At 35.8% G+C, this 67,676-nt stretch overlaps 1 protein-coding gene across 1 annotated transcript; it reads left to right on the top strand.

Annotated features, from left to right (window-relative positions):
- Positions 1 to 8,386: 8,386 nt before the first annotated feature.
- RPGRIP1L (RPGRIP1 like) lies at positions 8,387 to 54,610 on the top strand. The gene is given in 15 exon segments (XM_029965556.1): positions 8,387 to 9,819; positions 10,553 to 10,644; positions 11,411 to 11,423; positions 11,425 to 11,552; positions 14,139 to 14,195; positions 14,198 to 14,251; positions 14,254 to 14,396; positions 22,934 to 23,028; positions 24,363 to 24,468; positions 30,161 to 30,335; positions 31,439 to 31,563; positions 39,214 to 39,397; positions 45,224 to 45,308; positions 50,931 to 51,064; positions 54,429 to 54,610. Coding segments are annotated over 14 exon segments (1,566 nt in total). The 5' UTR covers positions 8,387 to 9,819; positions 10,553 to 10,559.
- The last annotated feature ends 13,066 nt before the right edge of the window (positions 54,611 to 67,676 follow it).

Raw genomic sequence — 67,676 nt, 5'->3', positions numbered from 1 at the left:
GTGGGAGATAAATGCTTCCCTCAAGGTAAACTATTTGATTAGCTGAGGGCAAAGGTGACAAGAGCAGTTACACTAAAGTAACTTTACAGTCTTAAATAAAAACGGTGGGAAGAGCAGCAGATAAAAGGGAAAATGAAGCTGAACAAGTTCTAGGAGATAAAGATGTAATTCTTTTAGAAAGTGGGGCAGCATGTAGACAAAGGCAAAAAACTGTTATGCTAAATAAGGTAGAGCTTCCTCCCATAATCAGACTCCAGAAACAAAAGTGTTTTGAAATTACAGCGCTATCATTTTCTATCCAGAAGGCTTCAAGTATTTAATCTGTCCTATGCTTTAAATGCCTATGCTTTAACTACTCATAATCATGTTTTACACTTCAGTAGTGGACCTACCAGAATACAATAATACACGACAGTGCTTTTCAGTCTCAGGTGAAGGAAAGAGGATCATTTGATATTTTGGATGTTCTTGATCATTACAGGTTAATTAAATAATTTAAGAAATGGATGAATTATTAAAAGCATAAGAGCCCAATTCTGCTTCAGCTGAAGGCTGCTTAAGGTTGATCATCAATTGCACTGGGAACAGAAACAAGCTTTAGGCAATCACTGTTTGCCCTGTCTAGTTTTCAGTACCCTAGGTCAGAAGAAACTGAATCCTATTGCTACTCCAATACCTTTTAGAAACCCTGAAGTCTCTCTAAATAATAGAAATTGAATCAGTTAAATTACAACAAAGAAAGCAAACAAAGGGGTAACTGGGTAAATAAAAACACTGTTCATTTTGCCAGAGCAAAAATCTAATTGGCATAACAACAAAAATTTTCTAAAATGCATGGAACATTGTACCAAGTCTTTAAAATAAACAACCAGTTCTGCATCTTGTCCCACTTCTAGGACACTTTTTGCCCACCACGAGCTGGCAAGACACCAATGTCTGTCCATGGCAGGAGCCCAGAGCAGTGAGTCCAATGAAGGGTCAGGGTTAATGGAACCATTTCCCACAGCCATGTCCTACAAGGTATCATGCACCCAGAACAGCCACTGACCTGCTGGGTGCACCCCAGCCAAAATTTTAGTTGGCTAGAGGCTATACGAGTAAGAGACATGAGTTTCCAACCTAAATGTACAAGACTGTAAAAAAAACAGATGAGGCAGAGGGAAGGGAAGAGAAAAAAAAGGAAAGAAAATAGAAAGGGAAAGGGAGAGAAAAAAGGAGCCGTCCCATATTCGGATACAGAACACACACAGCTCTCCATACCACTGTCTGATGTAGTGGATCACTAAGGTCAAAGTAAACTGAAGTCCTCCAGACCCCTGGCATTGGACTCCTCTTACACTACTCTCATACACAATACCCTCACAGGCCACAATCCACAAAACATGAATTACTGCTTTGACTAGCCATTCTCCTCACATCCTTAGCTCCAAGATCTTCAAAGATTCTAATATGTGAAGCACAGATCTGTTCTTATTTACAGCAAAAACAAGTGACTGAATGTAAAACAACATGTTTAATAAATCTGCAGAGCCTAAAGTACCAATATAATTCCGAGCAGAAAGATAGACATGCACTTCTTAATTAAGTGGGTGATGTTCTAGTTAAAACAAAAAGACAACCCTGGGCCATAGCTAAGATTAAGCACGCACTCTTGCAAAAGAAGCTCCACTATTATCAGTGTAAAGCCTTTAAATCACAAAAAATAAACCATCTAATAGTCTGTATTCAATAGTAAGTAGAAAGTCAGGACACAGACTGATTTGGATTAACACATTTTCAGTTATAACAAGTAATTTTACAGAGGATTAGTATCTTGATGGTCTGATCAATACTAGGCACTGCTGCTATTACAGATGAAGAGAAAATTACCCCTCCAGTAATAAAGTGTGTATGTCTTGGTTCTCCTTCATTTGCCAAGTCCATTACTGTAATGGTTCCAGCATTAGCAGCTGAGGCAATTTAAACAGCAGGAATGTGATGAATTTAAAAGCAAGAAACATTTGCCACTCATTCTTTCTTGTATTTTATTCTGCATATGCAAGGCTTCTACCTGACCATTTCCAATACACAAATCATGTGTTATGTGACTATCAACAGTATTTCTTAATTATTGTCTCATTTATAATGGGAAGGGCCAATAATGTGATTACCACAAAAATTGCTACTGGCATATTGGCTGCTGATTCTGCTAAAACCTGCACACCATTTACCTAAGTAGAAATATGACATGACAAGAAGCTTATTTAACTGTATCTAAGATGTTCCATTAACTTTAATTTTCCTAAATACAACTTCTAAAAGAACCTGTTTAATCTGTCAATTAGAATTTTTTGGGGGGGGTCTCTTTAAGAGGTAGAACGATAAAATGAAACAAGAAATCAACATAATATTTGAACAAACTATTATAAGAGAACGTTAAAGTTTATATACTTAATTGTATGGTATGGGTGACATTTTCCAGCATTAATCCTAAAACCATTCCCTTCATCACACTCTGAGAATACTTGCCTAATTTTCCCTGAGCATAATATGTTGAAGTAACCTATTTTTTTCTTGTAAATATATATATTATTTTTCAGGCAGCAAAAATTAGAATGATGCAGGAAATAAGACTTTCCTTGATATCTCAGTCAAAAGACTGTATATTCCCTTTTCGTCCCTGTAAATAAAATACATACAAAGCTTTGTGTTATTTAAAGCTTTATATTTCCTTGCCACTTTGTCTAACATGTCTCACAAATGTGAAACTGCACATGAATAACTTTGTAAAAGCCCTTGTGAATATTCAGATATGTGCATATTGATGCATTTATTATTTGTACAGCAATAACTTTATTGGATTGGGGTCCCAGCTGTGTTGGGAGCTGTACAAACATAACAGTAATGTCTGTGAAATACATTCTCTGCAGTCAGTTCTGGTTCCACTGTGAATTAGCATAAACAGCTACATAAGGTAATTGTGAACTGGGCTTAGTGGCCTATTCCAAGGACCCATCAAGGTAATACTTTTACTTTGACAGAAAATGATACTCCAGACTAATTGAGTATCTTCTCTTTCAAATGGCAACGACTCAGGGTCTTAATATGCAAAGAGTGGCAAAAGGAAGCACATGCAGGAAGTCAGCAGAGTTTGCCCTCTGTCACACTGAAACTTACTTTAAAAAAACCACTTTGGCCAAGTAAGTCTTGAGAACAGTCTTACATTAAAGATTAACTTTTTTAACTCGCCTGTGAATATCAGTCAAGGTAATAAACATCCTAAAAGCAAAACAGCTTTCCTCCCAAGTCTAAAGGAGAAAATAGTCTTTAATACAGTACTTAAATTACTAATGGGAGGTTTATGTTTGGTCTTAGTTTTGTGGTACCTTTTCTACACCCAGTAAAAAAGTGACCAACTCTGACTAACAGTGTATACAAAAAAAGAATAAAAACAATTATAAACTGTTAATTAAAGCTGAATTTAAGTCAAAACAAACAACCATGAACAAACTCCAATGGACTATTTCATAAAAATGCCTTTCCAGCTAATGAACAACATCTATTCTAACAGCTCTGGTTTTATGCACAGTAGTAATTCTTGCTGTAGGTAAGACCAGAGAAGTGGATGGCATGCAACAGCTCTAAAGGTGTCTTTAGAAACTTCAGAGTAATTGTGTTTCGCTGTCTACTTAAGACTCAGAGAAATATTATACAGGACATTTGCATCCCCAACATGGTGTTTAGGACAGATGAGTAATTAACTCCTGGCTATGGTTTCCAAGTTTTTTCAGACCCTCTTCCCAAGAACGAATTTACATCCTCCTCCCCTTGGGCTTGGAACACCAAACACTAGCATAAACAATTTCATTTCTGCCACACATTTAATCTTAACCCAATTGAGTGATCTGCAAAGTTGTATTTTGGAAGGAAATTGTTGTATGACAGCACTGCACTCTAAAGGACTTCGACCACATGTACTTGGAACAGAAACGTTCTTCTATAACAACATAAACCAAAACTTGCTATACACATGAAAATTTGAGAGAGAGAACAGCTTATCATATATAAGAAACATACTGCATAATTAGCAAAAGCCAATCACTGGGATTCTGATAGACAGCATTTAACTGTACACAATTATAGCAAAACAAGAACTTTTATTTGAGATTTAATTCTAGAAAACAAGAGACATTGGCAGGAGATCCATAATCCAAACCAGCTTCCCTATCCAACCACTTCCCTCTCATCAGTAGGCCTCATAAATCTTACTCTGAGAAGAGGTTGGGTTAACCTCACTAATATTTGGTTTGCTACAAAATATTTTAATCAGTACCTAAATGGAAGTCTTGGCAGAACTATTACAATAAAATCCCATGAAAAAAAAGCATACATTCCTTCCTGTACACACAACCCCCTCTTCCCATTGCTGCTTTCCCCTTTGGCAGCCTTTATTCTAAGATGTTCTAGATGTTCATTTTGTTTCACCTTCAGTATATTCAAAGCTCCTCTCAAGTAGTACCCAACTTACAACGTCCCCCTAAGGCATCCTATAAGTATTGGCACCTCTAAATTCTCTGTAAGAATCTTGTTAATTTTCATCCTTCTCTTGTTTATGCACCTGTAACATCTACACATGTCCATGGCAGGACTCTTTCACTCTAGCATAGAGTTTTTATTATACATTGTTCCTGACACCTCTTCAGGTGCCTTGTCCTCATACAACCTTTGCCAGTGTAGTTCACAGCACCATCCTCTTACTCCTTCCACATATCCTTGAATCTTTATCCTTATCATATCAGAGGCAATTATTCTCCTAATGCAAACCATTCCCAAATACATTTGAGATCCATCAAAAAGACAGAGGCCCTCAGATGGGCAGCACAAATGTACAGGCTAAAATAAGTATGGGGTGAGGTTTTTTCTGCAACATATTTACATTAGATTGGATGGGACATCTGCATATGTTTTGACATCTATGGAAAGGGTAGAATACAAATGTAACCCTGAAGTTGCTGTCCTTGAGCAACTTGGCAGAAAGACTAATTACAAAATGATCAGGTACTCCTTAAAGAGTTGTTAGGAATCTTACTACTGCGAACAGGCTCTAAAGTTTTATATTAAAATACTTGCAAAGTTAGATCAGACCTGTTCCCTGCCCCTAAAATGAAATAACATTTAATGCTGAATAGTAAATTAATAGCAATACCAAAGCCAGCACAGTCTCTGTTCAGGTGTATGCGATTACCATTTTTGAAAGCTCTTTCTAAATTTATAATTGAATTAACCTTCCTTTCATTAACATCACTAATACCAGCATTGTGCTTTCAGTCACTTACTGTTTCTCAGTACTACTGTTTTGTAAACAAAATCAGGAAAGGTACAACAACCTTTGTACATTGTTGCAAATATTGTACAGTGTGGTAAAACAAGCCCTTCAAAGGCACGTGAAACAGCAAAACATTCAGCACTGCTGTTTGCTTTCACAAACAGCGTAATACCATCTTCAATGTAAGCAAGTAACAGCATTGCGTCTAAATATATGAACGAGAAAACAAACATTATAATGCTCGGGTGGTAGACGAGACTTAAAAATGTTTATTTAGGTCAGGCTTGGTGTAGAGTACTTTCAAATTTAAACATAAAAGCGCGGTTACATAGTGCATCACCTCACTGTGAACGTTTTGACAAAACCAAACTTGTACATTTTTTTTCTTTTGCACAAACCACAGAACTCTCCTTAAAATTCAAATACCTTGCCCGGATGGCACGAGCCTTTACCACTAGCTACCGCTGAAGCTGTCCTAGGTGCCCCCTCTTTCCAGGCAGAGGGGGATGCAGGATGCCCTGCCCGGGCAGCCCCCGCCGCCGGCCGCGTCCCCCCGGGCGGCCCCGGGGCGGTGCCGAGCGCACGGGCCCGCGCCCCGGGCTGTGTGACCCCGCACGGAGCTCGGCGCCGGGCCGCTTCCTGCTCACAGCGAACTTCACGGCGGCCTCGCTGTGCCCCCGCTCGGGGCTCCCGGCGCTGGAGCTGGCGGAGCCCGGCGGCTGTGCCCCCAGCAGCCCCTCCGGCGGCGGGCACAGGGCTTGGCCGCGGGCACGGCTGCGCGGGGCTGCGGGGAGCGGGGAAGCAAACGGAAGGTACCTTCAGCTCTTCTCCCGCTCCCTGCTCTCCTCTTCATGGTGCCGCCCCAGCCGCCCGCCCGGGGCGGCAGCAGCGTCCCGGGCCCCGCAGCTGCCGGCGGGAGCCTCGCTGAGCTCGGCGGGCACTGCCCGGCCCGCCCCGGACTCAAGTCCCGGCAGCAGCAGCGCGGCCGGAAGGGGGAAGGGGCCGCGTGGCGACAGCGGGAGCTGCCAGCGGAGCGCGGAGCGGAGCGAGGGCTGGCGGGGGGCCGTGAGTACGCGGGGGAGCTTCTTCCTCCTCCGGGCACGGCGGGGTGGAGCGCGGCGCGCTGGGCTGGGGCCCGCGGCGGCCTGGCGGGGCCGTGTCCTGATGGAGCCTCCCGGCCCGGGAGCGGCGGAGGGGCTGGGCGCGGAGGGCGGCGCTTGCAGACCCGCGCGGCTCCTCGCTCGCAGCTCGGTGCCCGTAGGGGAAGGCAGGGGAGCCTCAGTGCTGGATGAAAAGTAGCCCTACAAGCCCCTGTTTTGTACGTGCAAAGGCTGCCGGGCTGGAGCGGGAGCGGTGCTCCTGTGCCCGAGGAAATCCCGGGCAGTGGGGGCGTTCCTGCGTGGGGGAAGCGCTGCCTTCCCTGGGACCCTGCCCCTCCCAGCCCTGTCAGTCACTGCCAGAATCAAAATTTGGAAAGCACTTGTACGTTGAAGGCAAGACACGGTTGTTTTGATATCTCCTTGTTCCAGTAGGACTTGCAGGTCTGAGAGATGTTTCTTCCCCCAGACGACAGCAGGATGTTGTGATCCTGTTTCCTAATACCTTCCATATCTTCTCTCCTTTTTTTTTTTCCCTCTCCACCTCCCAAAAGTCACAGCACTGCAACAGATAATGTTTGAAAGATGATATGTGTGTATACTCCTACTAAGTAATAAATGAGATTATTTTAGATGACAAGACAAATAGAGTGCAAATATTTATCTTTTAAGGACTCAGTAGAGTGAGAATATAGGCTGGAAATACTTTGTGATACACTAAGATAGGTGAGTGGTCTCTCTATCCACCTTTTTTTTTATCTTTCCTCTACCAGAATAGTGGAGTAGGATTTTTGTAAGAAAAGCATGTCTGAGACCATATTGAAACAATTAAGCCATCATTTTTAATATTTCACTAGAAATCCCTTCACTAGAAGTCCCTTCTATCCCCACTGGCTGAGAACTCTTGAAAATTTAGGTAATCCCTCCTTAGTTTTGCTGCTTTTGAATGATATTGGGACAACAGTATGCTTCTGTGAGACAATTTGAACCTAAAGTCTGAGCTTTGATACTTAATTTTCAATATCCATCTCATTACTGTCTAGCCTTGCATAACACTGCAAAGTTGTGTGCAGTTTTTTGTGGTAAATTGTCAGATACAGGTAGTATAGAACACCTTTGTAACTGACACAGTGTATAAGAAAGTTACGATTTCTTTGACTTCAGTAATTGTATCTAAGCTTCTTTATACCTAATTTGAAGTTATTGTAGGTTAATCCCAGAGATACAGACAATTTTCCTCTCTTTGAAGGTGAAGTTGTTTTACTTTTGAGGAACAAGACATGCTGAAGTAACTGTAGGGTAACCTTTCTTGGAAATAAAAGCTGTTCTAAGTGTTTGAGGTTGATCATGGCATGTGATCTGTCCAGAAGCAAATATAAATTTATACCTCTCTGGCTTTGCTATGCTATCTTTCAGGAAATGCTGGACTCTTAAGTACCATCGCTTTTGTGGCAGTGTTGCTGTACAGTTTTGTCATGTGTAATCGCTCTGGAAATGCTTTCAAAAGTAATACTGAATTCTGCAGCCAAATCTCATGCTTTTGGAAATAATGCTGGAACTGGACTGCAGGGAAAAGTAATTTTGTTTAAGTGTTTGTGATTGACACTGAGATAATATTCAAAGAGGAACTGTAGCATATGTAACACATGCTTTGCTGTTTCAAGTGTCCTCTCTCAAAGAAGGAGCATAAATGGTAGTTGTTAGTGATTATTGAGGACATAGGTATTCTTATGTTACTAATGAGGCAAATACAGTGCCAGGCCAAATTCTAAATCTGTAATTATCTTTTGCCTCCCTAAAACCGGGAGACAGGTTTGTACTATTTCTGTCTAAAAGCACTTCTTTTGATAAAAACAAATAATGTTTTGGTTTTTTTTTTCTTTTCCTGTGGCCTAGGACAGAAAAGAAAGCTGAATACTCAATTTTTGTCACTTTGTAATGGAAATTAAACAATTAATTATTCCTTTTACTTTTGAAAATTTCGCCTTTCTAAGTTTTCAGGATTTATAGCAGCTTTATTTTATCACTTTAAGTCGTGCCATATTGCCAGTAAAAACTGGCTTGCTGTGCAGCTCTGCTATGTTAGTTTGTTTACAGCTTAAGTGTTTCTGTGGTTTTGCTGCAGCCAGTAATGGATTACTACCGACAAGAGTTTTTTATTTGTTTGTTTGAGGGAAAAGCATGTGTTGTTTTGTCTCTGTTTTTAGATGAATAGATTTCTTTCATACTGAATATAACAGGTAGATATTCATAGCAAAGTTTCTCTACCAAGTAGCAAGTAGTGAAAACAGTAATGTTTGCCTGTGCTTGTTACTGTGCTAGAGTTTGTGAAGCTTCATTTTGATAGATTACAAACATTGTGGAGTTGTGCTGATAAAATATTTGTTTAGCTCTTGTGATGTCTCTGAAACTTGCCAGAAAAACCCCTGTAATTTTTGATTTGTGAAAGCAAAGACAACCACATTCTAGAAAGACATATGATGGTAACATCTCCTTGCTACCATCATGAACCAAATTTGGATGATCATTGGGAGGTAAAGGTTTCTGCTTCTCTTTCATCTCAGTTGCAGTAGTGATACTGATACAGTGACATATAATAGTGACCCCAGTAATGAACCTGGACCTGAGTGAAGTCAATGACTGCAGCTAGAGCTAATTTAACAAATGACAAAAAAGTTTTGAGAATAATACGTAAAGAGCTGAGGACACTGACCAGCTGGATTCCAGTTGATATGTATTTGCCACTGGTGCCACTGGTTGCAGTGGCTGCATGCCATGGACATCAGCATCAGAGTATTCTCTGTTTCTGTGACTGAGAGCATTAAAGCTGCAACCTTATTACTAATCTAAAAGTGTAGATCAGTTCCTTTCAGTGGTTGTGACAAGGAAACGTTTGTTCCACATGAAAGAAAAATGTGTTTCTGTTTTTATAAACAGTGAAAGCTGGAAATAATACTTTATTATAGATATTAGTGGTGAAAAAACCAAAGCAGGACTGACTTGTTGGAAACTAAAGTTCCATTAATTCTTTTTGTTCCCTTTGGACAAAGCCATAAGGAGACTTGTTTATGATGGAAGACATTCCTGGTAGAAGAAAGGCATAGCTTTAGCAGCAGTTTTGATTATGGTAAAATTAACAGATACTTCATGGAAAGTCTGTGGATTATACTGTGTCACTTCTGTTCTCTGATGCAAGTCTTTAGTAGCATCACTGTTAATTTCCCAATGCTTTTCTAGATGTTTTTGGATTCACTAAGGAGTTATATCACCTGAAAGGTGTAAAAATAGGGAGTGAGGAAGATTGTCCAAAAGACTTCATGTCTCTCCTTTTCCTGCTATTTCAGCATTACTTGACTCTGTGACCAACATGTAATTTTCTGCACCAGAAAACAAGAAAGAAACAGCAGTTGTTAACAAGTATGTTCATATATTACACCGAAACAAATGTAGTACTTTCTCACATTAATACTTTCCTAACCTCACTTTGTCATGTAGCTAAGCTTTCTGTTGCCTCAAGAAAGAAATATGTTCAGATTTATGAGAATCATTCATAGGAAAGTCTCTGTCTTACAAACTAATTTCTCTTATGACAATGATTGAAGGAAGACTAAGAGAATGCCAGGCAACACTGAAATGACTTCATAACCCCCAGCGCCTCTGTTTCAAACAGTCCTATTCAAAATATGGAAGATGGCATTACTCATCTACCAGCTGATGCCTCAAGCTTTGACCTGTCTTAAAATGAACAAACGATTAAAAAAACCGAACCAAACAAAAAAACCCCACAGGTCCCCTTCCCACATCCACTTGAAAATATGGCCTTAGCCCAAAGATTGCTGAAGACAGCAGAACTAGAACTTTAAAAAGCTAATTTTACATCCATTAAATATAATTGAAACTATTGCATAACCAAAATAGCCAGATTTTGTGAGCAGATTAAAATTGGCGTAAAATTAAACTTGAAAGTTCAGATTGTCCTCTGAGCAATCCAGTTGAGATAGGAGCATTTACAGTAATGTACTAGTCTGTCATTTCAGTGGATCTGCCATAACTTTTTCTTTCATTTTGTATGAGGTACTGTAGTTCATTCTAGTCTCACAGTTTAAATAACAGATGGAGAAGAATTTCATTTGAATTTTGTTATCCATAGATAAGCCATGCCTGTTTCAGCTGATGAAACTGTGGGGGACCTGCCTGTGAGAGATACGGGTCTAACTCCATCTGGAATTGAAGGATTACAAGGTTTGTACCAGCTGCTATTTATTACAGTTACAGACTTTGATCAGTGGCTTCTTTAGTTCCTTTCTAAAAATGTTTCTGATGTTGCCACTCACAAAATTAAGTTCAAATACCATTCAAAATCTGGGTTAAATTCTGAAAGATGCTGTGACCCATTCTATGTTCAAGTTGTTTGTTATAAGAGGGGACTTGCTGTGAGATGCTAAAAACTGGAAATGTCATTGAGCTGTAACATTCATCCTTCCAGAAGAAAAAAAGGACTTTTTTTCTGAATTGAGGACAAGGCCACATCCATTTAACAAAATGGATGCAATCAGTATTATGCAATTCTGATATGTTACTCAGCTGCTATTAGAATGGAACAACTGGGCTTAATCTTGTGTCTGAGTAAATCTGCAGAACTATGAGTTAATCTTTTCAAACTTCAAGACAGTATGTTAACTTTGAAAGAGATTAGAAAGCATCTCTTTGGTAATGTTTATTTTTAAGGAACCTGGTTTAAAGAACCTGGTTACTTGCTAAACTGTTAACTTTGTGTTGTCTAATAGGTAAACAGTTTGCTGTATCATTTTAATTGCTTTTTTTAATCTGTAATAGGAAGTGCTTAACATGACAATAAATCTGAAAAAATTAATCAACAGACTCATATAAGTGAAAAATATTACTTAAAAAGTTTCTTCTTTTTTCAGTATTTCAAAATGATTTAGGCTTTGAACTACATGTTGTTGAATATATTAAAGGTAATTTGAAGTTGTCTTGGTTTGGGTAGAATCATCAACCACACAATGTAAAAGCTCTACAAGCTGTACAACAAATCATTCGAGAAGAACTGGAGGACAGGTTTCTTCATATACATGATGACCACATCTTATTCAAGCAGCATACAAATAAGCAAGAGGAGAAAATTAAAAGGTATGAGGTTTCATATTTTTATTTTAGCTTACAGTAACATTTCTTACCCTTTAAAGCCTTATCAACAAATTAAAAATCATGCTGATTTTTCTCAGAGCACTTTTTAAAGCACTAGCAAAAATCACTGGTAATTCATTTTTTTATTGATTTCTGGTTATCTCTGTGCATGCAAGGTTTTTTTTTTTTTTGCTGTGGTGGATTTTTTTTGTGGGTATTAGATCTCCATGTACAGAGGTACAGCACTGGCTGTTACTTTGGAGTTGTACCTTGGGTTCAGAGCTGTGCTGTCAGAGTACAATGGGTGTTCTGGGAACTGAAGAAGAGGCTACAGAAACCTAATGATTCGTCCAGAATTACATTCTACAATCAAAATGATCTATACAGAGAGATTCTGCCCTTTATTTTGTACTTCTCTGGCCTTCAGGAAGTAGACTGGCATCTTTAGTCTCGGGCTGTGCCAGGGGACATTTAGGTTGGACATTAGGAGGAATTTCTTCATAGAAAGGGTGATGAGATGTTGGAATGGGCTACCCAGGGAGGCAGTGGAGTCATTGTCCCTGGAGGTATTTAAGGAAAGACTGGGCATGGCACTCAGTGCCACTGTCTGCTTGACATGGTGGAGATTGGTCTCAGGCTGGACTCTGTGATCTCGGAGGTCTTTTCTAACCTAGTTGATTCTGTGATTGTCTAGTTAGCTCTAAAATACCTTTATAATCAGCTCTGCTTTATTCAGTGTAACAGATAACTTCAGTGAAGTGGTCCCAAGTAGCATGTGGAGCAGAGTACCTTGTGTGCCCAAAGGTACCCAAGCAACTTCAGGCTTATTACTAAACTTAGTGCTGTGCTGGCAAACCAGTCTGGGCTCAGCAGAACTGTTCATGGTATTCCTATATTGCAGGAGGGCTAATTAATCCAAAAGCACCAGCACTCTGTGCTCACACTATGCTGTACTTAATAAATTCTTGCTGCACCCAAGCAAGGTCTGGTCAGAAGTGAACAAATCCATAAAAGAGCAGCTGAAAATATTGCCTCTGTAGATGGGACCATTTTGCACTTTAATAAAGTCTGAAACATTCTTTCCTTTTGCCTCAGTGCATCAGGAACAAATTGACCAGCATGACATAACTTCCATCTTTTCTGTCAGGCTGTTGTCAAATACAAGATGGTGGAACAAATGAATTGTTTGCTTATTCCAAATGGCATTTCCTGTGTTTCTGTTAGATGACTTACCAAATGCACTCATCATCCACTTAGGTAACATTACACGGAATGTCCACATTGGAATACCTGAATTAATACTTTATGGCACAGAAAATAAAAAATACAGTGTTTGTCTAGATTGCCAGACAAAGATCTTAACTCCTCAAGCTAAATTTCTCCTCCAGCATCCCTCATGCCAAAACCCTTGTAACTAGAAGTTTGGAATGAATTTGCAATAGAAGAACATTGAAAAAAACCCAACAAATAAACAAAAAACCTGCTCACAGGCAAGTAACATTCTGTGACATCCTAAAGTCATTACAGATTTTTTTGGTTTCACTTTTGTTTCTTTAAGTAGAAGCTTCTGTCCAGAAGTATACAAAAACTCAAACAAGCCTCCTTTAAACAAATGAGGTGTGTCCTTATTTTCAGTTTTCTTTCTGGACCTTCAAAAATAGATTCCCTGTAAACTAGATACAGGTCTTGAAGATGTGCAACCGATTTTGTAAAGTCTTGAACTTGTCTCTTTCATCAAAGCCACCTTTTCTTTCTTTATATGCCAAGTTTTTTCTGTTCACCGCTGGGTATGTTTTCTGTTCGTGTATATTACATCACCCCCATGTGCCCTCTCTGCCTTTTGCTCCAGCTTACCAATGTTTATCAAAACTAAGGGAAATCAAAGGTACAACTCTTGAGATGCCAAGAGCAAAATTTGTATTCTTTTAAGGACAGATGAAAACCATTCCCTCTGTATCTAATTATATTCTTCAGCTAACCGTTCCTTGTCTGAAGCACACTGGTAATATTTACCAAGTATAAAACTGAGTATGGTAATGAGAACTATTAAGTCTCTTTTTCCGAAGTACCTGCTTAAATATTTCAACCTCTGTATTTTAGCCACTTTAGAAATGAGACATATATTTAAACCCTAAATTAGTAGAAATTATGTATCATTGGAATGTTGTATATTATTAGCATTCTTTGAATAGTTGAATGTTTTGTGAAATTGTATCTTTTATAGTTTGCCCCACCACATCCCAAATCCGTAACTTTACTTAACAGCATGCAGAGGTTCCTATATAAGGTCATGCGTTAAAAATTACATTTAAGCAGCATATGGAGTAAATATGTGTCCTCCCTTTACTAACCTTAAATGATAAGCCTTAGGAAACTGTTATTTGTCAGTGCTATAAAGCAGATTGCTGCACAGTGGTTTCAATTATCTTCAAAGAGTTCTTCACAGGCAGTAATAGTTATATCAAAACCTGAAATTTATTATTCAGGTTCTATGCTGAAGTCTTCACAGTGATTATGTTCCTTTCAACAGAATGCTTTTTATGCTGACTTTTCACATTCTTTTTCATCTTTTTTTATTATTTTCCCCGGAATGACCACCAAGTTAACACAGCTTGTTAATGGTAAAAAAAAGTCTGAACAGGTTGGTGGCGACCTCAAGTGGCCGGGTCAGGCCTGGAGCTGGAAGAAAGAATTGAGCATTTGCAGAAAGAGTTCATGGGCTTGAGAGACAAAACGAGAGCCTCTGCAGCAAACTGCTTTCAACTGACCAGCAGCTCCAGATTCAAGGCCGTAGGCCTTGTCCACACAGCTGTGTTCAGTCTTTTGTTAACATTGGTCTCAGAAAAGTGAGTGTGGCCACTGGCAGGCTGGAGCACGCAGGGGAAGGTGTAATTCACGTTTATTAAAAACAGGGGTTCATATTGGTACCCCTAATAATTGCTGTACTATAGCACGTCCATGCTCTTTTCCTGTTCATCAGAGGGCAATAATAGTACCTGTAGACAGAAAGATTTTTCTTTCCTTTTTTTTTCTTGTATTTATTTATAACAGTCATGATAACTTGTTTGCCTTTGAAGTCCTTATTATGAGAATCCACAGTAGTAGGGGTTAAACAAAAGTGCAGATTTATCAAGCAAGTTTTCTAATAGTTAAAATCATGGAACTTCCTTAGTATAACTTCTCTACATGTTAAAGGGTTATAAAAGTAGTATATGAAAAAGTTTAGTGTTGTCATGTAATAACAAAGTTTCACATCTGTAGTTTGTTTGCACATGTTTTTCCTTTTTTAATTTTAAGGTTTGTTCTGGTCTCTTGATACATGTGTGCACAACACTGCAGATCTGAAAAATCTGTCGCACGTGTGGACTTTGAAAAGCAAATCCTACACTGCAGCCATCTATAATGAGGCTTTTTACTGTTCAGACTTACTGCTTAAGGCAATCTCTCTCTCAGTCCTTTACTTATGGTAGCTACATTTGGAAACGTCACTTTAAAATCTTCCTGTTTTCATAGGAACATTTCTAGAAGTACTTGTAGTCAGTTAATTTATATGCTGGGCTGATAATGTGTTAGAAAAAACCAAACAACGAAAGACTTACGGCCCTGGTTCAAACCTGAGTCAGCAGAATTGTCTCCTTAACTTCCACAAGTTATGGATCAGGCTGGTGGCCAGTTACGCTGTGGTTTTTTCCTCCATCTCACCCTCACATTGGCCTTTATTTTCGTTACATTGATTATTTAGGCATATGAAAATAAAAACAATTCTCATGTTTTCAGACAGACCGTAAAAAGTGATCGTCTCTACCAATTTGCTTCTTTAATTTATATGTAGTACAAGTTTTGACATTTTTAATGCACCTACATTTTTACACTTCATATCATTAATTAGGCAGTTTTATTCTCAAAATCAGTGTTTGTTTTTTTGTTTTAACAATGCAAAAATAGGGTAGAACTATAATAAATTGATTCAAGCCCAGTAGTAGCAAAGAGAAGAGGGCAACTTGATTCAAGGAATAAAGATCAAATATTGATATGGCACACTGCGAGGATTTTTCTTGGCATAAGAACAGATCCAGATTCAAGATGTCCTATGCAGACCCCAAGCTAAGTATACAAATATATGAATTAATGTTCAATTATGTATTTTGTGCTTGAAGTTCTGTGAACACAAGATTTACTTGAATCATAGCAAATCATTGTACAGAAATACACTTATAAAATGGCATGTTCTGGATAAATCCCACTGTTAAAGGCATGTCATCTGATTTTTAGTGTGTCAAGTTACCTGTCAGAATAAAAGCTTAAAAATTACTTTCACTGCTCCATCCATTGAAGATCTCATAATCCTTGATAGCTATTAATGGTGTTTTGCTTTTCAGAAAACACTTAGTACTAATGCATTAGAAGGAGGATACTTCTAACACAGTGTAGGGTCTGTGTTGTGTTTTCATAGTGAAATAAACTCTTAAACCTCTGCTACAATGCATGTCATTAAGAAAAACAAATTTTGCTGAACACCTACAATTTTTGCTCTCTTGTGTATTCATTTAATTTCTTACTTTTATTAAATACTTGAGTTTGGAATGTCAGATGCTTGTACTTGCAGGGAGACTGTGATTGAGTCCCAAAGGAAACACACTGAGGAACTAGAACATGCCAAAGATACTTGTGAGTCAACTAGAGAAAGAAAGAAAAGGAAATTGAGGAGTCCATCCTATGACTGAAAGAGCAGAGAACAGCAAGCCAAAGGTATTGTGAAAAATGGAAATCTCCATGGTGGAAGCATGAGAAGAGCTATGTCATAATGTTTATATGTAGCTGTGGAAATTAATTCTTCTGTCAAGGAATATGAGCTTTATTCATTTCTTCTGTTTGGTGAAACTAACTCATAAAATGTTTTACCAAACAGCCATGTATCCACGTATCCATTCTAAGCAGGGAGATTGGTATGATAAGAAGTTATGGTTTTTTCATAAATAAACAAAGAAGCTCATAATTACTATTTTAGAGAATTCATTTCCAGCTCCTACAGATTCAGTTGAAGTTCAAGTCATCAAGTCATCAAATTTTAACCATCTGTTCATTCTTCCATATGATTCTTATGAAAATTTAGATATACGTTCATAGCAAGCAGTTTAATGTTCACTAATACTCGTTAATAATTTGAAGTCTACAAATCGTAGAAAAACATTGGGCCTGTAAGGGCAGATTAGCAAATTTTTGAAGGAATAGTTATGCAGTGAAGCAAAGTCAGACAAACATGCATGCAGAATGTGTTCACAATAAAGCCTCTATTAGTTTAACCTCTTTTCTTTCTCCTCTTCCTTCACTTTTGCAAAAATGCATGCAAAACTATATAACTTTGCATGTATTTTCCCCCTTTTGAGTGTTTCAGTTTCAGACTATTACCTTTAGTTGCATTAAGGGTCTGATACTTCATGATCCACCTTCCTTACGAAAGTTCTACTTGGATGAGAAGTCTGTGGTCAGTTCTTTAACTGCCTTTTGAGGGAGGGACCCCCTTATTATGTGTGAGCATTCTTTTGTGCATCAGTGGTGCTACATAAATAATACATCATAATGTTTGCTATTAAATTATTCACAAAGTCATAAGTCTCCCCTATTCAGAAATTCCTTTATTTAGTTTAAATAGGTTAAAGAAGTTGTTATCATAAATAATTTCTCAGTCTGCGCCTACAGTGGATTCAGAAAATATTTAAAAGATTTTTTCATTATTTGAAAATAATCTGTTTCAAATAACTTCCATACTTCATTTTCTATAGATAAACACTGTTCTTTAAGTATAGCAGGCAGAAACTGAAGATAACATCTAAATTCATTGTCAACTACCATATTTCTGTAAGATTTTTTAAGAAGTTTTAAAGATACACTTCAAATTCATCTAAAAATTCCTTTAAAAGTAGTGCAGATCCTTATTTATATTTATGAAAGTACATGTATACAATCCATGATATTTGACCTATGTTACTATCTGTGAGTTCATGTTTGAAGTTCTGGAATTATTTCCTTTACAGTCCATTTCTTGTTTGAAACCTGATAAAAGTAACATTAGTATTTAAGAGTTACTGTGTTTGACTGAAGAAACTAGTAAATAAATTGAAAAATGTCCACTAGTACATATGTAGAATAGTGTGTGTATTTTTCCACTAGAATACTTTATGGAAGACTGTTAATCCCCATGTTTTCCAAGGTATGTATTTTTTTATGCTGAGTGAACCAGAGCCAGAACTTTAAGGGTCTTCTCCAGGTTTAACTGTAACCATAGGTACATACATATTCTATTTAGGAGACTTTCATTAGCTTACTTTCTTGAAAGTCTTGTACCTGCTGTCTAGAACAGTCTGCACTATTTGTTTTATTGCAAAAATAGATTTATAGGTTCTATGTAATTTTTAATCTTCTTTGCATCAGCAGAGAAATACTGGAATACTGGAGGAAAAAATGGAAATTCGGGTGACCAATAAGGTCATCTTAGTTCATCATTATATCTTTTGACTTTGAATTTTGGTACAATTGGCAGCTTTTTCTTGTGTTTTGTAAGAATACAGTTGGCTGTCATCTAGTTATGTAGCTACCCAATGTTTGTTGACATTCTGTAGGAACTATGTGGTGCCGAAAGGGCATAATAACTGTGCTCCCACAAGTCTTTTTGCTGTAGCACCATTTGATATCAGCCTGCTGTTAACAAAATTAGGTTACTTTCAACCTTGAGGAAAACATTCTTTGTTGTGCTACATGGTTGAGAGGGTTCTTGTGATTGAAATACCCGTAGTTTCCAAGTAGCAAAGCAGCCACAGTAAATCCTTGATCCATCAGCGGTAAGGAAGGGAGATACTTGTTATCTTGAGTCCTCTACCCACAAGAAATCCAGTAATATTTCAAAGCTGCCTTTGCAGCTTCAGTGTAGTTTCTGTCTAACACCACATGAGCTACATAACAGAGCTGAGTTCATATGCACAGTAGTCCTTGAAATGATCATTGGAACATGGCTGCAATGGTTTTATCCATCTTTAATTAGAGATCATTTGGGGATTCTTTCAGGAATATCTAATTCTGCCTTAAGGGAGAAACTTGGCCTGTGGATTATTAGACTTAACACATTAAGTACAAAAGTTATTTGCATCCATCTTGACTGTTTATAATTTAAAGATGTCCAAAACCATAACCTTTTGGTTTGATGTCTGTTAGACACAGTGCTCAAGGTAAAACATTAATTCTAAATAAAATCATTTAGTAAGCAGGTAGCTTCAAATAACTTAATAGCTGATAGTACTTTTCAAAAACATTTTTAAAGCCATCCCAGAATGCATTTGTGAAACTGATATTTGGTATTTGCTCGTTTGCCTTCCTATAAGAAATGAGACAAAGGAAAGGGCATAACATATAATCCTATTCGTTCTTAAGCATTGTAAAATAAGATGAGTACTGCACATGAATGTTTTATTCTTTACTTCTCTGCTTGGCAGTCTGTGTATCTTGTCCATTGGTGCGTCTGTGGTTGTGAATGATCAGCTGAGAAGCTTTTTTTTATTTTGCCAGACAGAGGGCAAGTGATCCTGAGAAGTTAGGAGGTGATATGTGTTTAACTTGCTTGTTTTTCTTGTTCTGAATGCAGATAGGGAAAGTTTGTGAGCCACTAATCCAGTTGATACAACAGTCGTGACTCTTAAGAGTAGTCTCAGTATTGTATCCATGTCCTGCTCATATGGAAGCAAAGACAAGATGCAAGGGATGTGGTTTAATTAGACCTCAGCTTTATTAGCTTAGCCATCTGGGATTTACTGGCATAAATTTGTACAGTGCAGGTCAAGATCCTTTCTTTAATCATTTCCTTCTGCTGTAGGTTGCTGTCAGTGCCCCAGTCCCACACAGCTGGTCCCCAGCCTTGTTACTGGGACCCCACTCTCTATGCTTTTAATCCAAATGATAAGAGGTCTGGAAAAAAGATTGTCTCCTTGGTGTACTTCAGACATTAACCCCAAACATCATTCTTAGCTTTTTTAAGAGTCACTTTCTCCTAACTTCATTCTCCATTTCAGACTTTTAAATCCAGCTTGAAGATAAGGTTTAAAGTGGAAGGATAGAGTCGTGTTCCTTATTTTTGCAGTTGTGGTAGAAGGCATGCTAGAGCTAGATCAGTAGGCCCATTAATTCATGTTACTGTCTCCAAAGGGATATTGGTTCATTTTCTTTTTCTGACTTGTGCTTCATCTCTACCTCCACATCTTCAGGTTCTATGGCAGAATTTTTTTTACTTTTTGGGCAATAAAGAAAATATTGATTGAGCTATCTCAGTACAGCCTTAGTCTTACACGTTAGTTTGAGGGAAATATTATTTGTTTAAGTGAAAAGTATCATTGAATTTATATTAAATCTAAATATAACCCCTATTTTTAAGTTATATCAGAGGACCTGGGCAGATGTTCTGGGAGCAGAATGTAACACCTCCCTGAGAAGCAGAAGGCTGTGTAGATCATAAATTTCTATTCTATTCTACTGTTTTGTGGCTTAATTCATAGAAAAATTAACCTCCCCAACAGAATCTTCCCCAATTAACTTTGCCTTGCCCACAAAATCTGAAGAGATCTCATACTTCAACAGTAGGCTCCTTGTCACGTACCTAGCTGCAGTGGACATTTCTTAGGCATATCTTATTTAAATAAATAAATAAAGTACTGCAGAAGTACTGTAGAGAAATAATATAATGAGAGCTGAGATTGTGATTGATGTAATACACTAATAAGTAATTAATTGCACATGCTTTCTGTAGCTAGAAACTTCATGAGATACTCTTACAATTGAAATGATCCAAATAAAAAGTAATTTTTCACTTCTGAATTTGAATAATTTACGCCATAATATCAGTATTGCAAACCTGTTTAAATCAAATGCTGTTTCATTCACTGTTGAAAAAATAGTTAATGTTGACTGTCAGGAGCCATGGAGTTTACATCTGTACATCATAAATTTCACTATCATCTGCTCCTTCTTCTACTTAAAAAGAAAAAAAAAAAAGCCTAAAAAAGAAGGGGGGAAAAAGAAAAAAAAAAGCCTTTGAAGGCATCAGAGCCTTTTGTTTGATGTGTGGAACAAGATTAATAAAAACGTGCCACTACATTAGCTTTTAAATAGCTAGCATGAGACAGTTGCTGCTGTCTATGCTCACCACAACTTTAATTTATGTAGATAACATGTTTTAGACACATGATAGTTTTAACATTGAGTTAGGCCTGTTTTTTGGTGAAGATCTCAAATTCGTAAGTTTGTTTATCTTCTAAGTAAGGACAATTAACTGGGCAATGCCAAAACACAATAGCATTTGGTATTTTAAAGAATAAAAGGAAAGTATTTCATGTACTCAGCTGGTTTACAGATGTGTAAGCTTTGTAGTCCATTGTCTTGCTCCAGCGTGGCATTGTGACAATTCGTCCAATATGACTAAAAGAGATAAATATTGGAAGAGAAATTACCTTTTCAAATGTTAAAGATTTATTCTGATTTTATAATAATTTATATTAATACAGATCAGAATCGGTTTCTCGTCACATACTTGAAGAAACTGTGAAAATAATGGAGTTTAGTTGCACTGTTTGAAGTAAGGGAAAACATCTAAATAAATATTTCTTTAAATTTTGAATGATTTTAAGCATCCTTTCTATTAAACAGTACATTCTCAGATCTTAGAATTTTAATCTTAGCATTGTAACAATATTTACGTAAATACTAAGTTATTTTCATGTAGTTAAGACAAACCTGAAGCTTGTTTGAGTACCAGCCTTAAGGTGTTACAGTATGAATTGCTGAGTCACTTTTTCTTAGCAATATTTGGTGGGTTTAAACTCCTGAAGGAAACTCCATAAAATGGTATGCTACTGCACCATATACTTCAGAGGGTGGAAAAGTGAATGGAAAACAATCTGTTTAGGTATAGGGTTGTTTTCTTTTCCTGCCATGTACACTTTTATACAATAGTCAAAGATGTTGATGTATTGATTGAAGTTGCTGTGTCATCATTTTCATTTACATAAATTCTGTAATGTGCATTATAAAATAAATTAATTTGGGTCTTACGCACTAAATCTTCTCTCCAAATGTGCTGTAGAAAGCTGATTTGCAAAATATTTCAGGTTTTCAAAACAAAAGTAATATAATTCATTTTGTATTTTTAAGCTCATGATGCATTTCTTTTTAATTTTGAAGGCTAAACATTCAGGACAATGTGGAACTGATCAAGGTCCATTAACAGCTGGTTGAGAAAAGCAGTGCTCTTTCAGCAATGGGAGGAAAATTTCTCCAGCTTCAAGAGATAATTGCAACTTGGTCAGTACATTCCCATGCTCTCATCACGTAAACCTGCTTAAATGGAAAAAAAAATATACCCAGTCCTTGATTTCTAGTCAATACTGAGGACATGAAAATGTACCACATACTACATTTCTCTCAAGCTACTCCAAAGAGAGTAAGGACTTTTCGTCTTAAAATTTATTTTTTTTTTTCAGAAGGGTATAGCAGGTCTTTAATGATTTTATCTGCAAAGTCATCTGAAGCAGATTGTGAGGAATAAACTGAGTTATCTGGCTATTGAAAGGCACTCATGATTTAAAGAGGGGACTTTGCCTTAAATATGCTACCCCCCCTCACTTTATCAGAGCAGGTTTGGCTCTTTCAGTCTCACATTAGGATATAACTTGTGTTCATATGTTCATGGAAATTATTTTAGAGGGCTACTGTAAGTAATAACTTTCCTTGTAAAAAGAGCATTTTTATGAAAATATCACCAGAACATGCAATTGCATGGTAGATTCTGTATAGGTTTTAGTTATTCAGCTCTTGTCTCCTTTTTCCTGTATGTCTTTGGAGAACTGCATGTCCATACAGAGGTGATTTGGTAATAGCTTGGAAATGGGAGAGTTCCTGTAAGTAGGAGTCCTAACTGCAATAGAACTTTATAAAGTATCCTAGCCTTATGAGGTGGAAGCACTTAATATCCTTGTGAACTCTTACTGCTGCCTGCTGCTTATTATTTTAGCATGCTAAATAACACTTGTGACATTAGATTTTTGTTCTGTTCCTTTTTTCCCTGTGTTGTTCTGTTTCTACATTTTGCTTTGTTTTGCCTCCCTCCCCTTCTTTGGTGTAATACCTATATCCTCCCTGCCAAAGCAGCTCTCCTGTTAATAGCTCAAATCTAATTTTTCGTAGGGTGAGCTATGTAGAGTGTAAATTCCAGGGGAGACAGGTTTCACATGGCTTTTTCTGTTCTTAAATAGAAAGCGATAAGTGAACTGTTCCATTTTAAATCATGTGCCACTTTTTGGTAATTTACAGCAAACGTCAAGTGCTTGTGCCTCTTTCCTGGCAGCAGCTGAATGGAAACACATGCACAGGATTTAAAGTGGTATTCGAAGACATTGTTTCTAATATTCACAGTGAAAGGTGCATTTTGAATAACGATGAGTGAGTGTTCTGTCTCTTTTTTGTTGTAAGAGAATGCCTGCAATGGTTTTCTGATTTCCAATCATTTGAATGTTTGAAACATGTCTACTAAATGTGAATAACTGCAAAATCCAAAACTTCTAGTTTAGATGGCATGTAACATACTTATCAACACAGCAGGTTTTAGTTCTTTTTGTGTTTATCTTGATTTTTTTTTTTGTCTATTGAGTTCATTATCATTTACTTTCCGTTTCTACCAATTGAAGCCCATATAATTTGTCCATGTTCATCTTTGAACTTGAGTCGGCCCAAAATGTGAAACCACAGAATGATAGGAGCCTATAATCCTGCTGCATCTCATGATACTGAAGTTGAGCTTCTTACCAAACATTTACCTGACAGTTTTGTTGCTGTAGAATTTTAATGTAGCTAGGTGAATGAAGGAATTGTGCAATCTGCTTAGAGGAACCAGGGACCCCAAAACTGCTAGGAGTATGCAGTTTATCCCATTGGTATATTTATTTGCTTTAATTACAGGCTGAGTTTTCAGGATTTCATGATTTATAATATGGAATGTGTTAATCTGTGGAACTGCAAGGTAAAATACTACAGAGGGTCAATTCTTTTGAACTATTGGTACAGTAGTTTCACAACTGCAATGGAGAGCAGTTGATATTCATTTGTGAATTAAAGCTTTGTGGAATGTAGGCACTATAACATTAACTAATATTCTAGAAACAGAGATTCTATCAGCATCCTCAATTTAATATAAAATTGGTTAAATATGCCTTAATATAATCCATTGAAGTAAATGAAAATGTAAAAGAAATCAGAAGGCCCTTGTTAAAATACTGCTAGTATGGAATTGAGTGTATTAGGATTATGAAACAATGATATATCTACAATTAAGGGTTAACAGAGCTGTGGCAATCTCTGTGATTAGCATAACTGTGGTCAACATTCATTTTTGCTTGCTACTGCAGTGTTTTTCGGTCAGCATGTCTAACCACTGTAACCACAGCAAAATCTTTTAATTGCTAAACAGATGTATTTCTTGGTTGTTTTCATCATGACTGAACTGAGGGTTTAATGTTCATGAGAGCACCAACACTGCCACCTTCTCTTGTCCATGTGGAAAGAAAGTTGCTTTCAGTTACTTGGATCAAGAGTGTCTCCTGCTGACCACATTCAGAATATATATTAAATACTGCCATGAGAGACCACTGTTGGAATATACAGTGTTGTAACATTCTGCTAGGTGTGATTTATTTTATTTTTTTTTAATATTCCTTCCTTCCTTCCTTTCTTTTTATAGAGCCTAAACAATTTGAAGACCTTCCATGATGTTTTATTAGCAAAGGTGATGAACTGAAAGTACGTCTTCAAGAGGAGCAGTTAAAGTGCCTCCATCTTCAGAACGAATTGCAATCAGTAACTATTTCAAAGAGAAGGAACAAAGAGGTGAGGTTGTGATCAAGAGCACAGAATCATTCAATGTTGTAACAATAAATTGGAAAGAGAAATGGATCATTTCATTACAACCACCTTTTAATGGCCAGCATTTTTGGTTGCCTGTTTGAACAGTGCAACTTTACCACAACTTACCCATTGCTAGCAGTGGACAGACCAGTGTCTGCAGTTACTAGATAATTTTTTTTCCTTTTTTTTTTTTTTTAATGGAGGAAAAGAGGCATAAACCCATTCTTTGCTAATGTTATTTTTAGGAAATTTATTTGACGTTGATGGGAATTTTGCCAAAGCCAAGCCTGCAGAACTGGATCTGAAAAGTTTTCAAAGAACAAGTATGAATTTGTCAGTTGACTCTTATTATTTAGTCAGTATCCAAGAAAACAATTCGTTTGGATAAAAGGTTTGGAGGAATTGTTTTCATATGACCTTGTAATGCAAATCTAGCAATGCTTAAACTCCCTCCAAAGGAAATGGTGCCAGATGTGGTTGACCATTATAGTTACACAGATGGCTCCAACTCCAATGAAATACAGTAAATATGAAAGAAATTCCACATGAATTCAAGTAAAAGTAATCTTAAAATTCAAAGGAAGAAAGCAACACAAGAGGACTCAATTCAAACTGACATAAACATTAGCATTATATAGACTTGGATAAAACCTGTCATCTAAAATGTTCTTCATTTAAACATCTGCATTCTGAACTACTACCATGCTAACTCTTAATGATTTTTCTACCATGGTCTTCTGAAAAACTGAAATATATAGCTACCTCTTCATGTGAAGTAATTGTACCTAAAGCTGATGAATGCACATATAACTAGATAATGTCATCGAGACTTGAAAACATTTTCAGAAGTGTGAAAACTGATGGTCTTTCTTTTTTTGATGAGATTTATGCTTCCCTTATGGGAGCCAATCAAACTTTAGGCAATTGGAGAACACACTGCCTCTCTTCTGTTCCTGTGCAGTACTATGGAATGATAGTGGGTTCAGTGCATCCTATTCCCTGCATATTATCTTCAAAATATAAGGAGAGTGAAGCATATATTACTGCAGGACTTAGAAGCATTGCTTAAGTGCATGTGTGCTGTAAAAACACTTAGTCACACTGTAAGATGCTCTGTGCTTATACCTGTGTAAATAGGTTAGATGTAGTATGAGAAAAAGACAATACAAAGAAACAGAACTGGTTTTATGAAGAACACAAATCAGGAATATAAACTCTTGCCATATACCTTAGAGTTTACAATTCATGCTGTAGTATTTTTTCCCTTTAATCTTTCATTCTTCAAATATATTAGATATAGATGCACTTACAGGTACTCAGAACTCTTCCAGTCAGAATGTAGAGTCTGTCCTTTGCAGGCTGTCCCTTCTGCACTATTTTTTTCTCCTCTCTCTTTTTGTGGTTGAGGCTTGTTTCATAGGAGAGATGGGTTGATAAGTAGATAGATGTCAGAAAATTTTTAATACATTTATACATGTAAAATATAATGTTTGTAACTGATGAACTTCACCAAAGTGAAGAGTTGAGGAACTGACTCCTGTTTTTTTAAAGAAACATACAATTTCTGATTTTTCACAGAATACAAAAGTGAATACACTGTTCTGTGCTTGATTAAGATGGACATTTTTCCAATAAATAAAAATGCAAGTATAGAGCAATAATAATTTGAAGACTATAGCACTCACTGTTTAATTTATATGAAAGCTCATTGCATTGCTTTGTCTTTTTGCCTACTGGAAATTATACTGTAAATTATATAATGCATTTAATTTTGTTTCAATCTGAGTTACAGATTTTGTTGTGGTTTCAGCAGTTCTCATTCTTTGTCCATGCAATCCTTATTGCACGTAGATTGGTAGTTTGCAAGTAAATAATGTGTTACAGGCAAAATAGTTATTCTAATTTCTTTGCCTATCTCTGTTTTTTATTTCTTAAAGTAGGAGAAAGATTACTCTTGATGTGCTTCTTAATCAGGATCAGAATTGTTGTTTTACAGTATGAGAAAACTGTTGTCACTTTGTGGTCACCATTTCTTTGAATGGGCAACTGACTTTAGGCTCTGCATGTTTCACAGATTTAAAAGAAATCAGGTGGATGATCCCAATTCTCTCCATTAAGAGGTTTTGTATGTGGAAAGAATGGTTTTGTTAGTTGTCAGTCGCTGAGGTTTGGAGTTGTGGATTACTCTGGGATATGCATCTGAATTCCTTTTCTAGTCCCACAAATGTTGCATGCTGCCAACTTTTTGACTCTGGAGCTCTAAATTAAGGCCAGTTCCTTCGCTCATCCCACAAACTCTTTCATGTTTTTCAACCGCAGCCTGAGAAAGGCGCCTTGGTTTCAACAGCAGCAGACCAGCATGTGTTTACTTAATTCCTAAGACATGATGACAGTGGTCTCTGTGCCACTAAAAGCTTTTTTCTTTATTATTTTCTGTTGAAGCTGATTTCTGAAAGTTTTTCACATGCCATATGTTTTATTGGAGTGTCTTCTGTATGACCCATGAACAGCAGTGGAAATCAAAGGAACGGCAGCTGACACTGCAAATTGCTAAACTAGAGATGGCTATCAAATCTGATTTAGCAGACAATGAAATCCTTGACAAGATCAAAGTAGAAACAGGTATATTTCTGTAAAAAAAAGCTATTTTCTCAAGATGTAGAGGTCGAGATGAGGATTTCAGGAATATTGCCCAGAAAATTGGGAAGTAGTTTCTCTTGCTGGTGATCTCAATGCTGCCTTCTAAATGTACATTTGTACAATACACTAAAGTTATGAGTAACTGTTAAGTACAAAAATTGACCCGGTACAGATTATATGCTGAATGAGGCTCATATCATTTCAGCTGTATTTATTCTTCATCTGTTGGGTTAATATTTACTCTTTATTCAGTATTTTTTCTCTACATTGGAAGTTCTTATGGAAAAGAGTCCCATCTGACAGTCTCTCTCAAATTAAAAACCACTATTCTGTGTACTGCACAAAGTTACCTGAAGCCCATTCTTACCCTTGGCCATGTTTAATTAATTTTAATTAACTATTAATTCAGAAATTTTTAATATTTTCAGAATACACCAATTTTTATTTACAGCTATGTGCATTTACAATAACTTATTTTTCTTCTAATCTACTGAACTGATTATTTCATGTGTGTTTTTCTCATGAAAACTTCTCAGTGAATAATTGACCTTGCAATCTTTTCTTTTTTTATCTCAACACTGTGCCAGTATAAAGTTTACAAAAAAAGAGCACAGACAGGAAGTAAACTAAATATTTTTAGAGTTGATTCTTCTAGTGTTTGTCTTTAAAAAGTGTATTTCTGTGAACAGCAGAGTGGAATGAAGTGGGCAAACTCGTTGTGAATAATCTTTATGATGATTATGGCTTGAGTTCATCATGTGCTTACCATTAAGATTCTGAGTAGCTCTACTGACTTCTAATTTCAGATTGAATATTTAAACATTTTATTTGACCACAGCAAGTGTTTGCAAAACTGGCCTTAAGTGATACTAAATAAATGAGTATAGATAAATAAAAATGCCTTAAGATACATTAATATGAAGTTATGACATATTGACAGTTGTTACTGACAGCTTTACTATGCAATGCTGAATTTAAAGTGGTATTAAGAGTATGAAAATTTCATAGACCATACTGTTATTAGGGATAATAAGCAAAATAGGTCTCAGTGGTCTTCAAAGTGTGTACTTTTTATGTACAGGTTAAAAACAATGATGATTAGGGGAAGCAAGCTAAGCAGCAGCCAGCATGCAGCACCAACCCCGATCCAAGTGTGCTCTGATCACTGCTGGTACTATTATAATGGGGAAAAAAATAGAGACTTTGAGTGGATCCTCATGAAAAATAATTTAGCTTTGTGGGAAAACTGAATGGCAGGACCCTCCTGTCACTTCGGTTCCCTAAAGGCTGTTGCAGAAATATTCATGGAATCACAGAACGGTTTGGGTTGGAAGGGACAACAGTGGGATCATCTGGTCCAACCTCCCTGCTCAGGCAGGGTCATCCTAGAGCACATGGCACAGGATTGTGTCCGGATGGTTCTGGGATATTTTCAGAGAGGGAGATTCCACAGCTTCTCTGGGCAGCCTGTTCAGTGTGTGGTCACCCACACAGTACAGATCATAGAATATCCAGAGCTGGAAGGGACTCAGCTCCTGACCCTATGCAGGGCACCCCAAGAGTCACACCATGAGTCTGAGAGCGTTATCCAATCGCTTCTTGAGCTTTTATTCTTTGGATGAAGTTTATTTTGCCCTCCCTCTATAAATTACCATTATGTAGCAGGAGGAAATGATGAAGAAACTTTGGAATATAGGTAGACATGTATTGTGAACAAGTGGTTTGGCTACTTAAAGAAACACTGCCACAGGTTTTGGCAAAAGCAGGGTTTAATGTGAATTTGTGAAAATACAACTTTACAGAGTTTGATGGCAAGGCTCACTCTATTACTACACAAGTTAAAACAGACAAAGGAAGATCAAATTAGAAGCAATTTGGAATGATTTACACTGAAACCAGGAATGCAAAGGGGATTAAGGGTGCCAAGATATGGATGCAAAGATAAGAGTGCAAAAAAGTTTAGCACCACTTAAACACTGAGTATTTTAAAATTTACAAAGCGATTCCATGGGGCTCACTACAATTATAAACAGTGACTTAACCATAGATTTGACACAGTAACATTCATACTTCAATCAATTTGTGTGAACACAGGTAAAGTGATGAGTGCACCTATTTCTCTGTGTGTACAGATACCTATCAATGTTAAAGGTATCTACCAGGGTACAGTGAATTAATCACTTAAATCCCTTTGTGTTTCCTGACAACCAAGAGTTACACCTTAATGAATGTGAAGATGGAGGGGGTGAGTATCAGCCCAGGCCTCGTTGTCACTGATGGTCCTGCAAGTATCTCAGATTTGAGCCTTTGTGAGCCTTGAGAGGTGTCCCAGGCAGGGAGAGGTGACCAAACACGGCTCCTGAAGTCCAGGAGAGCTCAACAGGCCTCACTTTTATGGTGTTTAAGATGACTGAATTCAGTCATCAGTAAGTTTCCATCCTGGACATAACCCTGTAATGTGTATCCATTGACAAGCTATGATTATGTAAATGAACTCAAAGAAGATAATAAGATTACTTTAGAGTAAGTTATGCACTGAAGTTATTTTACCTTAGGTAGCATGTTTGTTCTGTTGTAGCAAGGCTGATTCTTTTTTATATGATATTAGTTTGCTTTGAAACAGAAAATACTGTATAATTTAAGTTATAAAATTGCTAACTGAATAATGTGCTGGTGGGGTGGGTTTGTTTGGGGTTTGTTCTGTTTTGTTTTTTAACTGAGTCTTGTAGAACTGAAAGAGCTGAAATATAAATGAATCTGGAAATAAGAGGCTGTATATATGTTGACAGGTACCAAATGATTATAATAGTTATGTTTTTACAAATACACATCATTAGAGAATTTCTTTTTACTGTATCAATTATTTGTTACTGCAGTTGACAACTTCTCATTGTTTCTTGTGCTGCATAAGCAATACCATTGTTTCAAGGCTGTGTATAATGAATGTGGGCCGTTACTCTTCAAGTTCTGAACTTTAGTAACTTTTACTATTGAAGGGATGTTATAAAGACTGTAAGTTTATCTTTTTATGTAGCATGTGGTACAGGAGGTTAAACAAGAAAGGCTACCAGATAAGGTGAAGGAGATGGCTGAAGAAATTCAACAGGAGAAAGAAGAGCTCTCACATCTGTCAGAGGAGTAGTTAGCTGACCAAACACCAATTACTTCTGGAGACGAGACAAAAATAACTGAAGAATTGGAACCAGAAGGTAGAATTCATTTGTATGAATAAGTAACTGTATTTTCTTAATAATTCTATGTCTCTTTCCATTTTCTTAAGCATTTCTTACTAGCAGTAGGAGCTGCCTCATTATGAGAAGCTTCATGACAGAAATTATATTCTGGTGTACTTCATAGCTGAAGCTGCGTGGTGGATATGGTGGTGTTATTTTCTTCCCAAATGGAAACTGTATTGTAATTGAATGCAAAAATCTGGTATCTGACCTAGATTCATAAAATATTAAAGGAAACCTGGCTTCTATTTTAAATGTCTTTATATTCTCCCTTAGAACTATGCTGTTCTAAAGACTATTTTAATGAATGTGCTCCTTTTGTCTGCAGATAACAGCCAATACTGATATCAGAAATCCTTTCAGACAGTGAGAGGGGTAGTATGTCTTATCATATTTGTGACATAAAGTTGTTAGAGGCAGATTTATTTAAAGATTATAAGAGCTGGGTCATCCTGTTCCACCTCCGAGCTTAGACTGTTTATCATTGAAATAAACCAAGTCCACAATGCCAAGTAAATGCACAACCAGAATGCTAAAATTTTATGTTCATTTGCTTGCAGCTTCTGCATAAGAATTCATTAGAAAAATTTGGAAAACATGATGCTGAATCCCTGTTGTGCTAAATAATTTGCTTCAGAGAAAAAACCTTGAATGCTCTAGAAAATAATCCAGCTGCATACAGAACTACTTTTTTATTAAAAAAAAGGATACATTCTTCTCTACATGTGCATGGTGTTAAACATAATCAGAGGAAATCCAGAAATTCAGGCCATGTTCTTATGTAAAACTAACAGTTGTTTGTACCTCATCTCATCACAGGGCTTACATCATTCCAATCCTTAACTTTCATCTGGGAAAGACTTTTTTTTTTTTTAACAGAAAAAAATACAGTTTAGATGACTTAAAAGGTCATTGATTTGCAGTGTTAATCTTCTGCAGGAAGATAAGATTTGCCTGGCACTTATTCTTCATTTATTAGAAAAGCAAATATATTGTTATCAGATTCCTAAGCAGGTCTCAGATGGACTACAATATGGGGAAGGTTGATTACATTGATTCTTTTAATGTTTCTTTTTCAGATCAAGATGGTAGACAAGATGAGGATGCTGTTGAATCAATAAAAACTGACAGCAATGATGCTATTATTTCAAGTCCAGATCCACGAATATTAAACAGCTGAATCAGTGATCATGGCAATTATTTGGCAAGACAGAAAAAGATTTTAAGCTGAAATGTCCTCTAATAATAGGTTTGCTATATCTAACATCACTTTTCAATAAAGTTGTACATGTACAGTATCCAGTCACTTCAGTTGTATTTCTTTTTCTATCATTATTTGTGGACAAGTACACCAATGATGTCCCCTTACTCTTAAAACCAGTAATTAATTAGCATGAAGTCATATATACAAAATAACACAGCATAATACAAATTTGGAAAATTTACTTTGAACAGTATTTCCAAAAAAAAAAAGTATTTCCTACTTTTAGATCTAACATTGACTGAACTATCTTAAAAAATACGAAACTAGTACTTAAAATTGATGTTAGTACCTCTAACAGTTAATACTTTTGTCATCTGTCTTAACTTTCTTTTAAAGGACTAGAGGTGTACTGTGAGATCCTATCAGTCTTCACGGATTTTAGTGCTCTGCAATGTGATATCCTAGAGGTAGTTTGACTTTTTTAAATTTTTTTTTCAAGGCGTGAGACATCTTACAAAGCAACTAACAACAAGAAGCAACTCTTTGTATGGGAAATATTGCTCCTTCTTTTTTAGGCTGTAGAAGGGATTCAGTAATGCTATCGCCTGTATATTCTTCAGAAAGATACAAAAGGTACTTTTGAAGAAAGAATTGCGTTGTATAAAAAATTTTCACCTGTAATTTTGAGAACTAATCATTTACAATGACTGCTGCTCATCACTAGTAAGTCAAACACTTGTTCTATACTTTTGTAGTCATCCTGTATTTTATTTTATCACAGTTATTTAAGAACACTTCTGAGCGATTTTTGTGTGTAGATTCATTTCAGGTTCATCAGTTTCTACCTCTCTCCATTGATCTCTTCCTCTGGTAACAAAGTGCATGTTCACAAAGGGTAGATAAAACAATAAAAGCTATAAACTATTAAGACAACATGTTTGATACAAATTGGATTTTAAAAATATGCCTTGGTTTATTTGAATTCTTGGGTTAATTCTAGAATACAGCATGTCAAAATTGTTATTGAATTTGTATTTTTTTAAGATTAAAAATCACTGCCTTTTATCTTTTGAGATAAATATCCTGCTGGTAATCAAACACTGTAAATAAGACTTGTGATTTTTAGAGATCGTTATGCTAATTATCCTATAAATCTGAGTTGTATGCCAAACTGTTTAAGCCATTTAAGATCATACTGGGGGTTTTTTGCATGTTGCAAATTAGACAGTTCATGGTTATTTCTTAGATATGTTGATCATAAAGGGTATCTAACAGATTTTCCAGTACTTAGCTGTACCACTTGCTTCTTTCTCTTTTCTTCTTGTCTATGATGTATGATTAATCATAGATTACTTCATTTTGTTTCATTTCATTTACAACATTTATGAGCTTCACTTTGTCGGTATGAAATGCTTGTCCCCTTCTTTCCTTTCCAAAGTGGCATAATTAGTGTTAGCATCTTTTTTAACAGGCTACATAAAGTTTAGTGGCTGGATTAAATCAAGTCATTAACATAATGTGCTATACAATTTGCCCCTATCTCTTTTCGTTTCCAGTACATCAAAGTGCCACAGAGTGCCAGTGTAATTGGGCCTTGCTAGCTTGTCAGGTTCAGTCAGGCTGATGGCTGCTGCTTTTACTAAAAAGCTTCCAGGCATGATAATTAATAGAGAAAAGAAGTCTGAGAAATGTAAAAGTTTGGACAGTTCTCTATGAATATTTCATACATTTGAATAATCAGAAGTTAACATTATCAATTTGATGTATAATACATTGATTAAAAGCCTTGTTTCAGATCCTCAAAATAGACATCAAAACTGGGAATTTGCATTTTCTTTGGCATGGCCTTTATATTAAAAAAAAAAAAAATAAAAAAAAAGTCTTTTCTCTTCCATCCCCTCCTCCCTTTCACCCCCATGTCTACACTGTATCCTTACAGGAGATTATACAGCATTCAGTTATCACAATAAAATTTACTGCTGTCAGCTTCCAAGTTGTCTTAAAATGTGCCATGAGGTAATTACTGGCAAGACCAATTTATTCAATGCTGGTTCTGTTATTTTCTATAGGTCTCTCTTTTTTGGTGCAGCTACTGTGAGTGCATTCTGTTGCTCTAATAGCAGTTTTTTGATAACTGTCATTTACCTCTAACTGTAAGTTAAGATCTCAAGTTCTAATTAGTTTTGACATAAAAATCCCTCTTACACACCATTAAAGAACAATACCAATTGCCCATGATTCTCTTGGTGAATGAAGCCTGTTTGTGCAAATGTAAGATGTAAAGTATAAAACCTATGTATAGCAAAGCAATAGATACTTTTTATTATGTTTTTCTGTATGACTGCTTGACTAGTGCATTTCCTCCTATGTGATATCTCTGTTCATTGGAAAAAAGAAAATTATTTGGACATTGTATTGCAGTTTTAAATTTTGACTGACTTGATTTCTCTTTACACTAATTTTCTGCAGGACTTGAGTGCCTTTAGTGTGCTTCAGGGAGATTTTTGAGTGTTCAATATTTTCCTCAAACTGGCTTGTTTTGTGAATATCCAATCAGAATTTAGAGAACTAAAATTTTAGAGTTTTAGTATTACCCTGTGTTACTGAGTTGGCTTGATTCTGCTGTGCCAGAAATACTAATCCTTTGTATCCTCCTAGTCCTGTCTAAAACCAGTTGCTCTGTGCTTTTCTTCTGTAAGAAACTGGGGAAGTAAAAGTGCTCCACCAGCATATTTAATAAAACAAGAAATAAAATTCATGAAACAGAACCATCTTATCAGAATAAGATACAAGTAACTTATTAAAACTTTATAGTCAGTACTTACTAGTGGGTCTAAGATTAAAAGGGAGCATTTGCCATTCTCCATCACTGAGGTGATTGTTTGTGTTATGGTCACTATAGTCCAGGAACTAAAGTAAAAGAGAGAAAGTTTAAAGAATCCAGGCAATATTTAAGTTGTCTTTTGCCACTGATAAAGTTTGAAATGACAGAAGTTTGAGTAGGCACTGTGCAGAAATGATGGATTTACAACTTCCATCTACCCCTTGTCAAATATACTTTGAAGTTGTAATTGGAAGCATGTACTGAAAGTCATTCTTCATGATGGAAGAAATGGAATAAAAGGGTGAAGTAATACCAAAAAAACCCAAACAACCACTTTTAAAATGATTGAAAACTACATAATCTTAAGTCATTAGGTGACCCATTATTTTTTAGGTAACAAATAATACTAATTAGAATATGAAATTAAGAAGAAAGTCAGATTTAAGGCTGAATGCATAAGCCCACAAGAAAAGTATCAGCAAGAGTCATTTTTAACCCCACTGGTAATTTTTTTGTGGTTATGAATAAGAATGATCCTCAGTTGCTTACTGGAGGTACTGTTTGTCAGAGCTTATGGACATGGTAGTAGGTTATGGTGACTTTACAAATAGAAAGGAGTATTTTTCTGACTGGAAGTTTAAAAATCAAAGGATAGCATTTGAAAATAAATTTTAATTTTTATTAGTTGTGTTGTCTATATCACCAAGCATAATTTTTTCACACTGAGTATTATGAGAATCAAATTCAATTAATTTTTTTAATGTCTATGTGGTCCCCACACAATACTGTAATGGCGAGGGGGGGATACATTATCAAATATTAAATAATAAAACTGTAAATAAAAAAACCTAGTTATATTAAAACTGTGCAATTTGATATATTTCTTCCACTACAGCTGCACTCAAAAAATGAGGAATTTGGACTCTGCACTGGATAAAATGGCAGGAACCAGAATTGTATTCATTGTCACAAATAGATTTTTTTAGTTCAATGTGTTCTCAGTTCTAGACAGAGCTGAGGGGATTGCATCAAACCTAATTATGGTGCTGACCTTGGGCCATTGTGTTCTCCTCCTGGCACGTGGCAGAGCAGTGGTGCAGGGGAACATGACATGTGCCTTTCCCTCCTTCACAGTAGATTCACCTCCAGAAGAGCTGTTCAACAAGGAGACATCTCTTTGCCCCAGGTCTTAGGGAGAGTCCAAAGTGGATGCACTATAGGAAGTCCCATCCACTTGGAGAAGGAACAGGGAGCATTTCCACATCCCTCTTTCTGTTCTCACATCCACACCATTGTGGGGAAAAGGTAAAAGTAGAAGATGTTGTTCCTAACATGAAAAGTCACTGCTTACAGAACTAGAATAATTTTTTGTAATATGTATTTTTATGTGTATATGATTCTGTGTTACCTGTTAATCATAATTATTTAATGAATAATGTTTGTGTCTCTGAACACTTGAGTTAAATTGACATTCCTGTGATAGCATTCATTTCTGGTTCTGTTCTGACATTGTTAATAAGATGATCACAAGAATTTAACACTTGATAGAGGAAGAGGATGGCTTGTCATTCAATAAATATATTTGTCAATCAAGTAATACTGATAGTGATTGAAGTATTGATAGTAAGTGGATGAATAATTGTGATTATTGGAGAATAGCTTGTGTGCTCTCCACATGAAATAGAAGAAAACAAGTGAAAATAAATATATAAAATGTTAAGGAGTAAAGTGTACATATTTTTGAGCATTTTTCAGTACAGGATTTAAGTTGGTCTTACAATTTAGAAGTTCCCTTTATTTTAAGTTTTTCAAGGACCATATATTAGTTAAAACTGTGGATGTAAAAAATAGGAACATTGTTCCTATTAGCAAGGTATTTTCAGCTCTGCTGTTCTGTGCAGAAAGCACTTATTTCTGTGGGATGCTATTGTGTACCATTTGAGTCAGCTGGAATCTTTTTTTTCACATCAAAGTCGTAGCCTTTTAGTGTGACCAAAAAGGAAATTAAAAATATGGAATATACAGCTTCTTGAAGGTGGCAGTCAAGACTGACTGTGGAATTAATAAAAGGGTTTCTTAATCTCAGACAGATGAGAAAAGTTGAGATGTAAATTTTGTACGAAATGTCCAATGCATTCAGTGCTTATCCAAATCCTGAAGCTTGTTGGAGTTCAGTGCTTCTTCCAAATCTCTGGGTAGCACTAATTACAGAGTTGGTATTAAAAGGTAGAGAAAGAATTCTGACATAGACTAAGTATCTTGCCCATGTTTTGTTTCCCTCACCTGAAATGAAAGCACTGAACCAGTTTCTCAGATTCTTTGAAAGCATTTAATAGTCTTTATTTTAATATGTGCCCATTCTCTCTCTCTGAGGAAATTTTGTATTATATCTTGTTTTAAATTCTAAATGTAAAGAATAATTTTATTCCCATTAAAATAGAATGATTTGTGGGCAGTAATTGACAAATTCTCCATTGTTCACTTGAATAGTACCTAATAAATGAGACCAAGGCTTAAAAAAAAAAAACTTAGGAAAAGATTTAAATAACATATTTCACTCTGCATCACAGAAAAATAAATAGTTGTTTAAAAATTAATTCCTATCATATGTTGGATGCTATATGTATTTTCAGCCTGACTACATAATATGAGTGGGTTTGTATTAGTGGTGAAATATGACATGCTAGCTATGCTGTTCTTCAGCAGTTCTATATTTTTTATTTGTAAATACCTTTTTTAATCAGCCTGTGTTCTCTTTGTATATGCTGTATTCATGATTAACATTAATAAAACTCAAAATAGTCTTGACTGTTAAGCTCCAAATTAATTTTTTTTCTTGCAATTTTCTAATAGTATGACTCAGTTATTTGCTTCATGGTAAGTTAGAAAGCAGAATACCTGGATTTACCCCATTAGCCTTGAAAAAGTGTAATATTCTTTGCCTGCTGTATGCAATTACAAGTGTTAAATATGTCAAACAAATCTTAAAATATGTAAAAGGAATACTTTATAATACAGGATATTGTATTTGGACTTGATTCATAAGCTACTGTCTGTGTACAAACTAGTCTGACATAGCTGCTAAATACTTTGGGGCGAACAAAACCACTCAGCATATCCCTTTAAATACAGATGCTAATACATCTGTTCAGTGCAAGAAGAAAAGAGTTGTTTCTGAAGTAAAATTAGACAATAGAGCCAATTTCATTTTTTATGCATGTGAATGTAGAGTGCTTGAGGTTATTAGTTGAAACTGAGTAACCTTTCCAGGCTTTCATCTCTTTCTTTTCAAATTTGAATATGAAAAGCATATTCAAGTCAGAGACCATCACTTTAATGACATTTGGCAGTCATTTGATTTATTAGATTTTAGAAAAAAAAATTCCTTTAAATATTTCATCATTCTATGCTAATCCCAGTAATATTGCCAGCTGAAGCCATGTACCTGTATTAGTGGAGACAGAATGGTGTGGAATTTTTTCTGTCATCCTAGTAAAATTTCCATGAATCTACTGAATAATAAAACAACCTTATTGAAATATTCAGATTTGGGTTTTTAGTTAAAGTGTCTTAGGATACATAATAAAAGGAAATGTCTTTTGAAAAGAGGGGGTAAAATTACTTCATCAAATATTGAAAGGACTTGACAGCAATGGAAATTGTTCTATATGATGGATATTTTTACAATAGGATACACCTCCTTTTCAGTTTGATTAATTATGTAATTTGCTTGGAAAAATGCAAGCTATCTCCATAATAAATTAGAATATTGACTTGCAGTTCAAACACTGAATCTAGAAAGCTAATCTTCTGAATATGATTTAGTACTTCAAGTGATTTAAGTTTACAATCAAAAATTGTCAAAATATTTCCACATAGGGGAAATATTTTTAATAAAGTTATGAACTTGAAAAGAAATGAAAGAAGTAAAAAAAAAATATTTTTGACATTTCTGTACTCCAACGTATTCTGTTTGCTCTTTGAAGAATGTCATCTTTCAGTGCTCCAATTTGGAACCCATAGTGGCTTTTCTTTCTTCAAATTGCAGTTACCTAAGGAAATACTTGTGACTCTTTCTGTTGAGTCTGACATTCACACTTAAATACATAAAGCTGATTACAATTTATCTGTACACAATACTACTGACCTTACCAAACACAATGAAACAATTTTACAAGGAAGAAAAAAATATGAGTTTGGTTAAAGATAACAAGAAAAGGCTCTGGTGAAGAACAATTGGGGTATTACTTTTATTATCCTATTGCTAATTTTAACTTTTAAAGGTATGTTTGATTTAAGTAGGCAAGTTCAGTGTATGAATTTGAATTCCATGTAGATACAGTGTTACTTTACATGCCTAGATATTTTGTGACTTGATGGATTTTTATTAGCTGTTCCTGGTGTAGTCTGCAAGAGGCACTAACAATTCTCTTTCATTTGGAAGACTTGGATACCTGATGTCACTGAAACTATTTCAAACAGTTACAGGATCACTTTGCTGTGTAGCTAAAAATAATGGCAACTAAAATTAGTGGTTCAGATAGCATTTGTACATATGGATAACTTTAACCTAATCTTCCCAAGAACACTATGACTAATGCAAAAATATTTTAAACACTAAATGTGTATCAGTAGCTGTTGCAACAATATTCTTAAATTGCAAATCCTGGGGCTTTACATTCTCCTTGTGTCTATGTCAAAATCAATCAATCAGTGTTAACCGTGCAGAGCAGCCCATGACTTACAGAGATGTGGGTTTGTTTTGTGTTAACACTTCTAGAAACACAAAATAATTTGTATTATGTTAGTGTTCAGTTTTTAAATAGGAAGTTGAAAAGATCTGGATTAAAATTACATCACTTGGTCATACTGAGTTATGAATTACTTCAGATGAAACAATCCAGCAGCTGTGTGTTGAATGCAGATGAAATTATTTCCTTGCAGAGGACACCCCACTGTCACTTCCCAAACCAACCGGTGGTCAGAGGAGTCACTGTAAGTGTAGCACTGGTGAGTGGGATGTACTCCTGAGCAGGCGTGTTTCTTCTCTTAAGTTCTGTCTTATGAAAATGCCTGCAATAAAGCCTATTTCCTGTACATTATATTTGCATTTATCTGTGTACTATTTGTCTTTTTTCCAAATATTTTGGGAAATATTAGTGGTAGTTTTTAAGAAATGAAGTAAGGATGCAGTTGTTAACTATGAAACAGAATACTGAAGTAGGCTTGTGGAAGAAATGGTGGCATTACAATAAATTTAAATATGCTGGGAGCACATACATTTTAAAATTAGGCTATACATAAATATATGTATTCTTTTTAAAAGAGCATCATGAACTACTTTTTCTATTGGTGCATGATGATACAGCAAAAGAAAAACATCAACCATATACAACTAAAATACATTTGGAAAGAGAAAATTTGTAATTGGACTCGATCACCACTTGCGAATACTCAATGTTCCTCTAATCAGAACTTTTTAAAATGGGAAGTTATTAATCCATATTTAATACTAATACATTGCTATTTACTTCATTATACTTAATCCTGCATGTTGCACATGCCAGTCTCAAATGAACATTTGAAGGTAGTTTATGTCAATATACAGTTATATATTATAGTATACATAGAATTATTCTAGTAATTGATAATTCTGTTGTTAAATATTTTCCCTGCTCTTTCATAGTATTTCAATTATTGACTAACTTTTTTTTCTGTTAAAGTCTGTTTCATTTAAGGTTCAGTCTAAGTGCTTCAAGTTGTCTTGGACTTTTATCTGAGAGTATCCTGGAGCAGGTGAATCAGTTTGCTATTTGTGACAAACCATTCCACAGACCTTCAATTTAAACATTCTTTTAAAAATAATTTTGTAAAAGCAGCTTTGCAAAAGTGGTGTCATACTCAGATCTTTTAAATTGGTACCATCTACAAACTTGATTTTAGAATGTGACTTGCCAAAGAATTCACTTGTTTAGATCCTCTTAATACTTAAACTATCGGATTATCCTGTAGTTGAAGACTCAAATCCCTCCTAGACAATGATCATCAACTGTTGCTGTAATGGGACTGCCCATTTGAGAGGGACAGTAGAGGACAGGGCACAATTGTTAGTTTTTATGAGTCTGAGGATGGTGATCTTTGTAAGGCTTTAGAGAAGAAAAACAAAACCACAAAAACTAATAGTGCTGCAATGTCTTTCATTTGCTGAGGCTGCTCCCATTCCAACAAATGGGATTTGTGGCATCAGTTACTAAATAACAGATTACATAAATAATAACTTTTTATGAGCTGAACAATATTCATCTTGCTAGCTTCTGTAAACACTTCTAAAAGTTCTAGGCAGGCAGACATAACTGAAATAATTGTATTAAAACATCATTGAAATAATAACATTAGCCAATAAAAGCTTTTTAACAGTTTTGATTTTTCTTGCATCTTGAATTCTCATTGCTTTGATTATAATAAGCCTTCAGAAGATATAAAATTCTTACACAATATTCTGATTTCTAGGTATGGTGCAAGCATAGTATTAGTTTTCTACATATTTACTCTGCAAAGTTAAACTATCAAAATACAGCAAAGTTATGATGAATAGAGAATAAAATTTCAGACTTTTAAGACAATTACGAAACTTCAATACATTTCAAGCTGTGATATTTGAAAATAATGTTGTGCTATTGTATTGCAGAGACTGTGATTCATAAGGCTTTCCAATCCAGTAGTGCTATATTGTGTTATTTCTGTTAGTCATAACCTGACTTCATAACTTTGATTTTTCTATTTGCTGCTTCAGTATCAATTGTAGAACTGTTTAAACTTCCAAATATCCTAACGAATCAGTATCAAAAGGTGTTTTTTGCTCTTAATTGCTTCAGGATTGTATTCTGCGGCATAATACTAATATGGTTGTTATTTGCAGAGGTTTGCTTAGGTGATTGGTCATCTAATTTCTACTCAAGATTAGCTTTACATACAGGGGAGAAAAAACTTAATGAGTCTGCTTTTTGATAAAGCCGGTTGAGAAGCCAGTAAGATAATAGTAATGAAATCTGCATGTGTGTTTACTATGGCTTTGCTGCATCTCTTATTCATGTCTAATTAGATTTGAGTATGCTGAATATTTGAGGTTAATTGAATATTTTCTTTAATAAAAATGAGATTTACATGGGTGGAAAGAAATTTACTTCGAGCCTAGAAGGAACCTAATAGTCTTTTAGGTTTCTACATGGAGAAAATCAGGGTAAGTCCATAAGTAATCTAAAAAAATCAGTAATTCTTATAATAAAAAGGCATTTTATATTATCTATAACTGGAACAGCTTGACTGTTTTAAAATCATCTTAACTGATACAGAGAGCTCTGTGAGATTCACTGCTTAAAAAATATTGGAAGGTTTTCCATTCCTTTTGTGCGTCCTTTGCTGTCATCACCTGACATGTGAGATATCAGAAGATAAACAAAATCTTGTTGCAAAACAATATAGTGGAGCTCCATTGATCTGGACATACATGATCCCACGAATTTCCATTTTCACTGCTGGTTCAAGCATGTAACGTGACATAAATTGGGGTTTTTCTACTGTGACTTTTTCACTACAAATGCTTAGAAGATCTTTGTTTTTTCTTCCAAGGTCTTGGAACAGCAACTTGACTGAGGAAGTTTATACACTGTAGGATTGCAATGCATACCCCTTGACATTAGGTGTTTTATCTACTGCTGACCATACTGACTGAGGAGCTGTGTGTTTGTTAGCAGTGGAAAGAGTTATTAGAATATCCAAGAAAGCTTCCAAACACTACAGTCTCATAAAGAAAAGTGGAACTTGCCAAATTGTGCTCATACCATGACTGTCTTTATATTTGGTGAACAGAAAGGATTCTGATTTTTTGGTGGGATTTGTTTTGGTACATACAGCATTGTGTTGATGTTGGGTGGAGTTACTGATCACAGTAAGCAATTAACTGATATTTAAACTTTTCAATTCAGTTTAAAATTGTGTGCCAGAATTTTTCCAGTCATGTCACCATATATTCTTTAAAGTAATGGCAGTTTCACAGTCAGAAAAACATAAGGAAACATGCGAGTCCAAGCAAACAAAGCCCAGTTTCCCACACATATAAATGCATCTGTTGATGTTTGACTGTTAGTTTCAGTAAAAGAAACATTATTCTTGTCAGGGCCAAGATTAATTAAATGATGAAGCTATGGTTAGTTCATAAATGCTGTTAATAAAAAACATTCTTATTTTATTAAATAATGAGGCTTAAATGTGAAAATGCTGAGATGGCAAGCAAATTACTAGAAAGCAAGGCTGATAGAAGGCTGAAGTGTGTTCTTATCACTGTATACAGTAGTTCTAGAGAACAGGCAATGGAAGTAGAAGATTTATGAAATACTGCAAAGAATTTATTTGAAATTTAATTGGAAAGCTTTCTTTTCTCGAAAACTTTTCTCTCTTAAGTAAATGGGTGGCTCTTTGAACAACTCTAAGTGCAAGGGTAAGTGGACCAAAAGAACACGAGGTGGGGGAAAGATGATGGAGTGTATTTTTTATTAAAAATAAACTTCTGAAGATCCCCATTCTGAAAGGTGGATTCCTCAGTATAACTCAAATGTTAAGGCTTTGCATCAGAAGACATTGTTACATTTCTGTGTGTTTATTCCTTTTCTCCATTACAGATCCACACTGTGAAGCAATTTTTCTTCACTGTGATAAAACTCTGCTTCATCTGTTTTTTAGAATGTGAACTATGAAAAAATGCACTATAACAGAACAGCTGTGTTAATGTTTTGAATTGCAAAGATTTCTGACAAGCTTCCAGGGTCATTGTAATCTTCACCTTTTAGTACTTCTTTAGGAGTAGCTTTAAAATTATAATCTTAGATGCAAACTGTTGCAAGTTAATTTTGAATTATTTTTGCAATTAATTGGATAGAAACAGGAGATGTTCCATGCCTTGGAGCAATGTTGTGATTCTAAGTTCAGGCAGTACTGTGGGGTGATATGAAAGCATGTTATTCATCAGGATCTAAAAATGTATTTTCACTATAGTTAATCATTTTCCCCAGACTTGAATGGAGTTCTTGTGCCGAATGTTTTACTTTCCAGTCTGAATTTTTCCGTTGCGTGAAATGAATTTGAACTCTTTGGATTTGTAAATAATTTTCATTTTAAATTGTTTTAGATACAGAATTAGTAAATTGAGGAAATTCCATTTGGGATGCTTATGGGAAAGGGAAGAATCTGTTGATGTGGCATTTCCTTTGAAGTTCTCTGGCTGTCCATGTGTCTCCCTGCTGCCTCCCCATCACTTCCTGTGGTGGCCCCAGGAGCACTTGGCCATGAGAGCAGCACATGTGGAAAGTCATCCACATGTCCAAAAGAATAGCAGATGACAATAACAGCTTCTTTTAACCTAGGAAAGTAAGAAATCATGAGGTGGAAACTAAGGATTCAAAGGTAAAACACCAATGCTTTGCTTTCTGTTAGTAGAGAAATGGTGGCAAATTGTAGATTCCTTGGACTGAACGACTCAGCAACTGGACTGGCTGTTTTCTGATAGTAACCCATTCCTAGGAGCAGTTCTGCTGGCCAAGGAAGAGCTGAGGAGCAGCTTTGGAGAAAACTGGAAAAGCAATAGCTCTGAAAAGTGTGCTTCCTAGGACTTCAATAGAGATGTGTCCTTCAGTAAATCCCTCTGCAAGGAGTTTAGGCCTTCTTATCTCTGCTCATGCTGCTGCATTCCAATACTCGGCTCCTTGGTAGAATTGGTACTTTCTTTTTATACAAATAAGTTTATTTTGGACAGTGAAATACATTAAAGATTTCTGTCAGTGCACAGCAAAAGGAAACCTTAATGTGATGTGGAGAGTTAAAAAGATCTCTTATGAGTATAGTGAAAAGTAACTAGAAGACAGTGAATATTAGAAATGCTGGAATGTAATGTCAGACAAATTTCTAACTCCACCTCCTCCCCTCAAAAACAAATGACAACAAATGATTCTTAGAGGGTTATATTAATTTTAGTTTTGTCCTATCAAAACTTTTTCAGTTGCATTTCTTTCTTTTAAAAAAAAATAAAATAATTCAATACTATTTCAATTTTTATACTCTTTCACAATAGTGTATTGATACTTGCAGACTGATACCATTTACAGGAAATCTGCTACTTTCTTAATATAAGATGCCCCAAAACTTCTTGAAGAATTTCTTAAAACCATGTTTCTCATTCTTTTAATATGTTTTCCAAACCAAGGCTAACTTTCACTGTAGGTCATATTAATAGTCCAAAAATTAAAAGCTGATCCTTGTGTTTGTATTTTAAATTAAAACAGTGAGAGGCTTTCAGAGCACTTGCACACACTCCCCAGGCCGTGGATTTTCTCCAGTCCATTGGTCTAGAGGTTTCTCTTACTGAAATACTGTGGCAGGAAAGGGGGATTAAATTACTGAGGCTGTCAAAAAGGACAAGCACTCTGCCATACATTATCATTATCACTGGCTTCCTCAGTGGAAGAAAATGCAGTAAATCACTTCAAATACAAAGCAATAAAGACCACTGGCTTTTAAAATCATGACTGCTATTGCCATGAACAGAAAGTGACAGCTGTGTGGCATGCTTAGATGCTGCTTGTATCTTTTTTGACAGTGTGCACACAGACCTGCCAGTGACACACCGTTACATCACATGACCTTTCAAATTTGATTCTAACATTGCTGCTTCTCCTTAGAAAAAAGAAAGAAATGTTTATTTTTCCTTTGTTCTTTTCCCCATGTTCTTTCTTCTAAAAGGTGAAAACCAATTGATACTGATATTAATTCTGATTTGCGTTGCAGCGATATACGTGGCTAAGGCAGATAATTGTGCAGAAAAAGAGTATCTCAAGTCTGTTCTTCTAAAGCCAGAGCTGCACACTGACAGGTACATGTTAGTGCTGAAAAACTCTATTACAGGTCTTTGTAAATAATGATTGTGGTTTGCCTTGTTGTTTGTCTCTGCCGAGGAGGCATCCCTGAGAAGTTAATACCTACCTAAGTAACTAAGTAGAAAAAAATTTGTTTCCACTAGGAATGATACCTGCATTCTGATCTTATTTCTTCCCTGAGTAGGCTCATGTGGTGTGGAAGATTGCAGCCTCACTTAATGTTGGTTTAGTGCTGTGGTTTGGGTTTTGGTTTGGGAGTTTGTTTGTTTGCTTCTTTTGCTTTTAACAATTTTATTTTGCAAAAGAGAGATTCTGTCATCAGCATTCTATCACTAATGAATTTGAAAAGTACATTTCTATGCCATATAGTGTAGTACATTCATTGCTTTCTGAATTCAGAGTACTAAAAGGAGTCTAAGAGATGCAGAAAGTGTTCCTTGGCCCTAGAATTTCCAAAAACATATATATATATATATATACAGATGTAGTTTTTATATTAATACATATGGGAGAAGGTATAAATTAGTCTTGTCCAGTTTCATTATAATAAAAAATTTTTTCTTATTCTAATTTTTTTTATTGCAATAGCATTTGTGCTTTACTTTGACAGAATGAATGACATTCTTTGATCCTGTTTTCTCTTAAAGGTCAGTCTTCATTAGAATGGAATAATTATTAAATTAAAGATTGATTTAATTCGCAGGAGAGTAGGATACCTGCTGACTGTATTTGAAGTGCTGGAGTTACTTGTAAATTTTTAAAATATCTGTTTATCCACAAATCCCTGATTCACTCTGCAGTAAGAAAGAGAGTGATCTCTCTTCATTTCATTTCCGTTCTATATCTGAGATTCATGTTTTGGCCAGAAAACAGGTTTTACTGGAATGGAGCAGGGAACACCATGAAATGATTACTTTTTGGGATGGAAATATCATACCAAAACATTCTTAGGTTTGGAGATTTAAAAAAAAAAAAATTAAAATCATTTAATAAGCAAGGAGAAGACTTACTTTACCATGTAGATTAGGAAAGTGGGTAACATTCTACTGAAACACGTTCTGCTGAGATTAGAGAGTATTGAGAATAAAATACTCTTTTTTTCTTTTTTCTTTTTTCTTTTTTTTTTGTGGTTCATGAGGGATAATTCAGCAAATAGCTAGTCTGTGTGCTGCAATTTCTCCTATAAATACTTAGATATCTGTATTAAATATCTTACAAACCTGAGGTAAAAAGAAGGTAAAATAACAGCAGTAAACTTTTTCACTGACCAGACACATTCACCTTCTACCTGTGCCATCATGGTCCTGTCCTCTGTGTTACCAGGTAAATTGTTTTCTTCAGTTATTGGTGTGTCTGGCTTGGCCTGTGGTGAAATTTCAATTTTGTCATGACTAAACAGGAAGGCAGGAATGTCATCAGTAGTCCAGTTCCCCACTTTATCCTAGCAAGGACCACCAAGAAACAAAATTTATGAAAAGATTCTGCCCATACTCCAAAAGTTTCCAACTCTATGTATTTTAAACCTGGCCTAGTTGTATCAACATGTGTTTTCTATCACAAGCTTTACAAACTAGTATCAGAGCTTTTTCAGCTGAAACAGGAACTCAACTAAACTAATGCTTTAAAGCTCAGGAAACCAAATTATCAGGGATATAAATATCATTGAAAATTGCCTGCAGATGGTTGAGCCTGACACTTTATTAGTGTTTGTGCTATGCCAGATTATAGAGCATAGACAGTGTATTATGTATATTAAGTAGTGTATTAATTTATTTTTTTTCCTGTCACAAAGAATGTTGTTAGAAACAATACTCATAATGATTGGATCCGTATTGGAAAATAAATAAATAGATTCATCACATGCTGGTTTTGTCTTCCAAAAGCAGAGTCACTTTAATGAATCTCTCTTGAAAAAGATAAATATTCTCAAGTGTTAAAAGATACATTAAAATATAATAAACAAAATTACTGCTGAGGCAAAATTACTGCTAAGCCAAAGTTGCAACTATAGCCTAGTTCTATAGTTGAAACAGAGCCAATTTGATCCTGAAAACAGTGCATTTCACAGCTTTATACTCTTTTAGTTTATACTTGCAAGTAAATAAATATAGATTGACATGGCATTTATACAGGAAAGTATATTTATTTTATAGAATCCTAAAACCATTTAGGTTGGAGAACTTTAGAGTCACCAAGTCCAACCGATACCCCAGCACTGCCACTTCCACCACTAATCCACGTCCCCAAGTGCCTCCAGAGCACTTGAAATACCTCCAGGGTTGGTGGCTCCACCAGCTCCCTGAGCAGCCAATTCCAGAGCTTGACAACTCTTTCAGTAACTAATTTTTTTTCTAATATCCGGTCTGAAATTTGTTTGAAGTGGAGTTTACTGTTCATTTAAAGATAAGATTTCAAAACAAAGTTGATTTTTCTCTTCTTTCAGTTCTTGATATGGAATCATTTTAAGTGTTTATTTGAAATGTTGACTTTGGTTCCATATTTGAACAAAGAGTGGCAGAAAATGCAAGAATATTCAGTGTAAAAAATCAAGAAAAAATGCTGTTAAATGGAATTATGTAAAATATATGAGCATAGTTCTTTTGACAAGCATCTTTATGCTTTCATCAGTCGTTGTCTCTATCATTATTAGGGAGATTTTGTCATAGCACTGGCTTTTTCTTATAGCTTTAATGTATGACAAGGGAAGCCTTTTTGGTTTGTTTCTTTTTCTGTATAATAGAGATTCAAGTTCTTTATCTATTTTGGGAAGCTATACTTGCTAATATTTGTAAAAACTTTGTGAAAAAGAAGACACAAAATTATTATTTCAGCATCTGAACCCTGTCATTATGTGTTCAAGTCTTTAAATCAGTTAAAAGGACACATTTCTTGCAGTCCATTTAACTTTCTGTAACTGTGTCATAGTTATTTTTTATTCTTCCACTGTTGTCTTTCAGCATTTTAAGAGTGTAGAAATTTTGGTCATGTAGAGGAAGTTGCCTGATTTCTCATGCCAGACTGTACTTGAAATGCTTGCAGACCTGGAGGTGGAGTGTGTGCTCTTCTGACAAGTGTCAGGAGAGACATATGTGAGGAGTGGAGGAATCCGTGTGTCTAACAGTCACCCTGCTGTGATAACAAGAGTGAACAGGTTTATGCAAGAGGTTTCCAGGCTGATCCTGACAGGTGCATCATTTCTTGGTGGGAAATGATTGTTATTCCAAGAAACAGACTATATGAAGTCATTGTTCTCCAAAGAAAATCTATGCATCCGTGTTACAGGGGAGCAGACCATGTGTACAGTTGTTAGCTTCACGTTAATATGCAACATTAACACACAAAGTTTTCTCCTTCCTGCTCAAAAATGGATGATCTGTGGAATAAAAAAAATTAGAATCAGATTTGCCTACATAAGAAGTTTTGTCCAGTCACTCTAAATTACCTGCTGGTGAGAATGCCTTTAAGTGTTATCCTAACAACCATAATAAATAATTGTCCAGGCTTTTCTGCTTCACTGTAAAACACATTTTAAGTTTAAGGCACTTATTATTTTTTCACTTTTGTTTTGCCAGACAAGTTTTATTTAGTTCTCTAGTCTTTCTTGCAGTGGCTAGCAAATATCTTCCCACACGGTGCTTTTACCAGGATGTCAAAATTTCTTCTTATTCTGTCAGTAAGTCTGGGATTCCTGCAAGGAAGTGAGTAACTGGTGTTACAGAAATGAAATGTGGAAATGAGGAAAAGTCTAGGATCCCAGAGAGAAGTGTGGGAGAGGAACGCCCTCCATAGCTTTATCCATGTAAGAAATCCTTGTATAAATTTGATATACCAACTCCCATCAAAATTTCTTTCAGAAGTGAGGCAGTGTTAAGGTGAGGTGGGACACTGGCTGCTGCAGCTGGGTGAGAGGTCTGTTCATGTGCCATAGGTTCTCAGGCAGTTTAAACTGTGTCTTTTTAAGCAGTTCGGCCTGAAATCAGAACTCTTGCAGTTTTTGGTAAATGAAGACAAGTTAAAGCATACCAAATATATTTAAATATTCTCTCAAAGCATTTGTGATACTTTTAAAAGTACAAAACTCAAAGTGATTGTGGTACCATTCTTGGAGTCTAGTTGGAGTATTCCCACGGGATCCAGAGTGCATAACTCCTCCTTCCTGTTTAGCAGCAAAGATTCAATCCAATATTATCATCTTTTAAGCATATTGGAACTATATGGTGTTAGAGGGGCTGTTATTTTCATCTGTTTTGTTGAAGCTTGACCTATTCATGTAAAATACCTTTGTTTGATCTGAACCACAGGTTGGGTCTGTAGGAATGACACTCCCCTTTGGCTATAAGATGCTGTCTCAAATTTTACTTGACCTGCTTTTAATTTATGTTTTAGTGAAAATTTTGGTAATAGTTGGTACCCTTAGGTGATAAAAGTTAATTCAGCATGAATCTCTTCTTCTGTCACTGTCTTAACTGCTATGCTGGTTTCCCCAAGAGATTTAATGTTGACACTGAATCATCATAACAAAACAGATCTGTTCCCAAAATCCAACAGTTTTATCAAATTATTCTTACAATTTTTAACTTGTTTTTATTCAATTTAATATTTATCTTGCAGATCTAAGTATTTCCTATTTTTAATTGGGTTTGGGCTGTTTTACTGCTGCTTAGCTTTGTGCCAAAATCTCAAGTTAAATGAATTATATTCAGTCAAGCCACCTGCTGGTGGAAGTAGCTGTGATAGTTTTCCTTTTTTTGCCTCCAGGAAATTTTTTAAAATATTTTCGTATTTTTGGTAGGTGACTGGGTTTAGTGACAAATATTTACATGTGTATTTTCTATGATAAATATTTTTTAGTAAGAGAGGAGCACAAAAATAAACTGCTATAAGAACATATTGTAGTAGTTGTTGTGTTTGAAGTCTTTTTAGGAAGATTTGATTGTATTTTGTCTGACATATCCTTTCCTTCAGACTTAGATTTTACGCAACTTGGTTGTTACCCATTTGAAATTATGCTTATTGTAACATTTTTAGGCTGTAAAGTTCACAAACACTTACAGTTTGAACAACATTGCCAAGACATACCAAATGTTAGCTCTAAATTCCTGTCATTTTGTCAGTCTCGGTGTTTTTGGCCCCAACACAAGCCACTAACTCAAGTCAGCTCCAACCCAATCCTGGAATTATGTGTTTAGAAGGAAAGCCGTACTTGGATGCAATGGGTGTAATTTAAGTTCACAAAAGAAAAGCATATATCTTATATAGTTTCTTGTATGGCCATGTGAACAAGAATTGTACCACAGAGTGGTGGGGAGGGGGAAAGAAAAATGGCACATTTCTATATGGCTACAAATCTATGGTTAAACCTCTCTGTCCTTCTAGTACAGCTAAGTAATGCTAAAGAAAAGGGGAAGATTTAAAAAAGGGTGTCTTAGACAATTCTTGTCATGGAAAATGTTGAATTTACTTGATAAAGAGTTCTTATTTGTGTTCCACTTGTAAAATAGAATGTGGGTTTGCCTTTTTTTCTGGTTTTAGAGTTGCTTTTCAACCCTTTTTGAAGGTAAAATATCTTTTTTCTTTTTTTTTTTTTTTTGTTTTTGTTTTTTTGGGTTTTTTATTTATCCTAAAATTTCTGTGGTCAGTGATCCCCCAGAAGATGAACAGGATCTTGAATGTGAATATATTGGGTTTGCTCTGGTCAGTTTGAAAGAGGTGTTCCAGAAGCAAAGAAATATCATTGAACAAGACATTGATGGTAAGTTTTACAGATCAGTTTATTGTAAACTTCTGTAGCTTAAAAATTATTTGTTGAATTTCTACTTTTCTCTGCAAGGGTTACTATGAAAGTAATTGTTTGACATTTTGTCAATAAGAAATTCTTTAATATTAATTAATGGCTTCCACATTTTTTTGCAAAAGTCTACAAAAACTGTGTGCTACTGTTATTCCTTAAAATATGTTTAAAAACCAAAACCAAAGAGCATTCCCAGCTCATAGTACTTCATTCATAAGACCTAAGAACTTTCCAGACATGTCCACTTGCTATAATTCTCTATTTTGTACATCATGCTTCATTGTAATAGGACTATATATATTCTTATTAAAATTTATGTCAGTAATTCTGTATTGTTAAAGTCTGTATCTTATTTAGAGCTATAACTCCCAGAGTACCTCCAGCTTGTGTCCTCCATATGAAACCTGTTTCCCAGACAGTATGAAATAGTGGTGGTTTTGATAAGGTGTCAGTTTAGAGTGAACACCTTTCTGAAAGGGACTGTGACCAAACCTTCAGTGTGACTCATTAAAGCAAGGTGAGGAGAGCAGGAGGTGTGGAATCTTCTATTTCCTGGGCCATAGGATCATTTTTATAACACTGGTAAGAAGTGTTATAAAGGCTACTTGGTCCTTTCATAGACAGTGAAGGAAAATATTGTCCTTGCTTAGGGTTTCTGGTTCCCTGTGTTTGCAGGGACGTGGTTACCAGCGTGTGTTTTTCTCCTACCTCTTTGTCTCAACCCTCTTTCCACTGTGGGAAAGCCCAGTGAAGAGAGTAAATCTCTTACAAACAGTCCCTCTCCTCTGCCAGTGCAGGAACCAGCCTGATGAATGGATGCAGAGCACACAAGGTACCCTTTGCAATAGCCAGAATTCCAGTCAGCCCCAGTGGAATGCCAGGCTAATGTCACTTTGCTACTTCTACTGCTGTGTCTAATTCCCATACCTTGAGCAACGGGGAGCTGAGTAGTGAGGGAAAGAAATAGGCTTTCTTATCCATTCCCATTATCATGCATAATTTGCATCCATGCTGTAGCTAAAATACTATAAGTATGCATCAAAGTTCCAGGAACACGATAAGGAAAATGCAAAGAATCGAATCTCCATACCCTGGAAAAATAGCATACAGATTTGATGCACTTCTTACTGTGGCTGAACCACTTGAGCTTTTCTCCACCAATACTTTTTCTCCAGGTAGTTGTACAGAAGCACATTTCCTCCAAAGGTATTTTGTAGTCTCTCACTGCAAGATTGCTTTTGTTCTGTACTTTATGGCCATAATTCCCACTGTCATAATTCCTGTTTGATAAGATTGATTAGTGATATAAATACAATTTTTTACCCTTGAAATTCACCTTTCACAAAACTCTTAAAAGTCCTAATCATCATCTGAGAGAATTATTATCACAGGAAGGACTGGTTTTTGTTACTAGTTATTGTTCTGTTAAAAGCTAATCATTAGTATGTGATGACAACTACTTCAATATTGTGAGGAACATTTCTTCCCCTGATCATAAGACATTTGAACTAATTTTTACTTTGTGTGAATTATATCCATGAAAGTAATAATAATAGCTAGAAATACTTTTATTCTTTTTCCTATGCACACTTCTGCCCTTCCCTGCAGGTACCAGGGAAGGTTCTATTGCATCCAGGACATATAACATTGTATATTTTCTGAAAATTTAGAACTTTCAGAGAACTGAAATGAATTTTACATTAACGTATGTCAGATCATGACAAAAGAACAAGTCCGTATATTTTCTTGGACCAACTCGTTGTAAAAGGATCTGTTCTTAAGATCTGGATGCAGACTTCATTTAAATGTAATGGCACAATAAATAGAATTCCTAAGTTATAGTGTACACATCCTCTCAGGTGAATATTGGTTTGAGGAAAAAAGACTTTCCCTAGGCACAGGGAAATTGGTAGGACACTACCACATGAAGTACATAAATGTCCTTCCTTCTTTCTGAGACTCCAAGCACAGTCTTTTTCATATATTGTTCCTTTCATTGCTGACTGTGTGAAAGTGGCCTCCATGAAATTTGAAGCAATTAAGTGAATGACTTAGCAAGAGAATGAGTGAAAAACACTATAGTCAACATATCTACCAGTGTGCCTCAGAGATAGTATGACAATATGAAAACTGAGAAAATAGAATTAATGTTCTGATATCAGCAATTACAGTTATCCTGTTCTTATAAGTAAAAACAATACTGTCCCCTAAAGTCTGCTCTTGAAGTTGACAGTTCACTGAGTGATCTGTTCAAGGTTGTACAAAATGGTTTGGATCTCTAAGATTAGCATCCAATCTGTCCTATAATAGCTCTTTCAACAGAGTAAATAATGGAAGGTTTATCCCATGATTTTTCTTCTCTAAACCTCTTCTGGGCTGTCCCAGCAGCCTAGAAGTTGTAACATGCAGTATCATTGCATGTCCCAGAGTACTTAACCCAGTTTATATACTAAATACATAACCTTGCCATTTGTCAGCTGTATAATTTGCTTTGAAAAAATATGCTGTCAGGATTATTTGTTTTTATTCAAATTCCTTCTAGAGTCATGTTAGGCAGCCTCATTGCTTTTTATGCAGGACTGGGAAAAAACCTCATTTTTGACTTAGCAGCATGTTTTAATCACAGCAGCAGAGATTCTGGCCCTCTGGGCTTACTTAGATATTGTAAAAGAGTGCAGTTTCAAATCATGTCAGCTAATTTCTGTAAAATAGAAATTTAAAATACTACTTTAAAACCCACATACACAAAGATGAAGGTAGTCAAATAGTTTAGTCTAGAGGAATTATCTTCTTTGTTTATACCTCACTATTTTGCAACACATAGAAGCTTGCAATTTAAATAATTTTGCATTGCACCAGCTGGAAAAAACAATTACTGTTTAAATACTAGTAAGTGTCCAGGCTGATTTGGACCTGTCCTACACAGTGTAGAAAATGCATTAATAGGTATGGTTTTGCTTAAAACTATTTATAAATATGCATATATGTTTTCAATAGAGTTTGAATTTACATATTGCCACATCTCATGTTTACATATTGAGAAAAATTATTAATTTATATAGGCGATGATTATACCAATAGTTTTCTTTATTTCAAAGGTAATTCGAGCACTAACACTTTAATTGATGTGCATTCTAGTTCTTAGAGTGCTCAGTTTGCAGTAGGCTAAATACCTGAGCTGGAAGATTCCTTTATTCTTTATTTATTTCTCCTCTGCGCGTGCCGGGTGCCTTTTAATCTGTCCAAACGCTACGGAAAATTACCAGAACAAAAGCAGACCCTTAAATAAAATTGCTAATGCTGTTTTGTGAGGCTCCCTTTCTAGTTTTTGATTCACGAGATGATGGTGCAGTGATTGGGGAGCTCAAAGTAGCCGTGGAGGCCCCTCCACGCGCCGCGTTCGGTCTGCGAGGAGCGCGAAGACGACTCCGAGGCATGAAAGGAAGTTTGCCTGCAGAAGTTCCTTCTCCCAGTGTAAATACATGCTTGATAGCGCATCAAAGATGAGATCTTTGTAATTCTTACAGTGTATTTAATGTATAATTCATATGGAAGGGACGCTTGATTTGTAGTTGTAAAGTTTTGTATACTTTTCAGTCTGTTTGTTTTTATATTTCCCCCCTAAGGCTAAGAATCTCTCCACAATGGACAACGTCTTGTAAATAATTAATACCTACATGATTGAATGATGTGCTTTATTTGCATTTTCAAGATTTTTTCCTACATAAAACAGTAATAAAAATGCAAGTCAAAATTTTAATTTTTAATAAAAAAACCATAAGCCTTAGAAAACTGATTAAAAATACTTTTATGTTATCCCTAATCACCCCGCTAAATGGAATGCCTGTGATTAGCCTCATTAAGAATTTTATACTGTGAAGATTTTATTAAAAGCAATATATGAAAATTACTTGGATTAATGTGTTAATCTGCCTCTTTAAAATGCTAATATCCATTTTATGCACATTAAATCTCAGTATGTGTTTTCTTTGATGCATGCAGTTCCTATCAATTAAATATAAAAAATTAGGCTAGTTGCAGGACTTATTAAATTACTGCAACCTTTTTTAAATAACTTTTACCCTTCTACTAACATTATAATCAGCTGTTTATGGTTACCATAATTTGAAGTAGGGGGAGGGCAGGCACAATCATTTTCTGTACAGTAGAAGATTTACTTTCAGCCAACATCTGTCAAAGCACAAAAAGAAGCCAAAGTGTGAGATTTTGCTTCACCTACTTTGGATTGTAGGGATGGGCAACTGTGTTTTCATTTGGGTTTTGTCACTTTTAGAACTTACATCAAACATATACAATAAATCGTTGTATCTGAATAACCAGTGTCTAGCATGGAAAGTTAATTTTACAGCTTTTAACCAATCTCAGTGAAGGATTTAATTGATATTTTTAATGGAGCTGTGAATCAATGCTGCAAAAAGGATTGTCTCTCGAGAACGAGGATATAATACATTTCATTTTTTAATTTACTTTTTTATTTGTCATTTTCTTCAAAGGATTTTATAGACTGTGGATTTCCACTGTTTGCAAACAGGCTATGTTTCTTCATAAGCATATGTAAAGTATTCAGAGAGATAAGTAATTTATTAAAATCTACCTAATTTGCCGTGATATATTAAATCTCTGCTTCAGTGATCACAGACCATTTCATTTAGAGAATTAGGCATTCCCTCTTTGTGTGATTAAAGCTCTGGAAAATGAGTTCTTTGCTCCTATTTGTGAACATTCAAAGCCTGCTAATGGCAAGAAGATGGAATAGATTATGAGACAATTCATTACAGTTCAACAGAAAAAAACCCCTGCTATAATGCAGAAATGCAAGTATGAATATCTGCATATAGTTTGAACCATCTGTGCTCTAATGGCTTCAGTAATGGCTCTTCGTCTTCAGTAGGCTTTGAAATGACATCCATACAATATTAATTTGTTGATGTACATTATGAGGCCAATGGAATGAATATATTCTGACCACAGAAATCTCTGAATTCCAACATGATCCGCTGGTTGACTCCATTTTAGGACCTACCATCTTCAGTAGTACTTCTCATCCAGGCTTTGCCAATCCTCACAGCATTTCATTCCTCTGGAACTCTTAGGAGACCACAGACAGCTGCATTCCTAAACCCCTCCATTCTTCAGTTAATGGCCATATGTTTGTTGTCATTTGGGCTGGCGCTTAGTTCATCGTTTTGGCCACTATTTCTAGCTTTTTTTGGCTCTGTGCGTCTATATTGTCAATAAGACTGTTATTATACATTACAATAATTTGAAACAGCCAGATTCAACACTGAGATTAACTGAGTGGCTTTTGAGAAATTTAGTTGTGGTATTCTATCAGGAGGTTCTTATTATTCTTCTAATACTTTGCAAACCAAACTAAATATCCTGCACATAAACAAAGAAGCAAATTGTATTGAGTTTTCGTGTGTTACTGTTTACTGACTTGCAGGAGAACTATGTTAACTGGTGCTTGTTTTCTTCTGAAATAAACCATGTGGTAAAATTAGAAAATCAGTGATGTTCATCTCACTTAAACATTTACAGTAACACCCTTAGCACTTAATCTTCGCCATCTGAAGCTGAAAACTTAGAAACCAAGCATACATATATTCATTAAACACAGACCTCTTCATATATTCAGTCAGTTACTGCAAAATATTCCAGTTGACATTTGGTTACATTGTGTTAACTGTTCTCAGTGACTCCAACATTAACATGTATAATTTGCCTCAGGTTCCTAGACATATTTCTTTGTAAGGCTCACTGTTACTCAGTTTTGGATTTTAAAAAATAATCTTGATTTCTGTTCATGTTTATTGCTAAAGCAGATACAATATTCAGCAAGGATTTTCCCAACAGATGGATTGTATTATCTTACGCAACATAAACATGCGATCATACCAGCAAGTTTTGTTCTTACATTAAGTAGTCTGTATTTCCAGTATGCTCTTAAATCTTAAGTCTAAGTGCTACACTGTGCAGGGCAAGTGGAAAATGTAACATAGTACTGTTTTGGCTAGATTTTAGCAATGAATAGCTTGAAGAAATCTTGTGTCTAGGTACTCTTTAGACTAAGGTACAAAGGAGCCATGTTAATGTTGGGTACTACCGTGCTTTAAAATGTTACTCAGTTAATATTAATTTTCGTGGAATAGATAATTTTTTTCTGTGGCGTAACTTGGTCTCAACAGTGGTCCTGCATAAGATGAAATGGCAGTGTCAAATGATCAGTTTTATTTTATATCTTTTCCCATTTATTATTAGAACTTATAGCTTTACTTCTGATTATCTTCTGATGTGGTATACAATAGCTGGTATTCTCCAGGTGTCCCAATATGTTTATCAAGATGGAAACATTTTTGGGTCAAAAAAACTTAATCTGTTTTAAATGTTGCATTTAACCATTTATAACCTTAACCTAGGGATGGAAGTTACAAGAGTAAATACATCATGAACCAGGTAACATCTCTGTGAAGTCAATGAATCTTTCTGTAGAGTAAGTCACTGCTTATCTCATATCATGATTATAAGAGTAGATATAACATAAATTTCCACCAAGTTTTGTGAAGCTGTTGACAAAACATAGCTATGTTTTTCTTAACAGTGTGGTTTGCTCAGGTAACTTTTCTGTAGATTTCACTGGTAAACAATTTTTTGTGATTTATTCCTGGGTTGGGTTGTTGGTTTGGTTTTTGGTTTGGTTTTTTTTTTATGTTAAACTGAGATTATTTTAAGAGTAAGAAAACAAACTGATAGATTAAACAAGACCAGTCTCAAACTGAAATTATCCTCCTCATGACCTTTGTTCATGAATTCTTAACACATTTTAGATTTTCAAAGCAACTGTTTTCCCTGACCTGTGAGAAATAGGGATATAAACCTGTGACCTCTGTCTGCACCCATTCTCTGTATTAAAATATATCTTACTTCAGTAGTCAAACATCAGTAGCTGCAATTGTGCAAGACAGGTCTTGCACATGATCTAGCAATGATTTGTTTAACATTTTTGTGGATTTGGAAAAATAATCTATTTTCTATTTAGACAAACTGTCATTCTTGTTGGATGCAAAAATATTTCCTTACATATTAAAGCTGCAAGAACTGAACCGTCCTTGAAAAACCGTTGGAAAAATGTGATCCTACTCTACAACAAAAAAAAAATCAATCAAGTGAAGTTTCTTTTGCTTGAAGAACTGTTACCAACCAGTGATAATTCTGATTACCCAACCGTAAGTATAAATAGCTACAATAGCTGATAGCCTTTGAATTCAAGGATAATGAAAACCAGAAAGTGTTCCACCATATATAGGGCAATTTTCCCAAAGAAAGGAAAGGAGGAGACACCAATCAGCCTCTGATTCCAAACACACAGTACATGAACAGTAATTAAACACGGCAAACTTAAGAAGAGAACATCAGAAAATCTTTTTACTTTTTGAAAACATTTCTTAACCTTCTTCCCTCTGCAATAAGCAGTTATTGCAGTGTACGAAAATCAGGCCCATTTGGAAACTTTCCAATAGGTTGGTATTGTCAATGGTTTCATTTACATCTTAGATGAAATGCACAAAAATGGATCTGTTTATAAAGCAGTATCAGTCATGTGTCAGCATACAGTAAATATAACCTGAGCAACAATAGATATGGGGAATTTTTTTTATCTATAGTTAAGGCAAACAAGTTAGTGTAACTTGTAATTTGTTTTAGAATGGAATATACAGTTATTTACTCAAAAGTCTGTAGGAACAGAGCTCTTCACAGAAGTTTGTGAAAGTAATGTGGGATTACATTTCCACTCACAACATAAGGCAAATAGAATAGTGGCCTATAACAGAGGCCTTGTACAGCTATTGATGGATCCTACAACAGCATATGTTGTGAAAAGCACTGACTGGGGTAGCTTTGTTAATCTCTCCTCAGTATTTCTCTGAGTTGGCCTGTTCAGGGAGAGCACAGAAGTTGGGTCTTAGGAAGTCTGTAGAGTGTGAGACGTGCTGTTTCTCCATTTTCATCCTTCTCTGGAGGACTGCCTCCCTACAGCAGGGAAGTGGGAGAAAGACTTTTCTACTAATGGTGAGTTTTGTTTTTAAAATCAACGTACAAAAAGGCTTTGGGCAAAATTGATGGGAACTCCTTAGATGCTTTAAGTCAAAATAGTTTTTGTGTTTCACGTGCACTGCAGTAAGCAGGAAGTCCATATTTGATCAGGCCCATAACCTTAATTCTTGTTCATTGTAAATTTTGGTGAGCTGCTCTGGTGACAGAAAAAAAAAACAGAGCACAGAAAGATGTGGAGCAAAGAGATTACACTCTCAGAATTAGTTTGTACTTAAGAGGACAGCAGATTGGGTTATTTCCATATTGTGACTGTAGATATTGTCTCTTAGAATTTCTTTCCTGTTGCACTCAGTGGGCTCCAGATATTTTCTTTGTAACTGGAGGGCACTGCTTCAAAAATCACAGTATCACAGAAAAGCTGAGTTTGGAGAGGTGACTCTGGAGGTTACCTTGCCCAAACCCACCAGTTCTCCAAAAGTTTCCTTCCCTCCCAGCAGAAAGAACCCTTGGAAAGGTACCAAATAAAAGCATTTGTTAATTTGGTGACAGAGAGGCTTTTTATTCAAAAGAGAGTTGAAATTACTTAGCCGTTTTCTGGAAGCTTCCCTTCTGTCTTCATTCTTACCATGTGAAGAAATGAGGCTTTACAATTAAAGAGGGAAGAGGCATAACTACTTGTGACTGTTCTGTTGGATTTAAGCTGATTCCTACACATCTGGGAGGAAGCAGAAAGGATGAACAATCTTTTCATAAGGTTTCCCACTTCTGCTGAGGCACATTGAGGAAAATCCCTGTAACCACAGACCACCTGGACACAGCCCCTGCCCTGCCCAGGTCTGGAGGCAGCAGAGAAAGCAGGGTAGGACTTGTGAGATTAAAGAGCTGTTACTACCCTAGAGTAACTTCAGTGGCTGCAAAGGATTTGGTGTTTTTGAGTGCCTGAGAGGAATATGGTCTCCTTCTTGGGGTTGCTGTGTGTCAGTGAGGAAATGGAGGGAAAATGTGGGTCTTACGTGGAAGAAGTCACATGGGACATATCCTGGGAGACAAGGAAGGATAAAAAATAAGATGAGGAAATAGAAAATAGAGAATTAAACATTGTAATGAAATAGGTGTCCTGTACAAAGAGCTTTCCTACTGAGCTTCTCCTCAGCACCTGTAACAGCCCTGGTTTCAGATACAGAGTGGAGGGAGGGCCCAGGTGGGGATCCTGGAGAGATGCAGGCAGGAGTTGGTGTGAGTCTGATTTTGTCTTTGTTCATTTACCTGTTTTAGTATTGAGCCTGATTTCCTAAAGCTTTTACATTAGAAAAAAGGAGGTGTTCATAAACCTGTACAGCATTTTTGCCTTGGAAGGACTCTTCCCAGGGTTTTAATAGCAGCAAGCCTGTCACATACGGGTTATTTTGTACAAAGGGAAGAGAAAGGACACTGAACTTCCCAGTCTGTTTGGCTGTCCCTCCAGAATGACCCTGCTCAGCCTGATGAACCACATCTTCTACTGTCCATTTGATATCAAACTCAGGATACAAGTGAACAGGTAAATGAGCTGGAAGTTGAGTCCTGGCATGCAACTCATGAAAGGCACAGAGACGGAAAAATGTCGAGGGGAGGAAAAGAGGGTGGTGGAAACCAACAGTTTGGTTTCACCTGGAGTTCAGTCCTGTCAAAACACAGGAATAAAACAGCATGATGCTTCTCAGGCTTAGGTTAAAAGGCAGAAAAAACCCAACCAAATAACAAAAAAAGCCCACCCCACCCAGTAATTTGTAAAACATCAGAAATTATGGGATCATGAGGCAATCTCAAGTAATCCCTTTTGGTAAAATGTCTGGTCTGCTTTTTTTTTTACTATGCTTTTTATGATTAATTTTGCTTGTAAAGTAGTACTGTTGATACCAGTTACACACATGCTCTCTGAGTATTAACATGAAAATGTAAGTTCATTTCAGGAACTGCTGGAGGGTGGATGTTATTCACATTTTATTATCCTTGTTTATGTTATGCTTTGTCTATTAAGTAAAATAGTTTAAGTGCACTAAGTGAAATGGGAGATTTATATTTTAAGGTGGGGTTATGTTTAGAGAAATAGTTGTTATCTACATCACTGAGAAATGCACAGTGCATTTTCTTTGGGCTTAAAGCCAGACGAGACATTCATAATAAGTTATTCTGACTCCCTAACAAAGGCTCCTGAATTCAGTTACCTGCCTGAATTATTGAAGGATCTCAGGACACTTGAGGAGGAAGGTCTGCAGTCACTTTCTCACATTGTCACTGCAGTTTAACATCCAGTGTATTTTACTCTCAAGCTTGAAGCTTAAATGTAATGTGAAGGTTTGTCTGATTTGGTTGCCATTATTTGACATCCTTCTCTTGAAATTATGATTCTACCCAAATTTGCTAAAAATTCACCTAAGGCCTAACCACTTCATTTTGTGAAACAGATATCAAGACTAAATCTAGTTTTGTGTGTTTATTACAAGTGTTATTGTCCTCCTTGACTAGTTTTGGTGTGAAAATATTTTCAGTGCTACTTCTCTACTTACACCAATCTGATAATTTTAAAAATTAATATAAATTTGAGAGGGAAATCAATTAGTTGCATATTAAATTATATATGTTATATAATACTTAAATCAAAAAATCATCATCGTGTAATATAGTGAGACACTTGGAAAAAGTACTACTTTAGGTCTGACTTTTTCTCCTTTATTAGCATGCATGGTTTTAGCATTTGCTGGAAAGGGAAATGCATGGCAAACTTTTATATTCTGACTGATTCAAAACTTGATACACAATATAGAACAGCAGTTTATTCTTAAATATGAATTTATTATTAAACATAATATCATTATGCATATTAAAATCACTAATAAATACTTTGCTATTTACATCAATTTTTATATTAATCCATGCTGTGGTTTTAGGGTGTTAAATTATTGCATTTATAAATCGTTTATTCAAGGAAGAATTATTTATCAAAATGTAATTGTGGAAAAATAATCTTTTTGAGATTGGTTTCTCACAAATCCTATGACAGCAAACTAGAGGAATATAATTGTCCTTCTCTTTCATTTCTCAACAGCTTTGAGACTGTAGTTTGTTATTTTTACCTTGCAGCATTTTTCTAGTGTATACACCAGATATTTCCTCAGCACACTGCCTGGAGAAGGAAACGGGAATTTAAAAATGAAACCTTCCATTTTACAAAATTGATATAGACCACCCAGTAAACTCAGGTAAGTTCTGCAAGTACCCACTTCATGTCATTACATTATGGATCAGAATGCACAAGGTACCACTTGTGGGTGAAAGTTGCCCCCTACTGTCCCATATGACACTTGCATACAGAATTGTAATTCACAACATTTGAGATTCGTCTACTCTTTCTTTAAAGGACATGTTGTAATTCTAAATTTTAGAATTTCGTATGGGTGTATGGTGCATACAAGATCAGATATTATAGGAAGAAAATGAGCTCAAAGACTGCACTCATAAATGCCTGTTCTTGTTAAATACTAAAATTAATTTATCTGTTCAGTTTTATTTAGACCTGTACCTGAGTGTGAAGAAAATTTTGCCTTTAATAACTATATGTATATATATTATTGAGAGAATAATGTTGAAATAGCCTTATTGTTTTTCTTCCTTGTTCTTTGCAATGGAAATTTCATGGGTTTCTACACAGTGGGTCTCTACCATTTAATGTCACAGCGCTGAATAAAAGGTGAAAAGCCAGTTAAGGAGGGGAAAATAGAGATTACAGACACAAGGAAAGAAATGTGTAACTAACAAAAACGTTACTGAGATAATACTTAGTGTTTCATTCCATGTATGTAAAATGTAATTTTGAGGGAATCTCTATCCGTGGTAGTGTTATGAACCTTTAAAGGGATTATGTTTAAACTATTTGTTTTCAGGGTCTATTTAGTTGCTGCAGACTACTCCTTTTGGACCTCTTCTTTCAATTGTACAATAATTGCAGATTATCATTCCATTTGTGAAATATTTTTGTTTGTACAAATAGCTGTAGACATTAAGAAAGAAACAAATCTACGAGTTCTTATTTTTTTTCCACCTTTTCAGAATACTGTAAATTCTCTTTTTGCTAATCCCTTAAATAGTAGTAGTTAGTTCAGTTGAACTACCTATGGATGCTTTATAAGAATTTGTCAGCAGAGTAAATTAGCAGTTCAAAATCCTTACATGCATAAATAATTTAAAGACCGAGGAGAAATTAATCACAAACGCCAAACCTCTGGGAAGCTTGTAAAGCATTGTCCTAGTCACAATGTAAGTCTCTGTCCCTATTTACACTGCACAAATGGTACTTGAAAACAGCTACAGTGGTAACAAAACAATTGCCAATGTTTATGCTTTCAAATTATGTCTGTCAGAACAATTTGCATGTACGGATCTTAAATGATTCAGTAACAAATGCCAAACATAACTTTGTAACAGTAGACAACTGGTACTACACTGATATTATTAACATTTATTACATTATTATTTTTTAAGTTTTAGATACCAGTTTTGTTGGATATTTTTATGAAATTGCAGGTTTTTTTCAAATCCAATCTTTGATTTGCAATTTCCAACAAGGAATCCTTAAAGCATTTTACAAACTGTGTAGCACACAGAAATCATTTTGAAAAGAGAAACGGTAGGGGAAAAAAAAACTGCCTGGAGGCAGTTGGTGGGAGTTGAGGATCTGTCAATGGCAAAGTGGCAACACAACTGTGCAAGGACTGAGATTGCAGGGATAATGGTGTGTTTTTGAAGGCAACACACATTCTTTTCCTCGGTCCTAGTACCTGTTGCTCCTGTCGGTACTACTTAACTTCTGTAGGGAACCCATTTCTCTTTTTGAGGATTCATTGACAGTGTCAGGGAGATATCAACCAGGAGGCAGCTTCTGCTTGGATGTTGTGCTAAGTGTTTAAGCTTTACATGCCTAAGGGGGACAACAGGAAAAGCTTAAGGAGCAGAAATCCATGGAGGCTTAAATACTTAGAAGTATTAGAAGCCACTTGTGGCTCAGAAATGCCCTGAGCAGAGAAAGGGTAGAGGGTGAAAGAATGTTAGGAGGATGTGTTACTTATTCTTTCCCTGCTGTTGTTATTTAGGCACTCTTAGTGACTTCACAATATAAATTATAAGTCATTTATAGCAGAACATGAAGTTAAGCCTCCTGGTTTTTAGGCCTCCTTCTTCATTGCTCAAAAGAACTCTTAGTGTATAATGTGTTCAGCACAGTCCTACTTGGGGCAACAGTACAGCAGACACTTTTAGAGTGGAAAAAGAACAGAAAGAAATTGGGAACTGACATGATGAAAGCTGAAGTGCAATACAGGTTCTGTATTCTAACAGCTCGAGTTCTCTGTTCTTGAGTTTCTTGCAGTCCAGAGGTCGTGACCTGTACACAGTCTGAAGTTCGGGGTCACAGTGGAACTTAACTATTCTGTAACCCAGTGATCAAATTATCACTCTGTGGTTTGCTGACTTGCCACTCTCTCTGTTATTCAGCCAGTATTATCATTTCAGGAATTTAGTGTTTACTACACTTTAATATATCTGAAAATACATACTTGAACAAGCAACCACTGTGTTGCACAAGTTTGAACTTCCTCTCATCCAGACTGTGATGTGGTCCCAAAATGTGCAGTTTATCCCAAACATGCCTTGTAAATTTATCTGTGTTAAATTTACAAACAAAACCAACAACAGAACCATCATATTTATAAGGATCCAGAAACAGAGTCAGATCAAGTAACAGATCTGAGTCAGTATTTCTGAAAGAATGTAGAATGATCCACCTAAAAGGCAGACATCTGGCAGTGTTGCAGATGTCTTTCTCAGAAAAAGAAGGGAAAAAAAGAAAAAGGTACTTTAATCCTAGGAAGTTAAAGAGAAGTTGACCAGATACTTGAAGAGGAGTTATTTCCAAAGTTGTAGGGTTTTGCTTTTTGCAACATTTACTGTTGTAGTTCAGATTTTATCATATGTGTGAGTCACAAAGTCGCTCTTTGATTTCACTTTTATATTGTCACCTTTACATCAAATGTTATTGAGTTCATTGCTCTTCTTGTGGCACCAGCATTGTTACCAGCATGTGTTATCTTGTCTGTATCTACTGTGTTCCTGTTGATCAAAGTGCCCAGAAGTGAAACTCTACCATTAGTTTTGTATAAAGCTCTGGATATTTGGCACAATAGGTTGTATAAATTTAAAAGCATGTACTAATATGCAGCATAAATGCAAGTGTGATATAGAATATTGACTTTTGTGTTTTCCTCTATATTTTCACCCTGTAGATTTTCAACCTTAACATATGCCTTAGCTGCTATAGCACAGAACCTGACTAAATTCTTCTATTGATTGTGCCTTGGATCAGCATAAAAGCAGCAACAAACAGAGATATTACACTGGGCAATCTGAAGTATCCCAGAGAAAAGGCTGTTTTTTCCTTTCTTTTCAAATGTATGGCAAGGCAAAAATCCATCTGTCAAAGTAATAACAAGGTCCTGTTTAAAGAAACAAATTTCTAGTTGTGTCAATACATTTACGGTAGTTTCCTATTAAACCTTGTTGCAATTTATTTCCTTCTGCTCTAGATGCAACATATTTGACTGAAAAGTAGTTGCAATAATGTGAAGTTTTCTGGAAAGTCATGAATACCTTATGTGAGTGGAAATGTGTTCAGTTGCCTGTTGCTCCACAGCCATTAATCTGATGAATAAAGAGTTTGCACATGGGTTCACTCAGAGAGTTAACATCTGATTTTACGTGGAAATGTTTAAAAGAAAAAGTACAGCATAGCCTGAAGCCTGTTAGATAGACTTTTAGAGATTTATTTAATGCAGTTTCTTGCTTTTGTTCCTATTGTCTACTTAGAAAAGAATGTTGTTTTGAAATGTAAAATGAAATAAGGGGAAACAATTCAAACAGCATTTCTGCTGGACAAAAAAATCCTTTACCTCAAGCACATACAAAACCTGTCAGTTCTCATTACTCATCTGTTGTTCTACTATTTCATTATCATCTACATTAAATCAGATGATTCCCCACCTTTACACTGGTGCTTTGGAGATAAAATAAAGGGGCAGGAACTATCTTCATTTATCAGCATCAAATAGTATCAACATTTGTACTGGGATAGTATTTAGAACAAATAGAATTAGTAGCTATTATTTCTCTCTGTGGAGATAAATGCTTGATGCAGGAGCTACTTAGTCTTAATTTACAGGGCAATACTGCATCTCTTCTTGATCAAAAAGGGATTCCTGGTGAATTCAGGAAATCTTCAAACATAACGTGTGTCCCTGTTTGCTGCTTCTGTTATTGTTTTTGAATTTATTGACTCTGTTTACCTATTACAGTGCACTGGATATGGATGATTGGAGTAATACTTGACTGGAATTTCCCCTGCTTCTTCCTATAATGTTTTTAGTGACATTGAAGAGACTTGGGACTTGAAGGTAACTCTCATGCAGTCAGAAATTGCATTGCTTTGATAAAGAGCATGTCATATTGTGTTCATATTGTGTACTTGCCTCTAAAAGCAAGACTAGGTGTGCCACTGGAAAATATTTTTGTCTTCTCCAAATTGTTTATCGAAGATGCTCTTTGCCTCATTTTTTTTTAATCTAATTTTAGAATATTTTTTGACTTGAAGTGGTAAATTGTCTAAAAGCAAGTTAATTTTGATACAAAAAACTCCATGTATTCATCTCTTCTGTGTCCAGTGTCACTGGTCTAAAATCTGATGCTTGGTCATTTCTAAGTGAATTCAATTCCTTAATACAGTTGTAAATACAAAACTTTTGTTTTTGTTTTGTTTTCTCATTGTTGTTGCTGCTGCTGCTGCTGTTTTTTAGAGTTAAATATGCTAATTCCTACAGATTTTCTAGTGAGAAGTAGCTGGGAACTATGCTCAAATGGCAGCTGAGTGTCCTTAGATTATAAACATAATATTCATAATCTGACCTGTGCTCCATCAAAGAGCCCAGCTGGCCCACGTGCCCTGCAGGATAGACCAGGACTATTTAGATAGTTCATGACCAAATACAGAGAGCCAAAGGCAAGAAAATGAAAGCTTGTTTCTTTATTTTTAGCTGCTCCTACAGATAGCAAATATTTACTATCCACGAAAGTCTCACACCCTTCAGACACCACTTGGAATGTTTGGTTGTGACTTGTCTTCTAAGAAGATTCCATAGGAAGCTTTCCTTTTCTTGCCAAATCTTCCTGTATTGGAACAAAGCTTGTTTCAGAGCAGGCTTTGCCTTCATTAAGCTTGGTTATTAACTTTGGAAGATTACAAAAAGATACAGGCTGTGTAAAAAAGGGGCTTTGTTGGCCTGCTGGAGGGTGAAAAATAGAACCAAAGACTGAATAAGAGTGGAGAGTAAAATCAAACTGTGAAATGAAATGTTGGTAGGGGAAAGGCCTCTAAGAGCTGCAGTCACATGTTATAGTGCAATCTTTTAATAAG

This window comes from Manacus vitellinus, unplaced genomic scaffold, assembly GCF_001715985.3.
Source record: "Manacus vitellinus isolate BGI_N305 unplaced genomic scaffold, ASM171598v3 scaffold_10_pilon, whole genome shotgun sequence".
NCBI classification, from domain to species: domain Eukaryota; kingdom Metazoa; phylum Chordata; class Aves; order Passeriformes; family Pipridae; genus Manacus; species Manacus vitellinus.
Note: the sequence above shows the minus strand (reverse complement) of the source record. Positions and strands in the feature narration are given on the sequence as shown.